The 72,089-nt window shown below is 45.7% G+C and overlaps 3 protein-coding genes and 1 pseudogene across 3 annotated transcripts; all 4 read right to left on the reverse strand.

Annotated features, from left to right (window-relative positions):
* Positions 1-4,163: 4,163 nt before the first annotated feature.
* Positions 4,164-5,443, reverse strand: LOC124669717 (peroxidase 2-like). Its single transcript, XM_047206282.1, has 2 exons — positions 5,012-5,443; positions 4,164-4,922 (listed from the first exon to the last, which is right to left on the reverse strand). Exons 1-2 carry the CDS (start codon positions 5,441-5,443, stop codon positions 4,164-4,166), a joined length of 1,191 nt encoding a protein of 396 aa, XP_047062238.1.
* A 5,549-nt stretch (positions 5,444-10,992) lies between these two features.
* LOC124669296 (peroxidase 2-like) lies at positions 10,993-12,373 on the reverse strand. Its single transcript, XM_047205935.1, has 2 exons — positions 11,864-12,373; positions 10,993-11,751 (listed from the first exon to the last, which is right to left on the reverse strand). The coding sequence occupies exons 1-2, from the start codon at positions 12,371-12,373 to the stop codon at positions 10,993-10,995; spliced, it is 1,269 nt and encodes a 422-aa protein (XP_047061891.1).
* A 5,628-nt stretch (positions 12,374-18,001) lies between these two features.
* Positions 18,002-19,289, reverse strand: LOC124669348 (peroxidase 2-like). The gene is made up of 2 exons (XM_047205978.1): positions 18,876-19,289; positions 18,002-18,760 (listed from the first exon to the last, which is right to left on the reverse strand). Exons 1-2 carry the CDS (start codon positions 19,287-19,289, stop codon positions 18,002-18,004), a joined length of 1,173 nt encoding a protein of 390 aa, XP_047061934.1.
* Positions 19,290-64,380: 45,091 nt separating this feature from the next.
* On the reverse strand, positions 64,381-65,568 carry LOC124673517 (annotated as a pseudogene).
* Between the last annotated feature and the right edge of the window lie 6,521 nt (positions 65,569-72,089).

A 72,089-nucleotide genomic window follows, 5' to 3' on the forward strand; every position in this document is an offset into this window, starting at 1 on the left:
CTTTCCCCAAATAAAACATCATGGCTGCCACTCTCTCAACCATCAACGCCAGGAATCAAGTGATTTGTGAAGCAGAAAAGTAGCTCTGATCTCCCAACCGCGAACCGCCAACCGCGCGTGTGTGTGGTGACGTCCGACGTGGTGGCAAGTTGCTTCAGCATAAGGTTAGGCTGCAACTCTAATGTTCCGTGGTGTGTCCGGTGGCCTCCCCTTACTCCCTTAGTTTGATTTCTTCAATCCTAGTCAATATTCACTATGCATTGACGTAAATCCCAAACAAGAGAATGTGGTGCCCATATGCGTCCAAGAAGAGAGGCCGCCGTTCGCGCCGCCACCCGCTTCACCCTGCAGCTCCGACCGCTCCCCGCCGGAGACCTATCTCCCCTGCCTTCCCTCCCCTCCCCAAGACTCCGCCCACGTGACCTGTTCGTCCCGAAGAGAACATCCCCACAGACGAACTCCCTCCCCGCCGATGAACTCTTCCGTGCTGACGACCCCTTCAATCTCCCTTCCCCTTGCTTGATGCGCAGTATTGCAACATGTTCCTATGTATTGGTACACGGTGCTGTGATGCAAGAGGCGCTTTGTTGATGCAAATTTTGATTAGAATTTACAAGATGTTGTGATTAGAATCCAACATGCGGTGCCCATATGCATCAAAACAGAATTGTTGTATATTTTTCATGCCACTGATTTGCTAGATACATTTATCATACACTAATGTTGCTGCCTATGTTGCAAATTAACTTCACCCTGTAATTCTGTAGTACTTTTTTTTTGTATAGTTTTTTAGTACTTTGCAGTGGAGAAGGCTGCTTGGGATGCATACCACACTAGAGTTTTGTGCGACATATGGATGGATGAAGTCAATGCAAAATATAGGGATGGGGGTTGTTTGAGTAGAAAGGGATACAAGAATCTCGGTGATAAATTTACCGAGAAAACAGAAAAAAAAATTACGAAGAAGCAATTCAAGAACAAATAGAATGCTTTAAAGAAGGATTATACAAATTGGATGGAGTTGCAAAATGCAACTGGGCTAGGTTAGGATCCAGCGAAAAAACTATGGATGCATATGATGAGTGGTGGAAGACTCACCTAGTTGTAAGTTATATGTTTATAACTTGTCTTGTATATTTCTGTAGTTTGTTATAATTTGTACTAATGTATCTACTATGTTATTTTTTGCAGTACCTTCTTGAACATGCAAAGTTCAGAAACGGGCCACCAGCCAACTTGAAACAACAAGATTTCATGTTTACGAAGGCTCATGTCACCGGGAAATCAACAACCATTCTAGGGCAAGAATTAGGAGAGGACAAGGATGGTCCAATATTGTTAGATGATGATGGCGAGGCAGCGAATAAAACAACACTAGGGAAACACAAGGTCAGTGTTGGAGAGAAGGAAAAAATAGAGCCCCCTTTTGAAGGCGTACACCACTGCCTTGATCGACATAGTTTCACATGTGGATGTTTGGGAGCCCTAGCGTCAAGGATGACTCTGTCCCAACTATAAAGGAATTTTTAGCGATGGTTCGAGAGCGTGGAGTCAATGAAGGTACTGATCTCATGTTCATAACGGCCAAGCTTGCCATGAAAATGGAGCATACAGAGTTGTTGGTAGCCTTTCAAACACCTTGAGGATGGCTTGATTATCTTCACAAGACTCATGATGAGTTGAACAAGTAGATGAGTGATGTAATATGTGCACTATTTATTTGCTATTTGGAATTCTAGAACCTATGGACCAAGTGTGTCTACAATTTATTTGGAATACTGTACGTGGTGTATACTATTTTAGTATGCTTGAGTTTTTGACTTGTCTAGCATTTTGTAGATGGATGTAGATGATAATGCACGTGATGAATACATTGAAAGGATAATGTATTTTCTTGGAGTGGCGCATGACTTGGCTGTGTTGGGCTACTATGTTAATCTTTGTTCTGAAAAATATTTGAACAAGGTAGCTAGGATGATTCCACAACAAACTTGGCTTGGATGGGTGCATGAATGACTTGATGATAGAAGATGCTACAAAATATTTAGAATGTATCTAGATGTATTTGAACAACTACACAACCTCTTAGTTGCTAGATATGGGTTAGAGTCAATAAGAGATATGTAATTAGTTGAATGTTTGGGTATGTTTCTATGGATGGTTGGAGAACCACAATCACCAAGTTGAGAACCATTTCAGTCGGCCTCTTGAAACAATTAATAGGAAGTTCAATATGGTCTTGAATTGTTTGTACAACTTGGGTAAAGATAACATAAAACCACTCCAAAATTCACGGATGCGCATCCAAGAATTCAACACCCTCGCTTTTGGACTGATTTTAAAGGTGCCATTGGTGCCACTAAAGGACGGTAGCGTTTTCTCAACGAGTAAAATCATTGCAATAAGACACATTTCGTTGCAATAGGTAGTTTTCGCGACAAAAAAATCATGGTAAAAGTCGACGAAAATTGTTGCCATAGGTTGCGTGGTAATAAATTGCTGCAATGATTCTAAAATCATGGTAACATACCGTACGATTTACGTTTCATTTGCAACAGGTTGGATAAATGCATTAAATCCATACCGCCATGGAAACTTCCGTTTCAATTTCCTATTGCAACTAAATCAAAAACTGTGGCATTATCCTATTGCTACAACCATTACTTCCATGGCTTTACCTTATTGCAAAAATCTTTCATATCGTGGTAACATCCTAACGCAACCACTGAATTTTTGCAACGATATCATAATTGTTTCACAAAATCTGTTGCATTACTTAGGAATCCCTATAGTGTGCCATAGACGGCTCGCACATTCCAGTTGAAGTTCCTAAACAAGAAGACCTTAACCACACCGGAAGACATGGTTACACATCACAAAATCTTCTTGCGATATGTGACTTTGATATCTGATTCACGTTTGTACTTTCCGGATGGGCTGGTTCAGCACATCATACACGCTTATTGAACCACACCATTGTGAAGTATCCACAATAGTTTCCAACCCCTCCTAATGGTAATATTGTATCTTATTATTCGCACGACTTACATATGCATTGTTGTATTCATGTCTCATATATTTATTTTATGTGCACATATACATACTATCTAGTTGATTCTGGTTATCCAAACGGAAAGGGGTTCCTAGCTCCTTACAAAAACAACCCGTATCATTTACCAGACTTTGGTCGAGAAGGTCTACCAACAAAAAAGGAAGAAATTTTCAACTATGCGCATGCTCGGATTTGAAATGCCATCGAGCGTAATTTTAGTATATTGAAAAATAAGTAGGCATATGTTGAAGGATATCCCTTCTTACGGTTTGGTTACACAGAAGAAAATTATCCTAGCTTGCATCACGCTTCACAATTTCATTAGAGACTCTCGCTTACGCTTACGTGACAAGCAGTTTAATCATTGGGACTCCGGTGAGAATTACATCCCTAAGGTGCAAAGGCAAGCAATAACAACGCCAGGTGATAGTGCTTCGGATATTCAACACGCGAGAAGCATGAACTCGATACGTGATGACATAGCGAATGCATTGCTCAATGCTAGAGCAACCTAGATCTATTTGTGCTAGCTAGGAAACTGGTATTTTTGCTACATACTTTGGATAAATATATATTTATAATAGATATGTCTTTTGGCTAAAACTACATTCACATATGTATTTCATGGATCTATGTGTTATCTATTACACGTAAATCAGTATTTATATAGGTTCTCATGGCTCTCAGGGTATTTCGGATAATTCCCTAGTTCATAGCTTAACAACCAGCCAAGTTTCAAATACTAGAACTCAAAACAACTTCTCCTACATAACACTTTTCCTGCACAGCCAGCCACAACAGCCACAACCAGCCCAAACAAAGAGTCCCAAAACCATTTAAGATGTGTTGTTTCTTATGCAAACTCAGATAGGAGCACAACGAGCAATGTACCTCCAATAATTAAAGATCTTTTATGATTCCCGATTTGTTTACAACTAGTATATGAAAAATGTTTTAAAACTGATTGTTACAATAAAAATCCAATGAAAAATGAATATTCATTAGGAACGGAAAATAAAATAAATAACAAAGGAAAATCAAAATTACAAGCACACGAGGAAGTGCAAAACCTCAAGTATATAAACATTTGCCATGAATCTTAGCAGCCTGTCTAGTTAGCATTGACGACCCGACAGCTTCTCCTAATCTCACCGTTGGCAATTGTCTTGACTTCAATAGCACCCATCCTCACCATGGCCACCTTGAACTTTTCCTCCCACTGGTTTGTATCCTTAGCGTTGGCACGCACCGCGTCGCTCGTGTCTGTCGCCATCATGAGCGCAGCATCTGACGTGAAGAGAACCTCATGGCTGAGAACGTTCTTGTAGTACATGTTGTCTAGATTGTCAGGGGTCTTGTTATCCTGTACGACCGTGTTGTCGTTTCCGGAGTTTGACCGGCACTCTGCCTGCAGAGTGCTTTTCAGAGTGGGGTCCATGTCGGAGGAGTTCGAGGTGAGGCGGTCAGAAAAGGATGAGCAGTGGGAAATCCCGATGGTGTGTGCGCCAGAGAGGGTAACCATTTCGTCGGTGTTGAGGCCCTTGGAGGCAAACCCTGCCTTGAGCTGCTCGACGGTGGCGAAAGGTGGGGGGAGGTTGAACAATGTCTCGTTTATGAAAGAGTCACGTCCATCATAGCGGCCAGCAGGCATGTCGAAGTAGACCTTCTTATTGCTAAGGAAGTAGGTGGCGTCACGCCCGGCGAAGGCCACAATGTCGGCACAAGACACGACATTGCCACACTCCTTCTCGATCCTGGCCTTGGCCGCGTCGATCACTTCAAAGCCGCGCAGACTCAGGTTCGGGATACCAAACTTCTCGGTCGCACTGTTAGGGTCAGCCGTATCCAGCAACACGGACGCGTCGCAACCCTGTATGCAAAACACCATGCGTCCATCAAGTACACACACATTGGCCCCATATTTTGCAACACATATCTTAAACAGAGTAGATGTCTTACCCTGACGAAGCAGTCGTGGAAGAATAGACGGATGAGCCCCGCCATGATGCCCTTGCTGGCGCCGCGCACAGCTTCCCTCACAATGTTCTCTGCGCGGTAGCATGTCTTCTGGTAATAACCAACTGCAAGTCCTGTGGGAGGTGTGCTCGGAGTGGGTGACGGAGGACTAGGTGTGCTGGGTGGTGGGCTTGACGCGGCAATTGGGGTGGGCGGAGGAGGGGTAGCTGTGCTTGGGCTATACGGTGGAGGAGCAGATGGAGTGACCGGGGTGGGCGGCGGAGGGCTAGGTGCGGTTGCGGTGTACGGTGGAGGAGTCGACGGCTGAGGACTAGGCGAGGGCATTGGGTTGGGATACCCGTAGCCTGCCTGGCATGGACGACCTACGCAGGCCACCAGCACGAGGACCGTCAGGGCGGCGGTGAGCTTTGCCATTGTCGCTGGGTAGAGCTCTCTCGCTCGTGTTGACCCGGTGGTGTGTCTTTGAGCTTGGGTGATTACAAGCCGCTGCTCCGCTGCCAATTTATAGCTAAAGCTATCTTGCTCCATGGCGAGGGAGCCAGAGATAACAAAGTATATGCAATCGTGCATGCAAGGAATTTTTCGAGAAACCAGCTGGGAACTGAACGTGCGGAGCACAATCGATCGAGGAAAGCTCGCGATTCCGTTGCAGCACACGCAGTTGACACTCCGTGCGTTAATTGCGTAGTACGCACGTTAATTCAGCTGATGACCACTAAAACCTGGCATGTATATCTAGTTGGTAGGCACGACATCTTTTCATAATTGGCACGCGTTATTAAATCGACAACTTCAGAATAGAGTTTCTACCGGGAGTGATGTTTTGGCACATAGGAGCATATGCTACCTTTTTTATTTAACAGCATATTAGACATATTTTGAAATGTCAAAAAATTTGGACGAACGTCTTCACGTGCTATGTGCTCATAAAGTTGTTTTATGAAAAATCAACTTGTTATGTTGTCGTAAAAAAGACAAAATTCGATGCTAAAAAAAGGCTTATCACAAGTTATTTTTTCCCTTTTTAAGTAGAGTACAAAAAATATTATTTTTTTGCGAAACTTAACACACATATATTATGGAGATGTACATGTAGATTTTTTGTCAAATTTTTTTGACACTTCAAAATATGTTCTTTTGGTAGAGGGTTCATATGCATCTAGGAGCCGAATTGAGTTTCCGGTACCATTTAACTCGTAATAATTGTCGAGATTTTAGTTTAAGTTAAACCAATTTAAACTAAAACCACGATACTTAAAAAAAGTTAAACTAAAACCACGGCGTTTGTTATCCAACTTATCTTGAAATGTCAACCGGTAAGTGTCCATCTTATGGTTGTACGATGATCCTCTTTCTCGCTCGGCCTCTCGCGTCGCTCGGCTCTGGGGCGACTCGGGAGACGACGAAACCCTAGCCACCACTAGCTTCTCCCCTCCCCTTCCTCTCCCTCGCCGCTGTTGGAGGCCGCCAGGAAACCCGCGCGGCGCCGCCGAGGATGGTGGCGGCGGGGATTTCGCTGCTTCGCCCTGGTCGCAGAGAGCTCAGACATCTGGGGTGGCGGCCTCACGAGGTGAGGGCGGCGCCGGTCCTTAGGAAGGAGGCATTCGCCGGTGCTGGCAGCCTTCTTCTCGACCGCAGGGGTGGCGAGGAGAGGGAGGTTGGGGTCGCGGTGTGGGTGGGTTGCCCCATCGCCCTCCGAGAAGATTTGAAGACGGTGACCCATGCAGGGGTTGTTCCAATCCCGCTGCCTTTGGATCTAGCTTTGCCGGATATAAAGTGCCGTTGTGGTGGTTGGCGCTGGGGCTTTGGGCTGGGGGAAACCTTTGGCCAACGGTGGTGGCCACGGTGTTGAGGGTGCTTCGAGCGCTTTCCCCTCCTTGGAGGCGATGACAAGGTCCAAACCCATCCCCTTCCTCCCCCCTCCCAGGTGAAAACCCTAAGTCCTTGTGATTGGGCGACGGCGGCGCTCTGGCGTCGTTCCCTCCCTGGAGGTGTGGCCTTGGGATGGAGGGGAGGTGAACGAGGTGCTTTGCGGGCACCTAGTGGCGGCAGTTCTTTGGTGGCAGCGTTCTACCTTGGTCGGCTCTTACCTTTCGCCATTGGTTCTGCTTCCACATCTCCTTGTCGTGTCTTCATTGGGCGGCTTCTTTCACTGCTTGCGTCTTGATGGTGGCCGGAACTGCGTTTGGTGTTGTTTGTGGGTGGTGCGTGTGAAGGATTGGTCCGGTTCGATGCTCATCTCCTTGAAATCCCGTCTTGTGTATTCATCCGTGCTCTAGGGTGAGCGGCTCCACCTCTGATGGTACGACGTCCTTCGAGCCAGGGCGTGAAGGCATGGGCTTCTTCGGAGGCAGATGCGGATGACACGGCAATGACGGCAAGTTGGGACATGGCAAAGATTGTGTCCCTCTCCGGTGACACGCCCCCCCCCCCTCCCCCCCCCCCACGGCTTCTGCTTCAAGGTTCTGCGCGCGCGGATGGATGAAGGCTTCGTTCTTTAGCGGTGTTTCTTGTTGTTTTTCTTGCTAGGTGTGCGTTGCATGTAAGCTGAAATATCAGCATCGTGTATCCGCCGTTCGAGGCTTTATTAATTTAAAGCTGGGCTAATGCCTTATGTTTAAAAAGTGTCCATCTTACCCTGAAATGTGACAAAATCTCGACAACGTCTTTTTGTTCTCATGATATAAAAGTGATTTTAAGCTGCCAAAAAAACAGTTGCTGGAAAATCAAAGCTAGTGAAAGGCGCAGATTTTCAACAGCCTCATTGTCATCAAAGGTCACAACAACTTAGATTACCAAAAAGTTTTTTATGACAGGGACCGGTGAATTGGATGAATTCCAGTAGCTTTGTCGGCGTCGCTATTTGTATGCCCCTAGATGGCCTTGAAGTCGGCTACATACCCTTTGGTCTGGCTAACTTGTCATCTATTTAGTTCATCTTTTTACATGTGGGTCCCACCTTCATTATTTGTTATGACCTTTATCCGTACAAGCGGTCTCCACCATGTCAACAGAAGATAGCTCGCGTGCCAGGTTTGAGTATTTGAGACCCCATTTTAATGCAAATTTCAATTTTTTGTCGCTCCCTAGCTACTCTGCTCCTCCTATCGCCACTGTTCCCTCTCCCACCCCCGTGCACCTCGACAAGCCTTAGAGCATCTCCAGTCGCGTCCCCCAAATCGTCCCCCAAACCGCGCCGGATTGAGCGTTTGGGGGACGTGTTTTGCTCGTGCCGCGTTTGGGGGACGTCGCTCCCCAGCCGCGTCCCCCAAACGCCGCCCCCAAATGAATATTTGTGCAGGAAAATAAAGGTTTTCATTCAATTTTGATTATATATTACAAAGTTTGAATGAAAACGGCTAGATTTCATCTAAACCTAGGCTACCGACCGCCCGGCGGCGCGTTCGACGGCCCCGCCCCGTCGTCGCCTCCCCTACGCCGCAGCTCCTCCTGCGCGCGCCTCCTCTCCTTGCGTTCGGCGGTGGCCGGACGGTGCCGCTCCCGCCGATAGTCCTCCTCCGCCCTCCCCGCTCGGGCCGGCGAGGAGGGAGAGCTCGACGGCCCGACGAATCTGCGCCTCTTCGCGGGCACGGGCGTCGTCCTGGAGCTTCTTCTCCGACTCGAAGGACTCGACGAGGGCGCGTTGCTGATCGGCCGTCTCGTCCGGGTGCGGGGCTTCGTCGTCGGACCAGTCGAAGTCATCGTCGTCGTCGTCGTCCTCCACCTCGGTCTCCTCCGCCTCGGCCTCCTCCTCCATTGGCGCCTCCTCCTCCACATCTGTTGGCGCCTCCATCATCGCCGCCGCATACGCGTCGGCCGCCGCCAACTGCTCCGCCCGCCTCCCCCATAGCGCCGTAGCGCCGACTCCCGCTGTCGACGCTCCTCCGCCGTCGCCTCGCTGCCGGAGCTCGATCGACTCACGCCGCCGGCGCTCGATCGAGTCACGCCGTTCACGGAACAGCGCCTGCCGCTCATCGCGCTGGGCGCCGGCGCTCGTCAGCCCATCGCTGCTCCATGTCCTCCCGGAACCGGCGCCGTCGCGCCTCTTGTCCCGTCGAGGCGTCGAACGCCGCAACGGTGTCGCACTGCTGCTCCTGCCACGCTGCTGCCGCCGCGGCCTCCTCGGCTGCGGAGGCGAGGGCGGAGAACGCCGCAAGATCCGCCGCTCGCTGCGCCTCACGCCGCCGGCGGGCCTCCTCCTCGAGTGCCTCCTCGAGTGCCGCACGCCGCAGCCGGCTCGTCCAATGGAGGAGACGGCGGTGGAGGAAGTGGCCATCGCCGGGGCGGTTCGCCATTGCCACCTGGTGATGGAGGAGACGGCTGTGGAGCGACGAGGGCTGTGTTTGTTGCTGGCGGGGTGTGGTGGCTACCATTGATGAGCCGGGAGACCTTTTATAGACGCCGGCGTCGGGAAGAAAGCGCGGGAACAGACGAGAAGAGGCGGGAAGATCGCGCGGGAACGGGCGGTGGCGTGCGAACGCCGGCGACGCGTGGAGGCCGCGCAGCACCGACGAGACGTCTCGCCTGCCCCTCCGTCGCCATTAAGGCAAAGATGCCGCCGTGTGTCACTGCGCGCGAATAACTTCCGTCGCGAGGTAGGCGACGGTTAGGTTAAAATTAACTGTGCCGCTGACGGGTCGGCCCCGCGCCTCCTCGCCTCGCTTTTCGTTGTGTCCGGCGTCCCCGGAACGTCCCCTGTGGGACGGGGACGGGCTCGGGGCGCCGGACACCGTATCGGGCCGCGCCGGACAAAAATGGGCTTTGGAGGACGCGGCTGGAACGCTTTTTTTGTCCGGCGCGCCCCAAATCGCTTTGGGGGACAGTTTGGGGGACGCGACTGGAGATGCTCTTAGCTTAGCCTGTTGTCCTCCGCTGCGGGAGCCTCGACGCTTTTGTGCTCTCTCTCCAGATTCCTGTCCATTTCTATGCCGTGCTCTAGCGGCTGGAAATAAAGAATGTGAGCCTTGTTCCTCGCTGGCATACCTTCGACAGTCGATGTGAATTGGAACTGAGCATAGAGATGGATCCTGCATATATAGTGATCGTGGGCAGGGGCGACACGGAGTCGGATGTTGCGTGGAGAAACGTTTTGCAGTTATGGAGCCCTTTGAATGTTCCATTCATCGTCCTTGAAAATACTTCTCTTACATTTTCATTACTTTCACTAGCGTTTCGAATCCTATACATTCGCAGTGATATCTTTTGTAACAATAGGGCGTCTCCTGCATCTGAATTTTACTGAAGATTTTTCATGGGTCTCCCCGATGGTGGAATTACAGTTAGCATCGGTTTTGATTAGTAGTTGACATTAGAAACAAAAGATCTAACTCTAGAAGAGTTGCACACCGAATTTTCAAAGTTCCCTGTAACCAAAATGAGAAATTCGTGCCAAGGTACTATGACATCAATTTGACAATTTTTGCGATGTTAGGCCAGGCTATGCAATATTTTCTCTTATATACATCGTTGTTTGTTTGCAACGACTTCTTTTCTAAGACACCCACGGGCCTTTTCCCCTATCTTATCTCTCACTCGCCATGGGCGAGAACTCCTCTGGTTTTTCTTGAACTAATGGGATGGCCCATCGATGATGATTAGATAAGACTTGTCAACTGCCCGCATAACGAAGCATTTTGACATCCAGACAATATGAGATAAACAAGAAAGAAAACCCCCAAACAAGGCCATTTAAGAGGTTCTTCCAATGCAAAGTAAGATCGAATAAGGATGAGCAATGGAGCTATAATAATTAAAGAATGATAGGATTCCATAATTGTTTCCAAGTAGTTTTATGAAAAATGTTTTAAAACTGATTGTTACAATAAAAATACAATGAAAACTGAATATAACATTAGGGAAGGAAAATAAAATAAATAACAAAGGGGAACCCAAATTACAAGCACACAAGAAAGTGCAAAACCTCAAACATAGAAACCTTTGGCATGAATCTCGTCAGCAATGGTCTAGTTTGTGTTCAAGACACGGCAGACCCTCCTAATTTCGCCATCGGCAACTGTCTTGATATCAATTGCACCCATCTTCACCATCGCCGCCTTGAACTTTTCCTCCCACTGGTTTGTGTCCTTGGCGTTTGCTCGCACCGCATCGCTTGTGTCGGTCGCCATCATGAGCGCAGCATCTGACGTGAAGAGCACTTCATGGTTGAGCACGTTCTTATAGTACTTGTTGTCCAGCTTGTCAGGGGTCTTGTTGTCCTGTACGACTGTGTTGTCACTGCCGGAGTTTGACTGACACTGTTGCTGCAGAGTGCTTTTCAGACTAGGGTCCATGTCGGAGGAGTTTGAGGTCAGGCGGTCAGAAAAGGACGAGCAGTGGGAGATCCCAATGGTGTGGGCACCGGAAAGGGTAACCATCTCATCGGTGTTGAGCCCCTTGAACGCAAACCCGGCCTTGAGCTGCTCCACGGTGGCGAAAGGTGGGGGGAGGTTGAAGAGTGTCTCATTTATGAAGGAGTCACGTCCATCGTAGCGGCCGGCAGGCATGTCGAAGTAAACCTTCTTGTTGCTGAGGAAGTAGGTAGCATCACGCCCGGCGAAGGCCACAATATCTGCACATGACACGACATTGCCGCACACCTTCTCGATCTTGGCCTTGGCCGCATCGATCACTTCAAAGCCGCGCAGACTCAGGTTCGGGATGCCAAACTTCTCCGTTGCGCTGTTAGGGTCAGCCGTATCCAGCAACACAGACGCGTCGCAACCCTGTAGGCAAACCATGATGTGTCCAATAAGTACATATGCACATGAACCCCACATAAAGAAACTTGTATTTTAAACATTGTCATACATATACGTTCTAGTGTACATGTCTTACCCTGACAAAGCAGTCATGGAAAAATAGACGGATGAGCCCCGCCATGATGCCCTTGCTGGCGTCGCGCACTGCATCTCTCACGATGCCTTCAGCTTGGTAGCATGTCTTCTGGTAGTACCCAACGGTGAGGCTCGGGGCAGGTGAGCTAGGAGTGGGCGGTGGAGGAGGAGGACTAGGTGTGCTAGGGGTGTACGGTGGTGGGCTAGACGGGGTAATTGGGGTGGGCGGAGGAGGGCTAGCTGTGCTTGGGCTGTATGGCGGAGGAGTGGATGGAGTGACCGGGGCGGGCGGCGGAGGGCTAGGTGTGGTTGGGGTGTACGGTGGAGGACTAGATGGTGTAATCGGGGCAGGTGGAGGTGGGCTAGGTGTGGTCGGAGTGTATGGTGCAGGAGTCGGCGGCGGAGGACTAGGCGAGGGCATGGGGTAGGGATACCCGTAGCCTGCCTGGCACGGACGACCCACACAGGCTACCAGTGCGAGGACCGTCAGGGCGGCGGTGAGCTTTGCCATTGTCGCTGGGTGCTCCCTCACTAGGTCGTGCTGATCCCGGTGGTGTGTCTCCTGCTTGGGTGATTACAAGCTGCTGCTCGGCTGCCTATTTATAGCTAAAGCTATCTTACATTCTTGCTCCAACGAGGGCTGTACTCTGAGGTGCAATCGTGCATGCACCGAATGTTTCAAGAACCAGCTGGGAACTGAACGTGCGGAGCACAATCGATCAATCACTCGCGATTGCATTGCAGCTTAAGCAGTTGACGCTCCGTGGGTTAATTAAACAGCTCACATTCCCTACCAGCGTTAGGCCGATGGCCACTTAAACCTATAATGTGTCTAGTTGGTATACTTGGTAGGCACGACATTCATAATTGGCATGCGTTCTTATTATTCTACTCAGTATTAAAACATCAACTCCAGAATGGAGTAACTAGTAATACATTGATCGATCGATCGATCGAATGATCGTGGCAAGTGTCCACGTTTAGTGGGAATCACGTTTATATTTTTCATCTTATCTTTATAGGTGACAAAGTCTCAACAACCTCTCTGTCCTCACGATTAGTATTGTAAGCTGTCTCGGTAAAAAAAAAGTAGCTGCAAATTCAAAGCCAATGAAAGGCTCGGATTTTCAGCCAGTTTGTACTCACAAGTCACAGCAATGGTTATTAATAGAGAGGTGTGTGTTCATAAAGGAACCACTAAATGGCATATCACAGACGACTTACTAACGTGTCACTACATGTGGTTAAACGATGGGCTGAAGCTTCACACACGGTCAATCGTGTGCCAAAGGACCCAAGATCGCGTACAGTACTCGTGTGGGAATGACTTGGCCTTCGCAGCCGATAATTTGTACCTAGCCATGTGCATTTTTGGAAAGATTTCAAACAATAAATACTATTTCATCGTTGGTGTTAAGCTAATTCGCACATGTTGCCTTTGTTTTAACCCAGACAACAAACATCGGACATGCTTTTTACTGTGTTAACTTTGTGCTATGTGTTATTTGTGAACAATAAGTTGTTGGTGATCCTGCTACCATTACCTGCGGATGCTAGCAGCTCTCAAATATCACTTGCATATTTAATACATCGTATGCATACATGCATTTCAACATAAATTTTATTGCTAGATATATGAATGAGAGAGACACACAAAGAAAATAATTTTATTTTTCTTAGTTGCGCCGTTATCTCCATGATAGGTTCGGAAGGATAGAGCTACCACAGTCTTTCCAGGACTATGACAGTCGGGATTCGGGAACATACCTAGGTTCAGCCAGCATGTATCACGGGACACCGGGTCCAAATCAATTTCTATTGATATATTACATGTAATCATAGTGAGTGACATCCCTACTCCAAATGAAAAATTATGTGTGATCTATTGGATGACACTGATTCATTTTGGCTCTAGGTCCACCCTGCTGATAGTAGCCACACATCGGTGAGAAGGATAGGGTCAGACCACACTCTGCTCTTGCTATCCTTGGGGGAGGAAAACATAGTTAAACCAAATCGGTTCTTTTTCCAAACCTGGTGGCTGGGGTGCAAGGCTTCAAAGGAACCATGCTAGCTAAGCTTTATGAGATTTCCGCTCAGAGGGAGCCGCGCCATTAAGTAGTGGCAGAACTGGTCTAGGGGAACCAAGCAATTCCTCAAAGGCCGGGGGCAAATTTGGGGAAGGAGCGGAAGGACGCTAAGGGAACCTGCTTCGTCTAATCGTCTGGCAAACTCTGTGGGTCTTGATGAGCAGGGATGTGCGCTTTTAGGTATTTCCTCGAATACCAGCTGATGCAATTTTCTAAGGAGGAGGAAGAATACTCGCGCGGAAGGGGGGATTTAACTGGATCCTCAAGGGTGACGCCAACATGACGAACTTTCATGCGATTGCAAACATAAGGCGTCAAAAATGTGCTATCCCTAATTTGGTTACGACCACGGGGATGGTCTCGGACCAACGAAAACAGCAGACACACATTTACCAGTTTTACCATTTTTTTTGGGTTCTGAGGGTGAAGCGAGGGTTTTGTCACTCAGATGTGACTTATGTCCTTTGGGAAGGCATGTGTCGAATGAAGATAATGATAACATGGCAAACAAATTTTCTCCAACGGAGCTGGAAGAGGTGCTTGCTAATATGAAAGAGGACTCGGTGTCAGGCCCAGATGGCGCTTCCGGCTGCTTTCTTTAAGAACTTCTAGGAAATTCTTAAAGGCACCATCATTGACCTCCGTAATAATGAGTTTACGATGGGGATGGCGCGCGTTTCGGGAGTAAACTTTGGTCTGACTCCATCAAGCAGTATAGGCCTATTGCACTCATCAATGTTATTTTTTGAGTTTATAGCGAAGGCTTACGCGATTAGGCTAGCACCTATTGCCCACCGTACCATTGATAGGCTCCAAACAACATTCATTAAAGGTAGGTGTTCGCATGAAGGGGTTCTGGCACTACACGAGATTATCCATTAAGTGCAGGTGAAGAAGCGAGGGGGCGTACGATAGGATGAACTTGGAGTTCCTCCGTACAGTCCTTGTCCGAAAAGGCTTTGAACCAGGGGTGGTTCACCTCCTTATGTAGCTGGTCACTGGGGGGCAGACTACAATAGATGTCAGTGGAGAGATTGGCCACTACTTTATGAACGCAGGTGGAGTGAGGCAGGATGACCCCATCTCCCCTCTGCTTCTCGATTTGATGGTGGACACGCTTGCCATGATTCTGGGATCGGCTAGGGAAGCTAGTTATATCTAGGAGTGAATAGCATAAAACCACCACTTTGATGGTGAAATTTACCGAACACCACCACTTTACGTTTGCGGGACAAAAAACCACCACATTTTGCTCAGTTTTTTGCGGAATGCGCTAAACCCGAATTGAACGTGAATTGACAGGGATTATGACCGGTGGGGTCTGCTGTAAATACCGGGTCCCACATGTCAGATCAATTAAAAAAATCTTAAATCCTAAAAAAACAAATGTGAGAGATGGAAGGCCCCTGCCGCCCAACTCCGGCGAGGCTCCGGCGACGCGCAAGCGGAGCAGGGCTGGCGGCACGCGGAACAGGCGGAGTGTCACACCTATAATACGTAAATGACACTATCGTTATGACCAAACCAACTGAGGATGGGATTACAAACCTAATTTTTTTGCTCATATGCTTCGAGAATATATCTGGGCTTAAGATAAACTTATTTAAAAGCGAGGTGGTTATAATTGGGGAAGATCAGAGGGAGCAGGGAAGGGTTGAAAACTTGATTAATTCCAAGCTTGGATCCTTCCCCATCACTTTCCTGGGTTACCGGTGAGCGATCGACTCCTATTGCTCCGGGATTGGGAGTCCCTGATCGGTGGGGTGGGGTCACATGATGGGCCCCTGGCAAGGTAAGTTCTTCTCTTTTGTGGCGAGGTTGGAGCTGAAAAACTCATGCCTCTCTAGCTTACCCACGTTTGCCATGTGTTTGTATCTACTTTATGATGGTACATATTCGGCAATGGACAAGTCAAGAAACAGGTTCTTCTAGGAAGGGGTGGGTGACCAGCGCAAGTATCACATGGTGAACTGGGCGATGGTGTGTAAACCCAAAGACCTGGGAGGCCTTGGGACAATCAACACAAAGATAATGAATGTGGCTTTGCTCATAAGTTGGTTTGGAAATTGACCCAAAACAAGCAGGGGATCTAGGTAAACCTCATCCGAGCTAAATACACCACGAATGGGGATGTGTTTTCAGCTTCAGTAACTAGATTAACTAGATGGTCTGAGGTCTGGAATAATATCCAAAAGATCAAGCATCTTTTTAAGATGGGAGCCAAACACAACGTCAACAATGGGAAGTGGACTCGCTACTAGATGGACTCCTGAATGGGCAGGGGCCCTCTATGCGATCGTTTTCCAGGTTTGTTTGTGATTTGTGCGAATCCAGATATCAAGATTAGTGATGCGAGGGTGGAGTCCCACTGGGTGCTTCGATTCCACAAGACCTTTGGAACAGCCGAGGTCATTTTCATGGATAACCTCTCACAAGAGATCGACTCGTTGAGCCTCAATGATGAGCTCCATTTTGTGACACGGAAGTTAGAGGCATCATGGTGCCCCTCAAGAAGCTCCATGTAACGTAGGTTGAGTGAGGCATGGTCCACGATTAACTTCAAGGGTGTGTGGCGCTCCAAAATCACAACTAAAACTAGAATTTTCCTATGGCAACTTATTAGAGGAAGGCTCACATCGAGTGACCAAATCTTGAAAAGGCACGGCCTCTCTAATGGGGAGTGCACGCTATGTGGTGAGTTTGAGGACTCGAACCACATTTTATTTCACTGCACCCTTGCAAAGTTTATGTGGGTGTTTGTGAGGGAGCTTCACGAGTGTGACTGGAATCCAGTAGTGGCCAGCGACCTCACGGCGATCTCATAGGGACTCTCAGGTCGAACCCGTAGGATTTTTTGGATTTGTCTAGCAGTGATGCTTTGGATGCTGTGGAACGTGAGGAAAAAACGACCATTGGAAATAAGTTCATCTTGCAGCTGGCTGACTACATTTTCAAAATGACCATCTGCTTGCAGGACTGGAGATTACTTAGTAGGGCGGGAGACAAATAAGCTCTTGATGATGTGATGGGATCACTTCAAAGCTTGTACACGAGACTACGAGAGAACCGGGCTTTTTCTCAATGCGTGTGTGTTTTGGCGGACTTTTGCTCATGTGTGAGCCTTTATGTGAACCAAGTATCTGCAGTTCTTGTGTGGGTTGTGAACTTATGTATTATGACGTTGTTTGACATGTGTGGCTTTATATAAGCAGCCGAGCTAAGACCTTATGTTTCAAGAAGGCTGGTTACAATACGACTGTAACATGCTTGATGTAAGTGACCCATACGTTGGTAATAAAATTGGTGTTGTCAAATGACTAAAAACAAGAAGATTTTTTTATATTCAGTAACTTGGCAACACAAAATATAACAAGATCGAACCCCGTAAATAAGGCCAGTTAAGTTAAACAAATATGCACTTTTCTTATGCAAAGTAAGGTACAGGCACAATGTCCAATAGGGTCCCAACATTTAAAGTACTTGTATGATTCTGAATTTTTTTGTGGCGTCTAGCGTTGTGGTGACGCTCAAAGTAGGGTTGACAAGGCCGGTGTGTTGATTCCTCCTGAAGATGGTTTTGCGGAAGATGGTGGCGGCAAGACAAGCGTGTGCCGTGGTGCACGTTGAGAGTTTGTTGGACCGGTAGTGCTACTAGCTAGTCATGTGGAAGCTAGTTGAAGCCTCCGGTCTTTAGATGAGGCGTGCCGCTGTGTTGTCAGGGCAAGTGGCCTTGTCATAGTAGTCAGATCCCATTCATCAATTTTCGTACTCGCTAGGATGGTGGCTTCGGTTTGATCATCATTTCTCTGGGGGTCAAACATCCATTTCGAGAAAAAAAAAGGTTCTTAATTTGTTTACAAATAGCTTGTATGAAGAATGTTTTAAAACAAATTGTTACACCACAAGTCCCACTAGAAATGAATACACCATTAGATAAGAAAAATCAAATACATAACAAATGGGAACCCAAAGTACAAGCACACGACGAAGTAATAGTTTATTGTTAACCACGAGCATAGAAAGCTTCAGCATGAATCTGATCAGCCGGTCTAGTTAGTGTTCAAGACACGGCAGCTCCTCCTAATCTCGCCATTTGCAACTGTCTTGATATCAATGGCACCCATCTTCACCATCGCCGCTTTGAATTTTTCCTCCCACTGGTTTGTGTCCTTGGCGTTTGCTCGCACCGCTTCGCTCGTGTCTGTCGCCATCATGAGCGCAGCGTCCGACGTGAAGAGCACCTCATGGCTGAGAACATTCTTGTAGTACTTGTTGTCTAGCTTGTCAGGGGTCTTGTTGTCCTGTACGACCGTGTTGTCGGTGCCGGAGTTTGACTGACATTGTTGCTGCAGAGTGCTTTTCAGACTAGGGTCCATGTCGGAGGAGTTCGACGTGAGGCGATCAGAAAAGGATGAGCAGTGGGAGATCCCGATGGTGTGCGCGCCGGAAAGGGTAACCATCTCATCGGTGTTGAGGCCTTTGAAGGCAAACCCGGCCTTGAGCTGCTCCACGGTGGCAAAGGGAGGGGGAAGGTTGGGGAGCGTCTCGTTTATAAGAGACACAAGTCCGTCGTAGCGGCCGGCCGGCATGTCGAAGTAAACCTTCTTGTTGCTGAGGAAATAGGTAGCGTCACGCCCGGCGAAGGCCACAATGTCGGCACATGACACGACATTCCCACATTCCTTCTCGATCCTGGCCTTGGCCGCGTCGATCACTTCAAAGCCACGCAGACTCAGGTTTGGGATACCGAACTTCTCCGTCGCACTGTTCGGATCAGCTGTATCTAGCAACACCGAAGCGTCGCAACCCTGTAGCCAAACCATCATGCATCCATTAAGTACACACACGGACATCAACACTATATTTTGCAACTCGTATCTTATAAAGTGGCATGTATTATATGTATCAGCATAGATATCTTACCCTAACGAAGCAGTCATGGAAGAATAGACGGATAAGCCCCGCCATGATGCCTTTGCTGGCGTCGCGCACTGCTTCTCTAACAATGTCTTCTGCGCGGTAGCATGTCTTTTGGTAGTAACCAACCGTGAGCCCTAAAGGAGGTGAGCTCGGAGTGGGTGGCGGAGGGCTAGGTGTGCTGGGGGTGTACGGTGGTGGGCTAGATGGGGTACTTGGGGAAGGCGGCGGCGGGCTAGGTGTGCTTGGGCTGTATGGTGGAGGACTAGATGGTGCAATCGGCGTAGGCGGAGGAGGGCTAGGTGTACTCGGAGTGTACGGTGACGGCATGGGGTTGGGATACCCGTAGCCTGCCTGGCACGGACGACCCACGCAGGCCACCAGCGCGAGGACCGTCAGGGCGGCGGTGAGCTTTGCCATTTTCGCTGGTTAGCTCCCTCGCTAGCTCGTGCTGATCCCGGTGGTGTGTATCGTGAGCTTGGGTGGTGAGCTTGGGTGGTTACAAGCCGCCTATTTATAGCTAAAGCTATCTTGCTCCAAGCCTCCAAGGAGAGGGAGCGAAGAGAAAGTGTGCGCCTCTGCACTCTGAAGTGCAAATGTGCCATCGTGCGTGCAAGGAATGTTTCAGGAAATGAACGTGCGGAGCACAATCTACCAATGGATTGCAGCTCAAGCAGTTGACATACCGTACGGGCGTTAATTAAACAGCTGTCGTCGTACCTGCGTTAAGCTGATACTGATAAGCGATTTTTTTAATAATACAAAATTTTACTTAATTTCCGGAAATAGCACGCGATCTCAAATTATTTCAATTTTGTGATTCGATCGGTCAGCTGCTGACAGACCGGCCTATAGAAGGCCGACAGTCGGCCGCTTCTGACATGTCAGAGGGCAGCCCTAATCGTCCTATAATTGGCCGACCGACATGCTACTGACCAACCGGCTCGCTAATAGCTGATGATTTGCATGATTGGGTTTATGGTTAGTATAGGGTTCCCTCTCAGCTCTGTGGCAAATATTTCGTGCACATGTATCTCCCGCCCACGATTCTTTCGGTAAACATTTTCCCGCCCGTATCTCCCGTTGTCCCGCCATTTTTTCCCACCATCGCACTCCCGCCACAGCTCTCCCGCCATATTTTCCCGCCATCCTTCTCCCACCATTTTTTTTGCCGTGACAGCTCTCTCGCCATATTTTACAGCCTATAAAAGCACGGATCGACACTCTTCGCTGCACAATTGCTTCTACCTCTTTTTTCTGCTGGATCACCGTTAGCTACCATGAGTGTACCGTGCTCTGACCAGGAGTCTAGGCCGATGAAGGCTAAGGCTGCAAGTTTGCCCCCGGGTGTGACAATGGAGTGGTGGTGGTGCGGCCATCTTGCGAAGGTTAAGCAGGTGGAGGATTTCTCTAATCAGTTCGGCATGAAAATTTTCATATGTGTGAACTATGATCATGATCCACCCCGATGTTCAGCTTCGTCGTCCACTGGGCCGCCGGTATGTTTTGACATAATTTTATTTAGGCATATTTGTATGTATTTATGTATCTGGTTTAATGTTAGTGTTTGTGTTGCAGTCTGTCCCGCCCCTGTTCAAATGGTTTCACTGGATAGACAAGGAACAACCGGATTGGGCACACCGGGAGGTTGAGGAGAAACACCGCCGCGCATGGGCAAGGTTCTTTGAGGAGGACTGTCAGGAAAAGGCTGCTGCTAATGATAAAGCAGAGCGAGAGAGGCAGATCCAGAAATTAAGGGTGGAGCAAGCTCGAAATCACGAGGTAATTAAGGGTGGAGCAAGCTCGAAATCACGAGGTGAATCAGAAGAGAATGGATGATGAGGTGCGTGATACGTCTCCGACGTATCGATAATTTCTTATGTTCCATGCCATATTATTGATGATACCTACATGTTTTATGCACACTTTATGTCATATTCGTGCATTTTCTGGAACTAACCTATTAACAAGATGCCGAAGTGCCAGTTCCTGTTTTCTGCTGTTTTTGGTTTCAGAAATCCTAGTAACGAAATATTCTCGGAATCGGACGAAATCAACGCCCAGGTTCCTATTTTTCCCGGAACCATCCAAAACACCCGAGAGCCGCCAGAGGGAAGCCCTGGGGGCCCCACACCACACCCTGGCGCGGCCGGAGGGGGCCGCGCCGCCCTATGGTGTGGTGGCCCCGAGCCCCTCCGAGGCTGCCCTTCCGCCTATTTAAAGCCTCCGTCGCGAAAACCCTATTACGTTGGACGAAACCCACGAAACCTTCCGGAGCCGCCGCCATCACGAAGCCAAGATCCGGGGGACAGAGTCTCGTTCCGGCACCTGCCGGAGCGGGGAAGTGCCCCGGAAGGCTTCTCCATCGACACCGCTGCCATCTCCACCGCCATCTTCATCACCGCTGCTGCTCCCATGAGGAGGGAGTAGTTCTCCATCGAGGCTCGGGGCTGTACCGGTAGCTATGTGGTTCATCTCTCTCCTATGTACTTCAATACAATAATCTCATGAGCTGCCTTACATGATTGAGATTCATATGATGATGCTTGTAATCTAGATGTCACTATGCTAGTCAAGTGAGTTTTACTTATGTGATCTCCGGAGACTCCTTGTCCGGGTCTCTTAGGCTATATTTCAAAGAATACTTACTCACTGTTATGAATGGCGTAGTGAGGTGCTTATTTATATCTCTTTATGATTGAAATGTGTTTTGTATCACAATTTATCTATGTGCTACTCTAGTGATGTTATTAAAGTAGTTTATTCCTCCTGCACGGTGTAATGGTGACAGTGTGTGCATCCGTGTTAGTACTTGGCATATGCTATGATCATGATCTCTTGTAGATTGTGGAGTTAATTATCATTATGATAGTATTGATGTGATCTATTCCTCCTACATAGTGTGAAGGTAACGAGTGTGCATGCTGTGTTAGTACTTGGTTTAGTCGTGTTGATCTTTCTTGCACTCTAAGGTTATTTAAATATGAACATTGAATTGTGGAGCTTGTTAACTCCGGCATTGAGGGTTCGTGTAATCCTACGCAATGTGTTCATCATCCAACAAGAGTGTAGAGTATGCATTTATCTATTCTGTTATGTGATCAAAGTTGAGAGTGTCCACTAGTGAAAGTCTAATCCCTAGGCCTTGTTCCTAAATATCGCTATCGCTGCTTGTTTACCGTTTCTTAGCGTTACTACTGCTACCATATTACCACCATCAACTACACGCCAGCAAGCTATTTTCTCGGTGCCTTTACTACTGCTCATATTGATTCATACCACCTGTATTTCACTATCTCTTCGCCGAACTAGTGCACCTATTAGGTGTGTTGGGGACACAAGAGACTTCTTGCTTTGTGGTTGCGGGGTTGCATGAGAGGGATATCTTTGACCTCTTCCTCCCCGAGTTCGATAAACCTTGGGTGATCCACTTAAGGGAAACTTGCTGCTGTTCTACAAACCTCTGCTCTTGGAGGCCCAACACTGTCTACAAGAATAGAAGCTCCCGTAGACATCAAGCACTTTTCTGGCGCCGTTGCCGGGGAGGAAAGGTAAAAAGACACTCATACTCCGGTTCCAGGTAACAGTACTTTTCTGGCGCCATTGTGTTTGTGCTCGAAGCTATTTCCTTTAGATCCTGCAATTGCATCTTTTTGTTTCTTGTTTACACTAGTTTGGCATAATGGACAACAATGAGCTTCTTATTCTATTTCCTGATTTAAAACATGGATTGTTTGATGCGAAAATTAAAAAACCTATGAAATCTTATTTGCATGCTGGTAGTAATATTAGTATGAACGCTTTGAACACCATTGTTGATAATGATATAGAAAGTTCTAAGCTTGGGGAAGCTGGCTTTGATGAGCATGATATTTTTAGTACCCCAAGCATTGAGGAGAAAATTTTCTTTGATGATACTTTGCCTCCTATTTATGATGATTATAATGATAGTGGTCTTTTGGTGCCACCTACTATGGAGAGTAAATTTTGTTGTGATTATACTATGCCTCCTACACTTGATGAGAATAATAATGATAGCTACTTTGTTGAATTTGCTCCCACTACAACTAATAAAATTGATTATGCTTATGTTGGGAGTAGTAATAATTTTATGCATGAGACTCATGATAAGAATGCTTTATGTGATAGTTATATTGTTGAGTTCGCTCATGTTGCTACTGAAAGTTATTATGAGAGAGGAAAATATGGTTGTAGAAATTTTCATGTTACTAAAATGCCTCTCTATGTGCTGAAATTTTTGAAGCTACACTTGTTTTATCTTCCTATGCTTGTCACTTTGCTCTTCATGAACTTGTTTATTTACAAGATTCCTATGCATAGGAAGCATGTTAGACTTAAATGTGTTTTGAATTTGCCTTTTGATGCTCTCTTTTGCTTCAAATACTATTTCTTGCGAGTGCATCATTAAAACTGCTGAGCCCATCTTAATGGCTATAAAGAAAGCACTTCTTAGAAGATAACCCATGTGTTATTTTGGTACAGTACTTTGTTTTATATTTGTGTCTTGGAAGTTGTTTACTACTGTAGCAACCTCTCCTTATCTTATTTTATTGCATTGTTGTGCCAAGTAAAGTCGTTGATAGAAAGGTTGATACTAGATTTGGATTACTGCGCAGAAACAGATTTCTTTGCTGTCACGAATCTGGGTCTAATTCTCTGTAGGTAACTCAGAAAATTAAGCCAATTTACGTGAGTGATCCTCAGATATGTACGCAATTTTCATTCAATTTGGGCATTTTCATTTGAGCAAGTCTGGTGCCCTAATAAAATCCATCTTTACGGACTGTTCTGTTTTGACAGATTCTGCCTTTTATTTCGCATTGCCTCTTTTGCTATGTTGGATGAATTTCTTTGATCCATTAATGTCCAGTAGCTTTATGCAATGTCCAGAAGTGTTAAGAATGATTGTGTCACCTCTGAACATGTTAATTTTTATTGTGCACTAACCCTCTAATGAGTTGTTTCGAGTTTGGTGTGGAGGAAGTTTTCAAGGATCAAGAGAGGAGTATGATACAATATGATCAAGGAGAGTGAAAGCTCTAAGCTTGGGGATGCCCCGGTGGTTCACCCCTGCATATTCTAAGAAGACTCAAGCGTCTAAGCTTGGGGATGCCCAAGGCATCCCCTTGTTCATCGACAACATTATCAGGTTCCTCCCTGAAACTATATTTTTATTCCGTCACATCTTATGCACTTTGCTTGGAGCGTCGGTTTGTTTTTGTTTTTGTTTTGTTTGAATAAAATGGATCCTAGCATTCACTTTATGGGAGAGAGACACGCTCCGCTGTAGCATATGGACAAGTATGTCCTTAGGCTCTACTCATAGTATTCATGGCGAAGTTTCTTCTTCGTTAATTTGTTATATGGTTGGAATTGGAAAATACTACATGTAGTAACTCTAAAAATGTCTTGGATAATTTGATACTTGGAAATTGTTGTGCTCATGTTTAAGATCTTGCATCATATACTTTGCACCCATTAATGAAGAAACACTTAGAGCTTGCTAATTTGGTTTGCATATTTGGTTTCTCTAGAGTCTAGATAACATCTAGTATTGAGTTTTTGAACAACAAGGAAGACGGTGTAGAGTCTTATAATGTTTACAATATGTCTTTTATGTGAGTTTTGCTGTACCGTTTATCCTTGTGTTTGTTTCAAATAACCTTGCTAGCCTAAACCTTGTATCGAGAGGGAATACTTCTCATGCATCCAAAATCCTTTAGCCAACCACTATGCCATTTGTGTCCACCATACCTACCTACTACATGGTATTTATCCGCCATTCCAAAGTAAATTGTTTGAGTGCTACCTTTAAAATTCCATCATTCACCTTTGCAATATATAGCTCATGGGACAAATAGCTTAAAAACTATTGTGGTATTGAATATGTACTTATGCACTTTATCTCTTATTAAGTTGCTTGTTGTGCGATAACCATGCTTCTGGGGACGCCATCAACTATTCTTTGTTGAATATCATGTGAGTTGCTATGCATGTCCGTATTGTCCGAAGTAAGAGAGATCTACCACCTTAATGGTTGGAGCATGCATATTGTTAGAGAAGAACATTGGGCCGCTAACTAAAGCCATGAATCATGGTGGAAGTTTCAGTTTTGGACATATATCCTCAATCTCATATGAGAATAATAATTGTTGCCACATGCTTATGCATTAAAGAGGAGTCCATTATCTGTTGTCCATGTTGTCCCGGTATGGATGTCTAAGTTGAGAATAATCAAAAGCGAGAAATCCAAAATGCGAGCTTTCTCCTTAGACCTTTGTACGAGGCGGCATGGAGGTACCCCATTGTGACACTTGGTTAAAACATGTGCATTGCAAAGATCCGGTAGTCCAAGCTAATTAGGACAAGGTGCGGGCACTATTAGTATACTATGCATGAGGCTTGCAACTTGTAAGATATAATTTTCATAACTCATATGCTTTATTACTACCGTTGACAAAATTGTTTCATGTTTTCAAAATAAAAGCTCTAGCACAAATATAGCAATCGATGCTTTCCTCTTTGAAGGACCATTCTTTTACTTTTATGTTGAGTCAGTTCACCTATTTCTCTCCACCTCAAGAAGCAAACACTTGTGTGAGCTGTGCATTGATTCCTACATACTTGCATATTGCACTTGTTATATTACTCTATGTTGATAATTATCTATGAGATATACATGTTGCAAGTTGAAAGCAACCGCTGAAACTTAATCTTCCTTTGTGTTGCTTCAATACCTTTACTTTGATTTATTGCTTTATGAGTTAACTCTTATGCAAGACTTATTGATGCTTGTCTTGAAGTACTATTCATGAAAAGTCTTTGCTTTATGATTCACTTGTTTACTCATGTCATTACCATTGTTTTGATCGCTGCATCCACTACATATGTTTACAAATAGTATGATCAAGGTTATGATGGCATGTCACTTCGGAAATTATCTTTGTTATCGTTTTACCCGCTCGGGACGAGCGAGAACTAAGCTTGGGGATGCTGATACGTCTCCGACGTATCGATAATTTCTTATGTTCCATGCCATATTATTGATGATACCTACATGTTTTATGCACACTTTATGTCATATTCGTGCATTTTCCGGAACTAACCTATTAACAAGATGCCGAAGTGCCGGTTCTGTTTTCTGCTGTTTTTGGTTTCAGAAATCCTAGTAACGAAATATTCTCGGAATCGGACGAAATCAACGCCCGGGTTCCTATTTTTCCCGGAACCATCCAGAACACCCGAGAGCCGCCGGAGGGAAGCCACGGGGGCCCCACACCACACCCGGCGCGGCCGGAGGGGGGCCGCGCCGCCCTATGGTGTGGTGGCCCCAGGCCCCATCCGAGGCTGCCCTTCCGCCTATTTAAAGCCTCCGTCGCGAAAACCCTATTACGTTGGACGAAACCCACAGAAACCTTCCAGAGCCGCCGCCATCACGAAGCCAAGATCTGGGGGACAGGAGTCTCTGTTCCGACACCCTGCCGGAGCGGGGAAGTGCCCCCGGAAGGCTTCTCCATCGACACCGCTGCCATCTCCACCGTCATCTTCATCACCGCTGCTGCTCCCATGAGGAGGGAGTAGTTCTCCATCGAGGCTCGGGGCTGTACCGGTAGCTATGTGGTTCATCTCTCTCCTATGTACTTCAATACAATAATCTCATGAGCTGCCATACATGATTGAGATTCATATGATGATGCTTGTAATCTAGATGTCACTATGCTAGTCAAGTGAGTTTTACTTATGTGATCTCCGGAGACTCCTTGTCCCACGTGTGTAAAGGTGACGAGTGTGTGCACCGTGTGGGTCTCTTAGGCTATATTTCACAGAATACTTACTCACTGTTATGAATGGCGTAGTGAAGTGCTTATTTATATCTCTTTATGATTGCAATGTGTTTTGTATCACAATTTATCTATGTGCTACTCTAGTGATGTTATTAAAGTAGTTTATTCCTCCTGCACGGTGTAATGGTGACGAGTGTGTGCATCCGTGTTAGTACTTGGCATATGCTATGATCATGATCTCTTATAGATTGTGGAGTTAATTATCATTATGATAGTATTGATGTGATCTATTCCTCCTACATAGTGTGAAGGTGACAGTGTGCATGCTGTGTTAGTACTTGGTTTAGTCGTGTTGATCTTTCTTGCACTCTAAGGTTATTTAAATATGAACATTGAATTGTGGAGCTTGTTAACTCCGGCATTGAGGGTTCGTGTAATCCTACGCAATGTGTTCATCATCCAACAAAAGTGTAGAGTATGCATTTATCTATTCTGTTATGTGATCAAAGTTGAGAGTGTCCACTAGTGAAAGTCTAATCCCTAGGCCTTGTTCCTAAATACGCTATCGCTGCTTGTTTACTTGTTTTACTTGCGTTACTCTCGCTACCATATTACCACCATCAACTACACGCCAGCAAGCTATTTTCCGGTGCCGTTACTACTGCTCATATTCATTCATACCACCTGTATTTCACTATCTCTTCGTCGAACTAGTGCACCTATTAGGTGTGTTGGGGACACAAGAGACTTCTTGCTTTGTGGTTGCAGGGTTGCATGAGAGGGATATCTTTGACCTCTTCCTCCCTGAGTTCGATAAACCTTGGGTGATCCACTTAAGGGAAACTTGCTGCTGTTCTACAAACCTCTGCTGTTGGAGGCCCAACACTGTCTACAAGAATAGAAGCTCCCGTAGACATCAGTGCGCAAGGAGGCCCATGAAGCGGAAAGGAAGAGATTGAGGGAAAGAGTTGCTGAGGAGCGAGCAGTGATACGTCCCAAACGTATCTATAATTTTTGATGCTCCATGCTTGTTTTGTTATAATTATTATATGTTTTATGTGCACTTTTCCACACTTTTTAGCAATTTCTGGGACTAACCTATTGCCGCAGTGCCAGTTCCTGTTTTTCTACTGTTTTTGTGTTTCAGAAAAGTTGTACATGAAAGTTTCTCGGAATTGGACAAAACAAAAGCCCAGAGTCTTATTTTTTTAGGACGAAGACGGAGCTAGAAGGACACGAGCAGGAGAGCTGCCACGTGGCAGTACATAGGGCAAGCGCGGCCCCACCCTTGGCCGCGCCTGGCCCATGTACTGGCGCCTCGTCGCCTCGCTTGCTCCGCCCTTCCGCTTATTTATTCCTCGTATCGGGAAAACCCCAGGGACCCGAGCCTCCATCCACGAAAAGTTCTGACGCCGCCGTCAACCGAAACCCTAGTTTGAGAGGGTTCTGCAGTCCATCCCGGCACCCTGCCGGAGAGGGAAATCACCACCGGAGGCCTCTACATCACCATGTCTTCATCCGAGGTGATGCATGAGTAGTCCTCCACGGGACCATGGGTCCATAGCAGTAGCTAGATGGCTGTCCTCTCCTTGTTGTGCTTCATGTATAGATCTTGTGAGCTGCCTAACATGATCAAGATCATCTATTTGTAATTGCTACATGTTGGTTTGATGTGGATCCGATTTATAGAGAGATTGCTTTGGTTGAGATTATGTATTATGATCTTGCATGCTCTCCGTATCTAGTAGATGCTCTGACCAAGTAGATGCTAGCGACTCCAAGAGGGAGTATTTATGCTCGAAAGTGGGTTCATGCCTCTATTTAACCATGGGAAGTGACCTTGTTCTCTACGGTTGTAGATGTGTTGTTGCTACTAGGGAGAAAATAGCGGTGTTCTATTCAAGGGTAGTTTCATCGTTTACTTTACACACATTGCTTAAAGCGATAGTCCGTTGCTTGCAACTTAATACTCAAGGGTGTCGCGGATGCAATCCTGAAGGTGGATTATTAGCCATAGATGCAGTTGGATTACAGTCTATGTATATTTTTTAATGCCCGCATACTTTCATAGCATATATTCTGCACCAACCATTAGCGTAGAATCTCTGTTTGTCAATTGACCATCTGTAATTTGTTTACCCGGCATATTTATTTTATTGGGGAGGCGCCTCTAGTGAACTGTGGATCCTGGCCCTTCGAGGAGTTGGCCCTTTTGCCCTTTGACAATGCATTTTTCTTGCCCTTGCTGCTAGGCTCGAAGACATCATCGTCGTCCTCGCTCTCATCCTCCCATGGTACGGGATAAGTTAAAAGCAGTTGTTTTTTCATCATCCTTCCATGTTAGTTTCTTCCACTTCTCATTCAACCTGATAAGCTCACACCTTATTTCCCGGGGCTACAAGCAGGCATCTTCTTCAGTGGATATCCATGAGAACAAGTCTCAAATTCCCTACCCACCTTACGGAGCAAGGCGTCGCTACAGATGAACTCATTTCTCTACCTTACTCTCCATCATCATATAGGGGGCACTATCTAGAAGAGGTTTTGGCCATGAATTTATTGAAAAGATGGGGGAATTCTTATGTGGGAGATTCATCTTGTAGGGAGAGGACACTGAAACAGAAGTAAACGCTGTGGGGTATTTATAGGTTGGGAAGGACAGAGTTTCGGCGGGAAGGTACGAGCGGGAGAAAAGTGGCGGGAAATTTCGGTGGGGAATTAGTGGCGGGAAAACTGGGCGGGAGATGCGGGAAATTTCGGCGGGAGGTAAGTGGCGGGAAAACTGGGCGAGAACATGTGACCGGAAAATAAGTGGCAAAGATATTGGGGGCACATTCATTTCAAATTAAGAATACAACTATAATTAAAATACATATGATACATAGGTCATGCATACATAAGTGTGTGATACATAGGTATGTATACATGAATATCTGATACATAGGTCATACATCAGCCGTGATGACGTCTAGGTTGTCGTGCGGGTGGCGTAGCACGAGGTGTCCAACCAAACCTGTCCGGGGGCTGATGTTGAGAGCATGGTTCTGGTGTAGGATCCTGCATACTGACATAGTTTTGCAGTGTGATGTAATACTCCATGTGCTCAGCATCCTGATCACTAGCTCCCCATGAAGGGTTGGACGTGCTGCGTGTATCCTCGGGCACGAAACATAAGTGATGTAAAACTAAGTAGAGTATAGTTTATATGGAACTCAATAGCTAGAACAATACATACACTGCGTGTATCCTCCTCCTCCTATGAAAAGAGCCTGCTGCTGCCACCGGTCAAAAGAAACTTGCTGCTGAAAGTCGTCGAACTAACCGTGCTGCTGCTGCGGATAGTTGTCGAACGAAGGAGTGTGCTGCTACTGCCACGACGAACCTCCTGACCAGTCAAGAGGTGGTGGTCTGGGTGTCGCCAACGATGTGAGACGTGGCCGTGAAGCGTGCTGCTGCTGAAAGTCGTCGAACGAAGTAGTGTGCTGTTGCTGCAACGACGAACATCCTGCCCGGTCAGGAGGTGATGGTCTTGAGTGTCACCGTCAGTGTGAGACGTGGCCGTGGATCGTGTCGTCGCTGCTACTATGTGGAGGGGTGCGGTGGAAGGTGGTGGCGCTGAACGACGTCGGAAGTACGGCGGCACGTGATAGCCGAGTAGATATCGCGTAGCTTCTCCTCGAGACACCTCAACCAGGACACATGCTACTCGCGTGGCAGAAGAGGCCCAGTGGACACGAAATGTGTGTACCGAGCGACTTCATCCTGTAAGTCCGAAGTGCTCTGACCCTGCAAAATCATGGTAGTATATAAAACGTAGAACTCAATATGTAAACGATAAGTATGTTGGTGGAATATAAAGATACGTACCTCGGTTTTAATATTTGATCTTAACCAAATCCAACCAGCTCGTCCATGACTCTCGGACACGCGTTTTTGTTGGCAAGCTCATTCTTGTTTTCCATTGTTGTGAACGCCTTTGTTGTAACTTCAAAACCAATTTATCAATAATTAGTGAACACTTAACCTGAGCTCTGCTCAACCGTAGGGCCAACGGAAACATGAGCAGCACCAGCCGTGCACTGCTTGTAGAGAGCAGGATGGCAGCAGGAGCAAGATGCTTGGGCGAGGCGACCAGATGAGTTTCAGATGGCATCACCTGGTCTTGTTGTGACGCACCTGAAGAGCATGCTGATACAAATTCCATGTTTTATGAACCACCCTCTGTGTAAAACTTGACAATTTGGAAGTTAATGATTTCTCGGCGAATAGAGAAGCGAGACACCACCACATCCACAACATAGCTCCTTCCAAGACTCGCTAAGAACTCTTTGATGAGTATATCAGGGGGGTTGCCGATTAAATCCGTGGCAACATCTCAAAAAAAAAACCATGCCAACCACCGCTTCACCATCTCCCGCGTTCACACAAAGCGCGTACCTCAAAACCACAACAATAATTATGAGAATTGCAAACCATAGACAACGAACAAGGAAAAACTCATCAAACAGATGATGACACCGATGACGACACCTGGGAATGACACTCCGGTTGTTACATGTCTTGCTTGAGCACCGAGACGTGTCGCCATCCTCAACAGCTCCGCAGCTGCACCGACCACATGATCGAAACAACCAATTCTGATTGCTTTCAATGGCCTGCACTTTCATCCTACACCTGAACATCCTATATATCCTGTAGTTTGAGGCACACATACAGTAAAAAAATGATCAACCCAAAATGAACATGCACAAAGGACAAAGGAAACAACATATACCATGGCCTCCTTCAAATGAGATCTGCAAGAAAGGCCATAGAAGAATTTTCAACATTAAGTGCACCAAGGCGACGGCCCTTTTGCGCGAGGCGTTCAACCGTGTAGTCAGGCCCAATAGCCTTCAAGATTTAAACAGAACATGTAACAATACCACAGACAGACATAGTAACACATGCTGAAAATATCTAAAGAAATCTAATACACACAACCATTGTTTCGAAAGGGCAGAAACTTGTGGATCCACATGATTAACACAAATCCCCGAGCCGTATCTTGGGGTCAGATTAAGCATGGCTGCACATAACGAAAACATACTCAGGAGCCATTTTTACAAACAATGAACCCACATGTCAATACCTTAAAATTAGTAGAGACTAAACTGATTAAAACAAAATAGAAAAGATATTAGTAAACCCGGTTGCACATAAGTCCTGCAGCTTGAAAGTGCAGCCCATGGCAAGCAGTATGAGAGGCTCCATGTTACTCCTACAAACCAGTTCATCCGCACCAACCTGCTTAGCAGGCTCTAGCAAGCTCTCCCCACAGAACCACAATAGCGGTGAGCCTACAAAAAGAGCCTTCAGCCATCATGACCAGAGAATCTGAATAAACTATCTGCGGGTATGTAAGCTTGCCAGCCAGAGAAGAGTAAAAATAAGTGCCTGGAAACAAGGTAGGAGCTAGCCGAAAAAGAGCAAGCGCGCAATTCCTCCTAAAATAAGCAAGAATCAAGCAGCACAATATGGCCATCCATATCCGAAAGGAAACGGATTCCAGAAAGAAGGCAATAGCTTTCAGTAGTAAGATGAAAAACAAGAATGAAGAAGCACTTCTCTAAGTGAGGGGTCGAAGCACTCGAAGAACCTCCTATGAGTCATCGGCGCCTCATCCCTTATATATGCCAAGAGTACAGACGACCTGAAACAAAACACTAACTAATTATATGTCACCTCAATGACAACATACAGAGCTGTATATTAACATATGACAGTCTAACTCGGTAAAATACCTATGGTTCTTTATGTCATATAGGGATCTCCTATAGCACAATTGACTTTGGAATAAAACCTAGATGAAATAAATCCAAGAATACAAGGAGTACAAATCTTTCTCGAAAGGGTAAATAAGCATTCCAAAGCATGCAAGATAAAGCAAGTTGCATTTTACCCTGCAAATATTATGAACCAATCAACACTTTTTTGGCAGCATACTTGAGTAACTTTGTAGCGTCTTAAAAGTCAATCTATCTTGTCTAAACTCTAATAGGTTTGCCAATTGAACTAAATGAAATGCATTACTGATGGCTGTGATTTGTTTGAGCAGTTGCGCTTTACACATGTCCATCCTAGAGAATCTATTCTATAGATCTGATTGCAAGTAAATTCCCAGTATTAGAGGAGTCAGTATGTTCCAAGGACCCTGCTATTTTCCAATAAATTATGTATAAGTAGTTCCTGCTACCCAGCACCAATTCTTCCTTCTCCTGCTAAAAAAGTGGATATATGTGTTTGTACATTGCAGAGTACATTTTTACCGACACTGGCACGAATGGCTGAAGCAGAAAGTGATGACCGGCACTCAAAGTGCTATTTTATATTCTAGATAATACACTTTTAGTGCCACAATAAGGAAGACATCATGTAAGGAACAACCCAACCGAAATACAACAGGGAAAGCAGCATACACGATTAAGAACTGAATCTTCATGCTAAGCCCGTGCTAGGTGAAATAGACCATAAATCTGTCATAGACCAAACTATCACTGCAATTCATGCTGAACAATTAAACCTGAATGCTAAACCTGCAGTAGGCAAAATCGATTCAGGACAAAGCAACCACGAGCCATCACCGTGATACGACATGAATCTGAAAAACCGCACAGCTAAATGCATTGCATATTTCGGGTCCAGGAACTCAAATCCCTAGCTAAAAACCTAAATCCGGAAAAGCATCTAGGTGTATACCAAGACGTAAACTGTCCAAACCAAAAATAGCCAGCATGTCCACACACGCCCAGAAAACAGCGAACACGACAAAGCGGCGGCACCGGCCGAAGGGACCCCAGCAAGATGTGCCCCCAAATTGACGAATCCGCAGCAACGCGCCCCGATCACGCGCAGATCGAGCCCAATCCCCAAGCAGCGACCGCACACACTCCCATCCAAGGAATAAAGCACACACCAGCCAACCATCCACACAAAAAACTGAGAGAAGAAAGGGGGGGAACACACCAACTTAGGCTGTTCATAGTGGAGAGTAACTTAGACTAGTAACATATGTCATGTTACTAGTCTAAGTTACTACCTCCATGGTGGGTAGTAACTTAGATGTGGTGTCATGTAATGTATCATTAATTATGTTGTAGACTCAAATTGCTTTGAGATGTGTGATATTATGGTAATATAGCTAGTTACCACCTCACTCTCTTTCTTCATTTATTGATATGCCATGTCATCAAAATGCCTTGGAATGTGTGATGTTACCACTTATGTTACCCCCACTATGAGCAGTCTTAGAGAGTCAACCGCGTCGGGGAAGACCGCCGCCGAAGCACCGCGCGCGCCGCTGCAAACCCATGCCTTCCAAGAACCGCGCTCGCCGCCACAAATCCACAAACGAAGAGGAGAAGCACACCAGAGCTATCCGAGAAGAACTTCCGCCGCAGGAAGAAACAAGGAAAGAAAGAGGCCACGCCGCGGTCAAAGGAACCCCGAACCGACACCCAGCCAGCCAGCCTCTTCTTTTTTTGAACAAGAAAAGGTTATATTATCATTAGAGCTCATAGTACAACATGTTTCGGTGACAAGGCGTCGAGTTTGGATCAAAGGTGCCCAAATGCACAATATGAAAGAAAGATGACCTAGCCAATTGTAGTTGATACCGAAAATTGCATATGAAGCCAAACAGCGATCGTTCATCGCCGACGACACAGACTCGATATTGCTGCATCTGCAGTCTTCGAGGGCCTCCATCATGCTCCATATCAGTTGATGCCCCGCGGGTGGATCTCCCAACGGTCTATCTGGCGTATGCACTCGAGGTTGAGAAGGATCAAGCTGAAGATTTTGAGGAACCATCACCGAGCTCAATCTCATAGGGTCCCCGCCGTTGAATCTAGGGATCAACAACAGAGATGTTGTCGTCCATCTCTGGTGACACAGCCCGAACAGCGGAAGGACAATATCTTCTAAAAGCTGATCATCTAGCAAATAGAACATTGTGCATGTAGAAATTATGACGCACCCATACTGCACCTTAAAAGCATTACCAAATTTGATAGTCTTGCATGCATAGAGGCAAGTCAGGCAGTTTTTGCTGACCATGAATCTGTTTATTTGAGTGTGAGCATAAGTGATGCTTCAAAAATGTGGCTGTTGTACTGACTTGGCTCCATAAGTTCACACTGGAAAAGATATTCCACTTCTGACATTCTAATCCTTGAGCAGCAAAAACCATACGCATACTCAAAATGAGCACATGTCAACTCCAGATTGATGGAAACTTCCGCCGTCTAATCCATATGGAATAACAGCATTCCATAATCGACCTGTTTGAGCTTGCCATTCAGCCAAAGATCATCATGTACATTTATTATCAAGAGGACACCACATCTTGGCATAGGAGCAGACTGTGTAAAATTCTTGCACATCATATTCTCCAGCCAGATTTTCACTAACAACAGAACCAGATGGTGATGTGCTTCTTAAATTCAGCCAGATTATACCAGGTTTGTAGCAACAAAACAAAGATGCTAACAATTGCTCGAAGGCAGATACCAAACTGATTGCTTGTAATAGGATAAGAAACAGCAAACCCGTGTGTGCTGCCTGACAAGTTCCAATCCTTGCACATGGGGAAGAAACTGCACGCCTTGGAGCCATATTCGAACATGCTTCTCATGAAAATCTGGAGCAGCAAACCTGGCAATTCCACAAAAGAACTGGAGGCATCGGCCTTGTGATCCTGGACCTGGCGCGGCATAGCAGCCAAGCCAGCCAGCCTCTTCGTGTCGTCGACACGTGAACACATGCGAGCGTGGAGGCCGTATCGCAATTTCGCTAGCCCAAATAGCGGCCTACGACCGAACGGCGACAACGCTGGTGGGACCCACGATAGCGACGGGAAAATCAACCAGGAGCGCTCCCAGTACTGCGAGCTTGAGCTCTTACAAGATATATGCTCTTTTGTCTCCAATATGAGTATATTTCAATGTATTTATTTGAACATGTGATATATGTCGTTCTTGGTAGATCAAAGTGATGTTTTCTTTCGCTTGTTGTGTGCCCAGGCTCTAAAAATTTGCTAGGTCTGCCACTGCCCCTTGGTCAGCCCAAGCGAAACCCTCACGCCAGGAGAGAAGAAAAGACGGATCAGAACGTGGGGAACAATCTGCCTGCGTCGCCAATCGGTGATCATCGTCAGCGGTTAGGTAGGTATACGTGATTCCTCTGTACCACAAGCATGTGATCCTAGAGGCCACACCCTCAAAAAATTTAAAAAGTAAGTTTTCATGTGTACCTAACAAACAATGGTATGAGCATTAATTAAACACTACGTGGAGAAGAGAAAAGCCCATCAACAACTAAGAATATGAAAAACAGCCTAGCCAGACCAGGCCATGTAGAAGAGAATCAACTCGACCCGACCAGCAAAGGTCAACCTCAGCCAGCTGAGCTCTAGTCACCTGAAAATCTACACGCAAGCGCCGCATCGATGACTATTCCGTGCGGTGCGTCAGGATTCGGAAAAGGAAAACGCTTTGTTTCCTCCGGAGGCTCGCGGGCTCTCGCTGCCTCCGGCTTCTCCGCGCGCCACGCGTCCATCCACTTGCCAGGCAGCCGCGCGTGGGGCCCACGAGGGTAACCTTATCTCTTTAGATCCTTTCTTCTCCATTTGATTCTACTGTTGCTCTTTTTTCCCCACGGCCACAGTTCGTCAATGCTCGTGAGATGGTGCCCTTGCCCCAAATCCGTGCAAGAGCTAAATCCGATGCGTTGCAGTTTGACCGTGCTCCCACGCTACCGCCGCCGTTCAAGGTCCCCATATCCCTGAATCTGCGAGGGGGTGGATGGTGGTGCTGCGATGAGCAGGCGGCGGTGTTGGAGGCGCTGCAGTGAGCAGGGGAGGTCACCGGCCAGCCCCGACTCCCTCCTTTTGCTGCAGGCATCGCCGCCGCTGCCCCTGCTGCAACCGCCTGCGGCAGAGCTTCAAAAGCTTCGCGCTGGAGCTGCAAAGGGCAGGACGTTGAAGCTACAACCGGCTATCGCCGGAGCTGCGAATGGGCGTCGTCGGAGCTGCGAAGAGCCACCGCAAGTGCTGCAAGGCCTACCGACGCTGGAGCTGCAACGGGCCACCACATGGAGCTGCAAAGGACCATGGTCGGCGCTGCAAAGGCCTACCGTCTGAGCTTCGAAGGGCCACCGCATATGCTGCAAGGCCTTCCAGCGGAACTACATGCAGCAAGCGGAGGCGCTCCCGGCGGCGGGCAGCGATGATGTGGCCGACGGATAGTGATGCTGAGGAGGGCGGCGATGCTGCAACCAGCGGCCGGCGATGCTACCATCGACGATTGGCGGTGTTGCCGGTGGTGGTCGGTGAGTTCTCGCCGGACCTTCACTCGACGGCGCGGGCACGACGGTGCTGCAAGGAGCTGAAGGTGGTGCTGCCAGCTCGTGCTGCAAGGAGGGGCGGCGGAGCTGCTTGCCGGAGTTCGCATGGCTTTGGTAACTATCGACGGTGCAAGGTGGAGCCGTCTACGAGGAGATCAGCGATGTCTGTGAGGGAGAGAACCCAGGAGCATGGAAAAGGGGAGGAGGACGAAGCTGCGTAGACCACAACCATCTTCTTCTTTTTTTAACCGTGGGAAAAGTACACGTGTCACGCTGGGATCCGGAGGTTCAGAAGTCCCGAACCTCCGGAGGATTATCAGCGCTGTCCTTCGGAAAAATACATCGCGCTCTCTATAGGAGCCGCTCACGCGCTGCCTTATCTACTCCATCCCGCACATGCTGCAGCTTATCGCCTCGCTGAACCACAAATTCTCTCTCTCTCTCCTTAGACCACCACTGGAGGCAGCGGCAAAATTATCGAGGAGCACAGCCCGGAGGGGTTGCCGCCGTCGCCAAGCACGCATCGAGATGCCGTCGGGCACGCGATCCGCAGGTGAGGCCGCCGCTGGGCAAGCTGTGGGAGGGGAGTCCGCCGCCGTCAAGGGAGACCGCCGCTGGGCACGCGAGCACGCAGCCGCAGGGGAGGCCGCCACCGGGCACGCGAGAACGCGGAAGCAGTTGAGGCTGCCGCTGGGCATGCTTTCCGAGTGCAGTCCGCTGCCGTCAAGCATGCAGCCGCAGGGGAGGCCTCCGCTGGGCACGCGAGCACGCGGCCGCAGGTGAGGCTTCCGCCGGGCATGCTCTGAGAGGGCTGTCCCCCGCCGTCAAGCATGCGGCCGAAGGGGAGGCCGCCGCCGCGCACGCTCTCGGAAGGGAGTTCGCCGCCGTCAAGCACGCACGAGAAGGAAGCTGTCGACTACGAACGAGTGAGGAGACGACGTTCGCCGGATAGCGCGCGGAGGCCGCCGCCGACTGGCGCGAGAGGACGCGTCCATGGACTAGCGTGGGGAGGCGTCCGCCCACGAGCACGCAAGAGGAAAGCACCGCCGAGCTTGCAGCCGGGAGTCCGCCATCGGCAAGCGTGAGGAGAAGTCTGCCGAGTCAAGCTCCAGCAGGCTGTCGCCGTATGCGCGGGGCGGCTACCCTTGTCGAGCGCGATGAGGAATCCGGCGAGGCGGCGACACGGGCGAGTTCACTCTTCCCTGCCCGAGTTTCGTCTTCCCTACATTTAGAACGGCTGTGCTCTAGATATTTCTCCCGGAGATACTCATCGTTGTTTTCATGTGAGCGATCCGTAGTTAGTACCAATCGAACCTGGAAATTAGTAGTACTGCCATTTGAATCAGGCAGTTATTACCGATTCAATCTGGCAATTATGTTTGACTAACCTGTCAATCAAACTATTTAACCTGGTAATTAGAGCCTAATTAATATGTCGGTAATTATCCTGGCAACTCGGCCTAATTAATCTGGGAAAAAGGTATATTACTCTGGCAACTCAAATAAGTAACAATTAACCTGACAATTAGTATTAATCTGGCAACTAGGCTAACTAATATTGAAGCTAAGCCAAATTATTTCTGCAATTAGTAATCTGGCAACTAGATTTAGTTAATATGGCAATTGCTAACACTTCAGTGTTTATGCGATCTAAACGGTGGCACATGCGTGTGTGGTAGTCTACATGTGTGTACTAGTACCGAATGTGTTATACTGTATTAAATATGTTCATATCCGTGTGAGATACGCACTAGTGAGCTGGAGCAAACAGTGCGACAAGACATGTCAGAATCCACTACAATCTAAAAGATGTGAACAAGAAAATTTCAGCTAGTTTAGGTCTGACAACTTATAGACCCGTGCAGGTCGTACTAGTATTAGATGCCGTCCATGCTAATACTGACGCATTGGGCTGTCCCGCGCACGGTATAGGCCGCCGCACGGAAGTGACTCCCGTGCAGCGCCGCTGTGTAGCATCGTCCATAAAAAAAAGATGCATCTAGCCAGCAAACGGAGGCTGATTAGTCCTAACCAGCCATCACTCCTAATATGGAAAGTACTCAAACCCACCAATCTGAGAAAGAAACCCACGGCCAGAGCACACGCACTAAAAAAAAAGTAAGTTTAGCATATAGTGACTATACGTGCATTTAATGTCAAGCGATTTTTTTAAAAATCATAACTTTCAAACCATTTGTCGAAATTGCGATCCGTTTTCACCGTTGGGCCTCTCGCGACGAGATCTTCGAAACTAGATCTCATTTGTATATATTTTGACAAACTTTTTTTCCGAAAACCAATTCAGTTGTTGCGGAAAAGCAACTCTAGTATTATGGCGAAGCAATTTCGTACAAAGAGTTGGTTACACTAGTTTTTTTTGTATATTTTGTACCAATTTAATTTCTAAGATACTCAGTTAGCAACAACCATCATCAACACTTGTATCGAGACATCAACTTTGCTCTACTAGCCGCTAGTCATACTACGGCATATTCTAAGGGATGCAACTTATTGTATAAGATCGGCTCAGCTTGATAGCATTAAGAAAGTGGGACACGACCAACCTCGGCAGCGTACTCGCGAGGGTTCACTATTAGGGATGCAACATATCGTATATAACTCTAATCAAGATCGGCTCAGCTTGATGGCATCAAGGAAGTGGGACACGATCGACCTTAACAGCAGCGTTCTCGCGAGGGCGGTATGTCATCGTGTGCTTGCTCTCCAAAACTGATCCGGATAACCAAACTCCATGTGTGAAGCAACAACTTACTTTGAAAAAAAATACAACTTAGTACATCTGCCAGCAAAACTCAACTTAGAACGCATGTGAAGCAACGACTTACTGTCTACTGTCCATAGTATGCAACTTAGCAAATTTATAGGGGAAATTTACTTCTGCAAAATCAACTTAGCTCATGTGCGACAACAATAAATATTTCATGAAAATACAACTTAGCATATGTTTGAACCAACAATTTATTGTCTTTGTCGAAGCGCCATTGCGAGCAACTCTAGTGTCACTGGAAAATCGGTAGGCAACTTCACGACAATGGTACACAACTTGATAACAATGATGCTAACTAATTTAGTACTACTGGTAGATAACTTAGACACGATGATAGATAAGTTTCAATGATGATGCACAAATTTACCATCCATTCCCGAATGTGGTTGCATTTGACGTCATCCCCTACTAGGTTGCAACTAGAGAAGACACAATTGCTACACTCCTTAAAACTAAGTAATTGCTCACGCTTAGGTATAGAGGTATGGAACTTCACAGGTAGGACATGCAACTTTGCAGTAGGGGTATACAAATTAGTAATAATGAGTATACAACTTAGCAAACGCGCGAGTCTATAATTTATTGTGCAAAATTACAACTTAGCTCACATGCGGAACCAATAATACCGCCGATAAAAATACAACTTAGAAGATGTCCGAAGAAAGAATTTGTTGTCTTTGTGGCAGCCAACCCCGCGAGGTGTAGCTCCGACGGGTTGAATTTGCGCCGCTCCACCTCTGTGCGGAAAACGAGGGGCTGCGGCGGCGATTCCCCACCACCCAAACCACCGCCTCCCCTAGCGGAGCTACCGCGGTTAGCCATGGGGAGGTGGAGCAACGGCGAAGCAGCGCTGACGAGGTGACGATTGCTTGTCGAAGGAGGTGGAGCGAGGCGGCGGAGCGAGTGATACGTCTCCGACGTATCGATAATTTCTTATGTTCTATGCCATATTATTGATGATACCTACATGTTTTACGCACACTTTATGTCATATTCGTGCATTTTCTGGAACTAACCTATTAACAAGATGTCGAAGTGCCGCTTCGTTGTTTTCGTTGTTTTTGGTTTCAGAAATCCTAGTAACGAAATATTCTCGGAATTGGACGAAATCAAGACCCAGGGGCCTATTTTGCCACGAACCTTCCAAAAGACCGAAGAGCATACGAAGTGGGGCCACGAGGTGGCCAGACCATAAGGCGGCGCAGCCAAGGAGGGCCCCGCGCCGCCCTGTGGTGTGGGCCCCTCGTCAGCCCTCCGACTCTGCCCTTCCGCCTACTTAAAGCCTCCGTCGCGAAACCCCTGAGGCGAAAAACCACGATACAAAAAACCTTCCAGAGACGCCGCCGCCGCCAATCCCATCTCGGGGGATTCTGGAGATCTCCTCCGGCACCCTGTCGGAGAGGGGATTCATCTCCCGGAGGACTCTACACCGCCATGGTCGCCTCCGGAGTGATGAGTGAGTAGTTCACCCCTGGACTATGGGTCCATAGCAGCAGCTAGATGGTTGTCTTCTCCTCCTTGTGCTTAATTGTTGGATCTTGTGAGCTGCCTAACATGATCAAGATCATCTATCTGTAATACTCTATGTTGTGTTTGTCGGGATCCGATGGATAGAGAATACCATGTTATGTTAATTATCAAGTTATTGCATATGTGTTGTTTATGATCTTGCATGCTCTCCGTTATTAGTAGAGGCTCCGGCCAAGTTGATGCTAGTAACTCCAAGAGGGAGTATTTATGCTCGATAGTGGGTTCATGCCTGCATTGACACACGGGACGAGTGACGTAAAGTTCTAAGGTTGTGTTGTGCTCGTTGCCACTAGGGATAAAACATTGATGCTATGTCCGAGGATGTAGTTATTGATTACATTACGCACCATACTTAATGCAATTGTCCGTTGTTAGCAACTTAATACTTGGAGGGGTTCGGACGATAACCCGAAGGTGGACTTTTTAGGCATAGATGCGAGTTGGATGGCGGTCTATGTACTTTGTCGTAATGCCCAATTAAATCTCACTATACTTATCATGACATGTATGTGCATTGTTATGCCCTCTCTATTTGTCAATTGCCCGACTGTAATTTGTTCACCCAACATGCTTTTATCTTATGGGAGAGACACCTCTAGTGAACTGTGGACCCCGGTCCATTCTTTAATACCGAAATACAAATCTGCTGCAATACTTGTTTTTACCGTTTTCTCTCGCAAACAATCATCTTCCACACAATTCGGTTAATCCTTTGTTACAGCAAGCCGGTGAGATTGACAACCTCACTGTTTCGTTGGGGCAAAGTACGTTGGCTGTGTTGTGCAGGTTCCACGTTGGCGCCGGAATCCCTGGTGTTGCGCCGCACTACATCCCGCCGCCATCAACCTTCAACGTGCTTCTTGGCTCCTCCTGGTTCGATAAACCTTGGTTTCTTTCTGAGGGAAAACTTGCTGCCGTGCGCATCATACCTTCCTCTTGGGGTTGCCCAACGAACGTGTGAAATACACGCCATCAAGCATATTTTCACGGCGCCGTTGTCGGGGAGATCAAGACACGCTGCAAGGGGAGTCTCCACTTCTCAACCTCTTTACTTTGTTTTTGTCTTGCTTTATTTTATTTACTACTTTGTTTGCTGCATTATATCAAAACACAAAAAAATTAGTTGCTAGTTTTACTTTATTTACTATCTTTTTGCTATATCAAAAACACAAAAAAAAAATAGTTACTTGCATTTGCTTTACTTATTTCAACATGTTTCCTCTTAATTTTACTGTAAAAGATATACCTGTGGGATAAGGGTCTATAATTGGAAGAGATAATATAGAAGAATTTTTCACCCATGTTAGTATGCATGAAGATCTTAAAGATATACCACTTGCAAAAGCTGTCCCTACTTATGAAGATGCCTCTGTTTGTTTGGTGCGCATGATGGAAGCTAGATTTATTAGTCTCAACCCCATAATACGACACATGTTCCTTACACTTTCTGATATGGAGCGGGGAGAGAAGAGAGATTTTGTTCTAAAAGTCTTAGTGCGAGAATTTGAAGATATAGCTATAGAAGCTAGAAAAGTTTTTATTAAGCATAAGAGGCTTGGCTTTTATACCGACTTTAAAAGAACACTTGAAAAAATGGATATGTATAGAATGAAATATACCGATAATGCTAATGATGGTGGGGAGATCAAAGCACCAATACCATGTAAACTCCTAGCTACGAATGATGCACTAGAAAATAACTATGCTTGGCTTGTTCCCGAAAATTTGTTCGATGAGAGTAGCAAGCCCAAGACTAATGAAAAGGGAGACGCTCGAAACTTATGTATCCAATATACTATGCATGGTTGAGAAAACTCCAAACCCCGCTGTAGATGCACCACCCTTTGATAACACTTGAGTTACACTTTCGCGCCTAGCCGAAAGGCGTTAAAGAAAAGCGCTTATGGGAGACAACCCATGTTTTTACTACAGTATTTTTGTTTTATATTTGAGCCTTGGAAGTTGTTTACTACTGTAGCAACCTCTCCTTATCTTAGTTTTGAGTTTTGTTGTGCCAAGTAAAGTCTTTCATAGTAAAGTAAGTACTAGATTTGGATTACTGCGCAGTTCCAGATTTCTTTTCTGTCACGAATCTGGGTCTACCTCCCTGTAGGTAGCTCAGAAAATTAAGCCAATTTACGTGCATGATCCTCAGATATGTACGCAACTTTCATTAAATTTAAGCATTTTCATTTGAGCAAGTCTGGTGGCCTAATAAAATCCATCTTTACGGACTGTTCTGTTTTCACAGATTCTGTCTTTTATTTCGCATTGCCTCTTTTGCTATGTTGGATGAATTTCTTTGATCCATTAATATCCAGTAGCTTTATGCAATGTCCAGAAGTGTTAAGAATGATTGTGTCACCTCTGAACATGTTAATTTTTATTATGCCTAACCCTCTAATGAGTTGTTTCGAGTTTGGTGTGGAGGAAGTTTTCAAGGATCAAGAGAGGAGTATGATGCAATATGATCAAGGAGAGTGAAAGCTCTAAGCTTGGGGATGCCCCGGTGGTTCACCCCTGCATATTCTAAGAAGACTCAAGCGTCTAAGCTTGGGGATGCCCAAGTCATCCCCTTCTTCATCGATAACATTATCAGGTTCCTCCCCTGAAACTATATTTTTATTCTGTCACATCTTATGCACTTTGCTTGGAGCGTCGGTTTGTTTTTGTTTTTTGTTTTGTTTGAATAAAATGGATCCTAGCATTCACTTTATGGGAGAGAGACACGCTCCGATGTAGCATATGGACAAGTATGTCCTTAGGCTCTACTCATAGTATTCATGGCGAAGTTTCTTCTTCGTTAAATTGTTATATGGTTGGAATTGGAAAATGCTACATGTAGTAATTCTAAAATGTCTTGGATAATTTGATACTTGACAATTGTTGTGCTCATGTTTAAGCTCTTGCATCATATACTTTGCACCCATTAATGAAGAAATACTTAGAGCTTGCTAATTTGGTTTGCATATTTGGTTTCTCTAGAGTCTAGATAACATCTAGTATTGAGTTTTGAACAATAAGGAAGACGGTGTGGAGTCTTATAATGTTTACAATATGTCTTTTATGTGAGTTTTGCTGCACCGTTCATCCTTGTGTTTGTTTCAAATAACCTTGCTAGCCTAAACCTTGTATCGAGAGGGAATACTTCTCATGCATCCAAAATACTTGAGCCAACCACTATGCCATTTGTGTCCACCATACCTACCTACTACATGGTATTTATCCGCCATTCCAAAGTAAATTGCTTGAGTGCTACCTTTAAAATTCCATCATTCACCTTTGCAATATATAGCTCATGGGACAAATAGCTTAAAAACTATTGTGGTATTGAATACGTACTTATGCACTTTATCTCTTATTAAGTTGCTTGTTGTGCGATAACCATGTTTCTGGGGACGCCATCAACTATTCTTTGTTGAATATTGATGTCTACGTTCCCCCTCCTTTCCTGTAGACAGTGTTGGGCCTCCAAGAGCAGAGGTTTGTAGAACAGCAGCAAGTTTTCCCTTAAGTGGATCACCCAAGGTTTATCGATCTCGGGGAGGAAGAGGTCAAAGATATCCCTCTCATGCAACCCTGCAACCACAAAGCAAGAAGTCTCTTGTGTCCCCAACACACCTAATAGGTGCACTAGTTCGGCGAAGAGATAGTGAAATACAGGTGGTATGAATAAGTAGTAGCAACGGCACCAGAAAAGTGCTTTGCCCAGGACCGTAAACAAGCAGTAATAACGCAGCAGTAGTAACGCAGTAAAACAGTAAACAAGCAGCGATAGCAGTATTTAGGAACAAGGCCTAGGGATTAGACTTTCACTAGTGGACACTCTCAACATTGATCACATAACAGAATAGATAAATGCATACTCTACACTCTTGTTGGATGATGAACACATTGCGTAGGATTACACGAACCCTCAATGCCGGAGTTAACAAGCTCCACAATAATGCTCATATTTTAGTAACCTTTAGTGTAAGATAGATCAAAAGACTAAACCAAGTACTAGCATAGCATGCACACTGTCACCTTCATGCATATGTAGGAGGAATAGATCACATCAATATTATCACAGCAATAGTTAACTTCGCAATCTACAAGAGATCATGATCATAGCATAAACCAAGTACTAACACGGTGCACACACTGTCACCTTTGCACACATGCAGGAGGAATAAAACTACTTTAATAACATTGCTAGAGTAGCACATAGATAAATTGTGATACAAACACATTGCAATCATAAAGAGATATAAATAAGCACCTCACTATGCCATTCAACAGTGAATAAGTATTCTGTGAAATATAGCCTAAGAGACCCACACGGTGCACACACTTTCACCTTTACACACGTGGGACAAGGAGTCTCCGGAGATCACATAGGTAAAACTCACTTGACTAGCATAATGACATCTAGATTACAAGCATCATCATATGAATCTCAATCATGTAAAGCAGCTCATGAGATTATTGTATTGAAGCACATAGGAGAGAGATGAACCACATAGCTACCGGTACAGCCCCGAGCCTCGATGGAGAACTACTCCCTCCTCATGGGAGCAGAGCGGCGGTGATGAAGATGGCGGTGGAGATGGCAGCGGTGTCGATGGAGAAGCCTTCCGGGGGCACTTCCCCGCTCCGGCAGGGTGCCGGAACAGAGACTCCTGTCCCCGGATCTTGGCTTCGCGATGGCGGCGGCTCCGGAAGGTTTTCCGTATCGTGGTTTTTCTCCTCAGGGGTTTCGCGACGCGAGCTTTAAGTAGGCGAAGAGGCGGCGCAGGAGGGTCGAAGGGGTGGCCACACCATATGGCGGCGCGGCCAGGGCCTGGGCCGCGCCGGCCTATGGTCTGGGGCCCCGGTGCCCCCCTCTCGGTCCTTCCCGGGTGTTCTGGATGCTTCCGGTGAAAATAGGAACCCGGGTCTTCGTTTCGTCCAATTCCGAGAATATTTCGTTACTAGGATTTACGAAACCAAAAACAACGAAAACAGGAACCGGCACTTCGACATCTTGTTAATAGGTTAGTTCCGGAAAATGCACGAATATGACATAAAGTGTGCATAAAACATGTAGGTATCATCAATAATATGGCATAGAACATAAGAAATTATCGATACGTCGGAGACGTATCAAGCATCCCCAAGCTTAGTTACGCTCGTCCCGAGCAGGTAAAACGATAACAAAGATAATTTCGAAGTGATATGCCATCATAACCTTGATCATACTATTTGTAAACATATGTAGTGGATGCAGCGATCAAAACAATGGTAATGACATGAGTAAACAAGTGAATCATAAAGCAAAGACTTTTCATGAATAGTACTTCAAGACAAGTATTAATAAGTCTTGCATAAGAGTTAACTCATAAAGCAATAAATCAAAGTAAAGGCATTGAAGCAACACAAAGGAAGATTAAGTTTCAGCGGTTGCTTTCAACTTGTAACATGTATATCTCATGGATAATTGTCAACATAGAGTAATATAACAAGTACAATATGCAAGTATGTAGGAATCAATGCACAGTTCACAGAAGTGTTTGCTTCTTGAGGTGGAGAGAAATAGGTGAACTGACTCAACATAAAAGTAAGAAGAATGGTCCTTCAAAGAGGAAAGCATCGATTGCAATATTTGTGCTAGAGCTTTTATTTTGAAAACATGAAATAATTTTGTCAACGGTAGTAATAAAGCATATGAGTTATGTACATTATATCTTACAAGTTGCAAGTCTCATGCATAGTATACTAATAGTGCCCGCACCTTGTCCTAATTAACTTGGACTACCGGATCTTTGCAATGCACATGTTTTGACCAAGTGTCACAATGGGGTACCTCCATGCCGCCCGTACAAAGGTCTAAGGAGAAAGCTCGCATTTTGGATTTCTCGCTTTTGATTATTCTCAACTTAGACATCCATACCGGGACAACATGGACAACAGATAATGGACTCCTCTTTAATGCATAAGCATGTGGCAACAATTATTATTCTCATATGAGATTGAGGATATATGTCCAAACTGAAACTTCCACCATTAATCATGGCTTTAGTTAGCGGCCCAAAGTTCTTCTCTAACAATATGCATGCTCCAACCATGAAGGTGGTAGATATCTCTTGCTTCAGACAAGACGGACATGCATAGCAACTCACATGATATCCAACAAAGAATAGTTGATGGCGTTCCCAGAAACATGGTTATTGCACAACAAACAACTTAATAAGAGATAAAGTGCATAAGTACATATTCAATACCACAATAGTTTTTAAGCTATTTGTCCCATGAGCTATATATTGCAAAGGTGAATGATGGAATTTTAAAGGTAGCACTCAAGCAATTTACTTTGGAATGGCGGATAAATACCATGTAGTAGGTAGGTATGGTGGACACAAATGGCATAGTGGTTGGCTCAAGGATTTTGGATGCATGAGAAGTATTCCCTCTCGATACAAGGTTTAGGCTAGCAAGGTTTATTTGAAACAAACACAAGGATGAACGGTGCAGCAAAACTCACATAAAAGACATATTGTAAACATTATAAGACTCTACACCGTCTTACTTGTTGTTCAAAACTCAATACTAGAAATTATCTAGACCTTAGAGAGACCAATTATGCAAACCAAATTTTAGCATGCTGTATGTATTTTTTCACTAATAGGTGCAAAGTATATGATGCAAGAGCTTAAACATGAGCACAACAATTGCCAAGTATCACATTACCCAAGACATTATAGCAATTACTACATGTAGCATTTTCCAATTCCAACCATATAACAATTTAACGAAGAGGAAACTTCGCCATGAACATTAAAAGCTAAGAACACATGTGTTCATACGAACCAGCGGAGCGTGTCTCTCTCCCACACAAGGATGAACTTATTCAAACAAAGGCAAAAACAAAAACAAACGGACGCTCCAAGTAAAGTACATAAGATGTGACCGAATAAAAATATAGTTTCAAGGGAGGAACCCGATAAATTTGTCGATGAAGAAGGGGATGCCTTGGGCATCCCCAAGCTTAGATGCTTGAGTCTTCTTGAAATATGCAGGGATGAACCACCGGGCATCCCCAAGCTTAGACTCTTCACTCTTCTTGATCATAGCATATCATCCTCCTCTCTTGACCCTTGAAAACTTCTTCCACACCAAACTTTAAGCAAACTCATTAGAGGGTTAGTGCATAATCAAAAACTCACATGTTTAGAGGTGACACAATCATTCTTAACACTTCTGGACATTGCTCAAAGCTACTGGAAGGTAATGGAACAAAGAAATCCACCCAACACAGCGAAAGAAGTAATGCGAAATAAAAGGCAGAATCTGTCAATAACAGAACAGTCCGTAAAGACGAATTTTAAAATGGCACCAGACTTGCTCAAATGGAAAAACTCAAAACTAATGAAAGTTGCGTACATATCTGAGGATCACTCACGTAAATTGGCATAATTTTCTGAGTTACCTACGAGAGAATTAGACCCAGATTTGTGACAGAACGGCAATGCTGTTTCTGCGCAGCAATCCAAATCTAGCATCAACTTTACCATAGAGACTTTACTTGGCACAACAAAACATAAAACTAAGATAAGGAGAGGTTGCTACAGTAGTAAACAACTTCCAAGACACAAATATAAAACAAAGTACTGTAGCAAAATAACACATGGGTTATCTCCCAAGAAGTTCTTTCTTTATAGCCATTAAGATGGGCTCAGCAGTTTTAATGATGCACTCGCAAGAAATAGTAGTTGAAGCAAAAGAGAGCATCAAGAGGCAAATTCAAAACACATTTAAGTCTAACATGCTTCCTATGCATAGGAATCTTGTAAATAAACAAGTTCATGAAGAGCAAAGTAACAAGCATAGGAAGATAAAACAAGTATAGCTTCAAAAATTTCAGCACATAGAGAGGTGTTTTAGTAACATGAAAATTTCTACAACCATATTTTCCTCTCTCATAATAACTTTCAGTAGCAACATGAGCAAACTCAACAATATAACTATCACATAAAGCATTCTTATCATGAGTCTCATGCATAAAATTATTACTCTCCACATAGGCATAATCAATTTTATTAGTAATAGTGGGAGCAAATTCAACAAAGTAGCTATCATTATTATTCTCATCAAGTGTAGGAGGCATAGTATAATCACAACAAAATTTGCTCTCCGCAGTAAGTGGCACCAAAAGACCACTATCATTATAATCATCAGAAATAGGAGGCAAAGTATCATCAAAGAAAATTTTCTCCTCAATGCTTGGGGGACTAAAAAGATCATGAAAACCAGCTTCCCCAAGCTTAGAACTTTCTATATCATTATCAACAATGGTGTTCAAAGCGTTCATACTAATATTACTACCGGCATGCAAATAAGATTTCATAGGTTTTTAATTTCCGCATCAAACAATCCATGTTTTAAATCGGGAAATAGAATAAGAAGCTCATTGTTGTCCATTATGCCAAACTAGTGTAAACAAGAAACAAAAAGATGCAATTGCAGGATCTAAAGGAAATAGCTTCGAGCACACACACGACGGCGCCAGAAAAATACTTTACCTGGGACCGTAGTATGAGAGCCTTTTTACCTTTCCTCCCCGGCAACGGCGCCAGAAAATAGCTTGATGTCTATGTTCCCCCTCCTTTCCTGTAGACAGTGTTGGGCCTCCAAGAGCAGAGGTTTGTAGAACAGCAGCAAGTTTTCCCTTAAGTGGATCACCCAAGGTTTATCGATCTCGGGGAGGAAGAGGTCAAAGATATCCCTCTCATGCAACCCTGCAACCACAAAGCAAGAAGTCTCTTGTGTCCCCAACACACCTAATAGGTGCACTAGTTCGGCGAAGAGATAGTGAAATACGGGTGGTATGAATAAGTAGTAGCAACGGCACCGGAAAAGTGCTTTGCCCGGGACGATAAACAAGCGGTAATAACGCAGCGGTAGTAACACGAGTAAAACAATAAACAAGCGGCGATAGCGATATTTAGGAACAAGGCCTAGGGATTAGAATTTCACTAGTGGACACTCTCAACATTGATCACATAACGGAATAGATAAATGCATACTCTACACTCTTGTTGGATGATGAACACATTGCGTAGGATTACACGAACCCTCAATGCCGGAGTTAACAAGCTCCACAATAATGCTCATATTTTAGTAACCTTTAGTGTAAGATAGATCAAAAGACTAAACCAAGTACTAGCATAGCATGCACACCTGTCACCTTCATGCATATGTAGGAGGAATAGATCACATCAATATTATCACAAGCAATAGTTAACTTCGCAATCTACAAGAGATCATGATCATAGCATAAACCAAGTACTAACACGGTGCACACACTTGTCACCTTTGCACACATGCGGGAGGAATAAAACTACTTTAATAACATTGCTAGAGTAGCACATAGATAAATTGTGATACAAACACATTGCAATCATAAAGAGATATAAATAAGCACCTCACTATGCCATTCAACGGTGAATAAGTATTCTCGTGAAATATAGCCTAAGAGACCCACACGGTGCACACACTTGTCACCTTTACACACGTGGGACAAGGAGTCTCCGGAGATCACATAGGTAAAACTCACTTGACTAGCATAATGACATCTAGATTACAAGCATCATCATATGAATCTCAATCATGTAAAGCGACTCATGAGATTATTGTATTGAAGCACATAGGAGAGAGATGAACCACATAGCTACCGGTACAGCCCCGAGCCTCGATGGAGAACTACTCCCTCCTCATGGGAGCGACGGCGGTGATGAAGATGGCGGTGGAGATGGCGGCGGTGTCGATGGAGAAGCCTTCCGGGGCACTTCCCCGCTCCGGCGGGGTGCCGGAACGAGACTCCTGTCCCCCGGATCTTGGCTTCGCGATGGCGGCGGCTCCGGAAGGTTTTCCGTATCGTGGTTTTTCTCCTCGGGGGTTTCGCGACGCGAGGCTTTAAGTAGGCGAAGAGGCGGCGCGGGAGGGTCGAAGGGGTGGCCACACCATATGGCGGCGCGGCCGGGGCCCGGGCCGCGCCGGCCTATGGTCCGGGGGCCCGATGCCCCCCTCCGGTCCTTCCCGGTGTTCCGGATGCTTCCGGTGAAAATAGGAACCCGGGTCTTCGTTTCGTCCAATTCCGAGAATATTTCGTTACTAGGATTTCTAAAACCAAAAACAGCAGAAAACAAGAACTGGCACTTCGGCATCTTGTTAATAGGTTAGTTCCAGAAAATGCACGAATATGACATAAAGTGTGCATAAAACATGTAGGTATCATCAATAATATGGCATAGAACATAAGAAATTATCGATACGTCGGAGACGTATCAAATATCATGTGAGTTGCTATGCATGTCCGTCTTGTCTGAAGTAAGAGAGATCTACCACCTTTATGGTTGGAGCATGCATATTGTTAGAGAAGAACAATGGGCCGCTAACCAAAGCCATGATTCATGGTGGAAGTTTCAGTTTTGGACATATATCCTCAATCTCATATGAGAATAATAATTGTTGCCACATGCTTATGCATTAAAGAGGAGTCCATTATCTGTTGTCCATGTTGTCCCGGTATGGATGTCTAAGTTGAGAATAATCAAAAGCGAGAAATCCAAAATGCGAGCTTTCTCCTTAGACCTTTGTACAGGCGGCATGGAGGTACCCCACTGTGACACTTGGTTAAAACATGTGCATTGCAAAGATCCGGTAGTCCAAGCTAATTAGGACAAGGTGCGGGCACTATTAGTATACTATGCATGAGGCTTGCAACTTGTAAGATATAATTTACATAACTCATATGCTTTATTACTACCGTTGACAAAATTGTTTCATGTTTTCAAAATAAAAGCTCTAGCACAAATATAGCAATCGATGCTTTCCTCTTTGAAGGACCATTCTCTTTACTTTTATGTTGAGTCAGTTCACCTATCTCTCTCCACCTCAAGAAGCAAACGCTTGTGTGAACCGTGCATTGATTTCTACATACTTGCATATTGTACTTGTTATATTACTCTATGTTGACAATTATCCATGAGATATACATGTTACAAGTTGAAAGCAACCGCTGAAACTTAATCTTCCTTTGTGTTGCTTCAATACCTTTACTTTGATTTATTGCTTTATGAGTTAACTCTTATGCAAGACTTATTGATGCTTGTCTTGAAGTACTATTCATGAAAAGTCTTTGTTTTATGATTCACTTGTTTACTCATGTCATTACCATTGTTTTGATCGCTGCATCCACTACATATGTTTACAAATAGTATGATCAAGGTTATGATGGCATGTCACTTCGAAATTATCTTTGTTATCGTTTTACCTCGCTCGGACGAGCGAACTAAGCTTGGGAATGCTTGATACGTCTCCGACGTATCGATAATTGCTTATGTTATATGCCATATTATTGATGATACCTACATGTTTTATGCACACTTTATGTCATATTCGTGCATTTTCTGGAACTAACCTATTAACAAGATGCCGAAGTGCCGCTTGTCGTTTTTCGCTATTTTTGGTTTTAGAAATCCTAGTAACGAAATATTCTCGGAATTGGACGAAATCAAGACCCGGGGCCTATTTTGCCACGAACCTTCCAGAAGACCGAAGAGCATACGAAGTGGGGCCACGAGGTGGCCAGACCACAAGGCGGCGCGACCAAGGAGGGGCCCGCGCCGCCCGTGGTGTGGGCCCCTCGTCGGCCCTCCGACTCGCCCTTCCGCCTACTTAAAGCCTCCGTCGCGAAACCCCCGGGGCGAAAAACCACGATACGAAAAACCTTCCGGAGACGCCGCCGCCGCCAATCCCATCTCGGGGATTCTAGAGATCTCCTCCGGCACCTCGCCGGAGAGGGGATTCATCTCCCGGAGGACTCTACACCGCCATGGTCGCCTCCGGAGTGATGAGTGAGTAGTTCACCCCTGGACTATGGGTCCATAGCGAGTAGCTAGATGGTTGTCTTCTCCTCCTTGTGCTTAATTGTTGGATCTTGTGAGCTGCCTAACATGATCAAGATCATCTATCTGTAATACTCTATGTTGTGTTTGTCGGGATCCGATGGATAGAGAATACCATGTTATGTTAATTATCAAGTTATTGCATATGTGTTGTTTATGATCTTGCATGCTCTCCGTTATTAGTAGAGGCTCGGCCATGTTGATGCTAGTAACTCCAAGAGGGAGTATTTATGCTCGATAGTGGGTTCATGCCTCGCATTGACACCTGGGACGAGTGACGGAAAGTTCTAAGGTTGTGTTGTGCTCGTTGCCACTAGGGATAAAACATTGATGCTATGTCCGAGGATGTAGTTATTGATTACATTACGCACCATACTTAATGCAATTGTCCGTTGTTAGCAACTTAATACCGGAGGGGTTCGGACGATAACCTCGAAGGTGGACTTTTTAGGCATAGATGCAGTTGGATGGCGATCTATGTACTTTGTCGTAACGCCCAATTAAATCTCACTATACTTATCATGACATGTATGTGCATTGTTATGCCCTCTCTATTTGTCAATTGCCTCGACCGTAATTTGTTCACCCAACATGCTTTTATCTTATGGGAGAGACACCTCTAGTGAACTGTGGACCCCGGTCCATTCTTTAATACTCGAAATACAAATCTGTCGCAATACTTGTTTTTACCGTTTTCTCTCGCAAACAATCATCTTCCACACAATTCGGTTAATCCTTTGTTACGGCAAGCTCGGTGAGATTGACAACCTCACTGTTTCGTTGGGGCAAAGTACTTTGGTTGTGTTGTGCAGGTTCCACGTTGGCGCCGGAATCCCCGGTGTTGCGCCGCACTACATCCCGCCGCCATCAACCTTCAACGTGCTTCTTGGCTCCTCCTGGTTCGATAAACCTTGGTTTCTTTCTGAGGGAAAACTTGCTGCTGTGCGCATCATACCTTCCTCTTGGGGTTGCCCAACGAACGTGTGAAATACACGCCATCAGCGAGCGGCAGCGACGGAGGGGAGTAGGGTTTGGAAACCGAACTCCCCTCCGCGGTCCGTTTTAATACGAGGCGAGCCTCGCACCCGAGAAACTTTTATGGGCCGGGCCACCATTTCGGGCTCTGGTCTACGCTTTCGGCCCAAACCCGTAAATCCGCTGGAAAAGTTCAGTTCCGACGGGGTTGACGGGTTCTGTTAGAGATGCTCTAATGGGTATAGTAAATACAACTAGATGAAAATCATGTATCCAAACTTGGTTGTGGGTATTTCATAAAAAAACAACTAATTATAAATCACCATACAATTCTACATCATCGCTATTGCAAATTAGGCTAGAGTAAAAAAACAACTAGATGGAAAATCATGTACCCAAAGTTAGATGCATGAATTTGAGGAAAAATAAAAACCTAGAAATCACCATACAACTTAACATTATTCCTACAACAACTAAGGGGTACAAGAAATACAACTAGATGAAAATCATGTACCCAAACTTGGATGCATGGATTTAAGGAAAAATAAAAACCCAAAAATCACCATACAACTTAATATCATTCCTGCAACAACTAAGGGGTACAGTAAATACAACTATATGAAAATCATGTAACCAAACTTGGTTGTGAGGATTTCATAAAAAATAACTAATTACAAATCACCATACAATTCTACATCATCGCTATTGCAACTTAGGCTAGAATAAAACACAACTAGATGGAAAATCATGTACCCAAACTTGGATGCATGGATTTGAGGAAAAATAAAAACCTAGAAATCACCATACAAACCTTACATCATCCCTGTTGGAACTAAGGGGTACAAGTAAATACAACTAGGTGGAAAATATGTACCCAAACTCGGTTGCATGGATTTTTTTTTAACAAACAACTAATCGAAATCGCCATTCAAATATACATTGTCCCTATCGCAACTATGGATCTCTATCTATCGAATGTGATCGAGAAACTTCAAGCATGGTTCAAGCAATATGTGAAAGCAACTTAGTGTATGTATGAAGCAACAAAGTAATATAAGCCGCAACATAGAGAAAGCACCAAGTACTCGTATGGTGCGGAGAAAGCAATTTTCTTTAAACTTGGAAGCAACTAATCAGTATTGAGATAAGTGGAAAGAAACTTACCATATACCAAGTAGCATGTACTACTATTCTTTGTCTCATCATTCTTTACCCACCCAAAACAAGACTCCCACCCCTCACACGTAAACTTTGCATATCAAGACTTCAATTGGGAAAATAGGATATCAAGTACAATTATATGTAGCATGAAATCATCTTAGTATACCTTTGAAGCAAAAAATTACTATATGAAAAAGCAATTTAGCAATAGAATACTATGAATCGACATTGTGTAAGCTACTTGGCCCATACGTGAAGCAACATAGTCCTACACTCGGTAGCAACTTAGGAGATTTGTCTTGGGGAGTGAGGACACCAACTCGATTACTTCACACACCTCAAAATGGTTGAACCGCTAATCTCTAATATCACACTGAAGTACAAAGGGAATGATGTTTTTGTGTGTGCGTTTAAGCCAAGAAAAAAGACAACTTAATAATGATCATTAAGTAACTAGACTAAACATGGCTGCTCAATTTAATGAGTAGGCTGAGACTACCCACAATGGGAGTATCATAGGTAGTATCATGCATTCCATGCATGCAAAATGCTGATGTGGCAGTGATATTAAGGAGGAGAGAGAGGATACTAGTATCATAGGTAGATACCGTATCATAGCACATACTACTAGAAAAATTAATGTCAAGTAAATTTTATACATATATTTGCATTGAGATTCTACAAAACAATTAATATATGGAGACTATGATACTAGTATATGATACCACGCATTGTGGAGATAGTAACATGCAGTAGTATCATATGCATGATACTTCTATATGATACTATGCATTGTGACTAGTCTAAACAAACTTATCATGTGGATGATTCCCCTGGCCAGACAAGAACGTCAACCCCCTAGCCCATGGATGGGTGAAAAACAACTTAATAGTGATCATTAGGTAAATTATCCGAGGTGGTTGACCAACTTAATTAAAGGGATAAAAAAATTAATAGTTTGATGATTGAGCAGTGAAACAAATCAAAAACCCCTACTCCACGACTGTGCAAAAACAATTTAAACTAAAGTGGCTAAACAATTTACTAAGTTCGATGAACAACCCTTGTTCATGGATATTTAGAAACCAAACTAAATTAGCGGGGATAGCAACTAAACCAAAACTGGGCAAAACACAAAGAAACAAACCATGAGTGGAGCTAGACAACTCTGTTATGTCATTGTTCTCCTAATCTGAAAAAATAGCCATTAGGATGTTGTATATGTCCCTATTTTCTTAGTCTGCATAACAAGAATGGTCCATTACCACTCAAGCAACCATTATTAACTATATCAAGGCTGACCCTCTTTGCCGCAACGGCAGCGTTTTGGCAACTGTTTCATCCTCTGATTCATCCAATCAGCCTTAAACACGTTGTATTTTCCCACTGTTCATGGGCAAGCGCTCCTATACATGCGGGAGGTCCGTTTCCCTTTCCTTCCTTATTTTACTTCGTACAATTCCGATTTACCGGGAGCCAGCCGGTCATCCTTTACTTACGGGAAGGTTGCTTTCAATTTCGTGCCTGCAGTTTACCTTCAATCTCCGGTTCTATCAGTATTGCCCCATTACTGCTCTTATCTCATTGACACGTACCTTTTTACGTGTCCACCTCTTCTCTTCACCGTAATCGGTCCATCCAGAACCATCAGTTAGTCAAAGCGGTTCTGAGTTCTCACGAAAATCAAGGAAGTACATCCCCTCCTCATCCCTTTCCTCCAAAGAGAAACCAATCGCTAGGAGGCCAAATCGCCCCGGCCGGAGACGAGGCTCCCGATGGTCCGCTTCTAATGGAGGCACGTTGCAACCGGCCGAGGATGTATGGTGCGGCAGGTGGCGGTGCTTGGGCAGCGAGATAGAGGCGGCGAGGAACGGTGTCCCACGTCTAGGTCGCCGGAGCTTGGCCGGGGCAAGCTGATGGCGAGATGCAGCCACCATGGTCGACGAGCTCCGCGTCGAGTTGGCACCCGCCGCGGGACGGCGCCTACGCCACTTTTCGGAGGTTCGCCCCGGCCGGCCTCCTCCGCGCTAAGGCTGGGCTTCTGGTGTAGCCCCTGCTCCTTCGATAGGGCAAGCTGCTCGCTGGGATGGGGGCCGGCATTTCCGTGCTGGAGGGCCAGATCGTGCTATCTGTGGTGATGGGCGCTCAACCCTCCCGGCGCCACCCCGGCTTCATTTGGAACGCGATCTGTTCGCGTTATGCGGATCGGCGGATCGGTGGCCAGGACGCAAGAGAGATCCTCCACGATAGCGTCACGCTCAATGGTGAGACCCTCCACAACCCGCCTCCTTGGAAATATCCCGGCTTACATGGTACGTATATTTTGCCTTTACTGAGCATGGCTTCTGATTCGAATCCATATTTTTTATAGCATGATGATGTTGCGTTGATGCTTGATGACATTGCCGGTAGACTGAAGGAGTAGACATGAGGCATGAGGGCCAAGTTTCACGAGGGAATAGTGTCAGGTTAACAGGCCAATAAGGATTTCACCTGAAATTCAGGTTCTCCACGCAGAAAACGGTTTGAAGGAAGCATACTGTTATTTTAGGAGCGAAGTGAACTTGCTGACTTGCTGCATTAAAAAAAAACTTTTTTTCCTACTGATATTAAATGAGCAGAATTTTTCAGTTAAGTACTGACATGCAGTTCAGTTAGTTAAGGTTATAAAAACGTACATGAGGTCAGGTATTTGTTCATTTCATAGATGTGCATTATTTTGCAATAATGTGTCCGACTTCTTGCACAAGAAGATAAATTGTAGACCTGCAGTCAAGTTGACTCTGTAGATCGTCATCTTGATTATTAAATAAATTTCCAAAAGGAAGTATGATCAGTAGATAAACTTTACTAGGATGGTGCCCTATATTCAGAATTTGATTGTAGATAGTCCATGGTTCTTTCAGCTCTGGGTCCCATCAAGGTAAAGGTGTGTACATAATAATTGTTTTAACTTTTAAATATTCATCGCTTACACAAAATCTGCTGCGGTTCTGTTAGATCGAATCGTTTGGGCTTAGTTGGCTTCATTTTAAGAAATGCATATAATGGTCATTCACATTACAGCACGGTACAATTCATCTTTGCTGGTCATGATAAAGCAAAGTCACGGACATACGGCTGATAAGGCTGGTGTTTACTTGCCGAAACCTGTATTTCTCCTTGGCAGTAAAATGTTGCCGCTTTCAGAGTAGCATCAAGGAAAGACTTAAAAATGCGCCTAACTGTTGTTTCGTGTGTCCTGTTTGCAGCTCATCATATTTTACATATCATGTTTGTGTATCAGTTGATATATCTTGCATGTAAAATTATGGACTACTCTTTTGGTTGTGATACCACTCTCCAAGCCTCTCTTAATACACTATTATATAGCAGTTGGTATCTTTTGTATGTTATTCTCTCAAATTTCATTTTCACTAGGCACTCTCATAGTTGCCTTCCTTTTTTGCTGTTAGAGTTAATAAGCCTTTTGATTTATTGGCTTACAGGTTATGGGAATCCTATTAATATTATTGATCATATATTGTTGCTCTCAACAGAAGCTATCAGCAGCGGAATTCATGGTTAGCTTTGACAGAAAGCCATCCAACGACTTCGTCATGTTGATTACTTCAGTGTTGAGGTAATCTCTATCTATATTGCTTATTTCAGTGTGGTTGTTAATCATCTCTGCTGTAAATTTACTAAACTGAATCTCACTCTTTCATTACATATATAACGAATACCTTTTCTGCCGTGTTACAGACTCAGCTTGCTCATTGAACATATAAGTGGAATTACTTCTGAATTGTAACCAATATTTTAGCATGTTATCCACTTGCGTTGTGGTTGCCTAGGAGAGTGCTCTCTTTCCTTTTAGCTCTTTCGCTATGCACAACAACCTTCGGTTTGAGATGTATAGTACTCAATTTTTAGTCATATGAGTAAATATAGGAAAATCCAAAACTATCCAGCTTAACGCTCAATGGAAGAGCAGCTTGCTAGCTATACTATTGTTCTGCTCTTTATTTATTTTAGTTGGTTCTCACATACTGCAGCAACTTCATGTATCGTTTCCCAGCCTAGCAGCCGCTGCAGCAGTGGACTTGCCATGATTTTTTTCAGTGTTTCTTTTCTCAGTCGCGCAGATCTAAAAAAAAACTGCAGTTGAGCACTGCATCCTAATGCAACAGCCAGCTGTGCCACTGGATTCAAGAGCCATGCTCTAAAAAGGAATGCCAGGTTTATAGACTTTATTTTAAAAAAATGGATGGAGGAAGCAGCATTTCTTTCATATAGCTCAGTGCACTCCTAAATACTGTACCTTCTACCTAGGCCCTTCTGTGGGAAGTTTTAAAAATTGTTCACTATTCTGTTTTTTATTAGTATGAACAAATAGGGATTAACTGTTTAAATTTCACTGCAGGAGCAGATTTACAACAGAGAATCCAACTCTGAAAGTTTGCACGAGACAGTGCTTAGGGAGCTGAACTTTAGGTACCTACGTATAACAGCAGCAAGTGTTGAGTACTCGGACTACTATCCACAGCTGCTGCAGATATCGACGCACCGTAGTAGAGTTGTGTGCATATAACAATACTAGGTGTTGGATGTTCAAACTACAGTCTACGGCTGCTGCAAATATGAAGGCAGATCATTTAGCACACATCATAGTACGTGTTTGCTACTACCATCTGCTTCTGTTTGATGGCACAGTCGGTAGATTTTTGTGTGTATTTGTACTGCTCTTCACAAATGTAATGAATGTGTTGAAGGCTGTCTTTTGTTTCCCCTCTCTCTGTACAACTTCTATCTGTAAGCAGTCCTTGTGATAAAGGTTATGGCGTCCATCTATTTTGTTCTTAGTTTTGCTTATTCAGTTACAACTTATTTGCAGATAGAAAAAACAAAATAGGACCTGCTAACCGGATAGTAATACTGAAGAAAGCATGAGGTTCATGAAAATAATGCATGCCTAATATGAAAATTCAGTTTAACTGGTTCAGAGAAGAGAACATACCAGCTGGTAGCACAACACCTTAATTTTTCTTCCATTGCTCTTTGTCTACCGTCTACCAGCTTAAATCAGCTTCCATGCCTTCTTATCCGCTGCCATCGCTTGCCACTGAGCACCTCCTTTCTACCTGTTCTTAGCTAGAGGCTTACTGACAAAATCAGTGGTCCCAAGGAGATAGATCTTGATCAGAAAAAAAAATCCTATGGCTGCCTGTACGAGCAAAATAAAGCTTCAGTTGATTTGAGCAAACAAAAGGAACAAATTTGAGCATGGAGCAAGATCTAAAGACAGTGCACTCAGAGCAGATTTCAGGTAATGCATATGAAGAAGATTGAACATTAGTACCTCTGTAAAGACGAACATACTGCATACCCCGGCACCACCGTGTCGTTTGCGTCTGTAGCATGTCTTAACAAAGCATGAATGTGTTCGGTTTGGTTTGTTTTATGTATTTTAAACATGTCTGTAGTGCTTCCACTATTCTAATATGTGAATATGTATATGTAAAGACTGGGCGGTTCAGTTGATGTTCTTCGGTTTAATTAGTGATTGAAGAAGGAACAGAGAGAAAAGGCTTTTGCAGCTTTTGCACTGTCTTTCAGTTAGTGAACAGAACCAAATTGAGTGACAGTTCTTGATCTTCAGTTTTCAGAGTGCAAGGTATCATTTAATTTCTTTACGACACTCTGCTCATCAGAGTTAGTACTCCTCTTAGTGCAGCAACCCTTTATTGTTCTATCATCCACACCTCTTAATTACTGCTGGACCTTCTATTCAGACTAATGGATTGTTTTCATAAGATTCAGACTGGCTGTGAGTAACTCACAGCAAGCTGAGAGGACAAAGAATTGGCTATTGTCTTCTCCACTGTGTAGGTAATTAAAAGTGCAACGTATTGGCTTAATTACCTATACATTTCTTTGGGTACTTTCGATGTAAGAATCAGAGTATATATGTATTTGTAGTGCAATGTTTTACTTCTCCATTTGAATGTCTTTCCTAAGGTGTCTTCTTTCCAGTAGTACAACCATATGCTATGCATTTCAGCTCCCAGGACACGCATACAGGCAATTCAGTCATGAAAACACTTTTGCAACCAAATCTAAAGCAACATTCCCCTAGATACACAGACTAGCAATTCAGCAGCAGAGACAGAAGAAGTGTACCAGGCCATCGATTCCTTCACGGCAGACAGTGCCGACGACGAGCAATTGATGCTCACACCGAAGTCGACGGGCGCCGCCCCGCCCAGGTGTAGCTTCTCCACTCCTCCATCTCCATCAGGCCGAACTCTGGCTGGAGGATTGGCCCAGCGGCGCCTCTTCATCTGCCCCTTCCTCCACTGATCCACTCCTCCCTTTTCCTCGAGCCAAGCTCCACCTCGAGGAGGCCGGGCGGCGCCCTTCTATTTCTCTCTCCCTCCACTCCTCTTCCTCGGGTCGACCTCCACCTAGAGCAGGCAGATGACCACGGGCGCGCTGCAGAGCCTCGCCTCCAGGCCGATTATCGTGACTAGGATGTGCATCACACTGGGCCGCCCAGGGCGACTGGGCGGAAGCGACGAACGGAGATAACCTCGGCATCGGGCGCAGGAGCACGGCGCGTCGGCCGGTCGCCTGAATTCGAGCTAGCTATCTACTGTTACGTTCTTCTGAACACTACCGAGCTAGACAGAGGTAGGTGACGGCAAGCCGATCTACTCTTTTTCTTTTCTTTTCCTGAAACAAACACGAAAGCCACTCACTGATTCACCGGCGACACTCCCACTGCTTCCTTATTTCACACAACAGCGGCCATCGGCAATGTCACGTTACACTCTAAATGAGTCTAAAAAACGGCCCGCCTGCAGCCTTCTAAAAAAATACGAAACCGGCTGTTCCAGCCATACGTTTTAGATGTTCCTTCATCAGTTTTTTTAAATTAAACTCCAAGCCATGTGATAAACTTTTTAAATACAACCCCTTATTCACTATCTCTATGACTCTATCTATATATTACCACCGTTTTCGGCAACATTTCAACCTCTACACTAGCCACGTACAGAGATTCATAAAACATGCATCATATATATAATACGGCATGAACATATTTAGAATACGCTCTTGAATATAAATAATGAACAGATAACCACAGCCGTCATAGCAACAACGTGGTTATTTTACTAAACACAAAGACAATTTCTTGATTTGCTGTTATGCTTGATCTGCAGCTCCTACGTGACAATAAACATATCCATGCTTTGTGTATCGTATCCACTCTAAAGACACCATAACTGAACAACAAAAAGAACTACACATGAACACATGCCAAAAAATATACCCGCCATGCCAGCCTCTTATTAATAAAGATAAACTCCTAAAAAATACAAAATTCGCTGAACATTAACCTTGGCATATTTTGCCAGTGTGTTAGCCACCCATGCAACAACACCATCAAACCGACGCACATCACTCTGCTAAAAAAACAGCAATGGTTGATGAACTATTAGCGTTCTTCATTATTAGACGATAACAACCATCATCAATAAAACATTTCTCCCACAACGTAGACAGCACGGCGCACATGTCCTAGTGTTCCATAAAGCCTTGATTGTGCAGTATACATGACAGGAGTCGGACACAGACCATTGAATCGAATCGCTTCAGGATGCAATTTTAATCCAAACTACCCCATATAAACTGAGCAGAGCAGCAGATGTACACCAATGGTTCAATCCCATACTGGTAAAACTTACCTCATGTTCACAAGTTGGCTGAGGCGGAGCGGATCCAACTCTCAGGCCGCGAACTGGTACACTGTCGGCGCCGCCCAACTAGACAAGCACGACCTCCCGCTCATCGGCACGCACTCCACCACCGAGCTCTCTCCCAGGGAGATCCCCGCCGTTGCGGACGGCCTGTCTCCGCCGCCGAGATCCACGGCCTCCTGCCTGGCCGGTCCGCGATCTAAAATCCACGCCCACGCAGCATGAGCGCTCTACTCTCTGCGCCCCCGGGCTCCCCGCAGTCCGAACCCACTTGCGCGTCCGCTCCCGCCGATGAGCTCCGCGCCCTGCCGCGCCCGTTGTTCTCCGCCGACGAGCTCTGCGGTCTCCGTGAGGGACTGTCCTACATGCCCTCGCACGCAGCCGCTCAGCGCCGACAAGCTCTGTGAGCCAGCTTCTCCCCAACGAGCCTAATCGAACCCTCCCAATTTGAGCGGAGAAGATGAACCCTAACAATTTGGGGAAATTGGTACACCGTATACGGCCAAAATGGCGATAGATAGGGGAGTGGCTTCCGACTCTCCCCTGCTCCCCTGCTACGTGCCATGTGGGGCCACCGACGTCGCTGTCCAGTGCTGTCGGAACTGGCCATGGTCACGCGTTTAATCACGCCATCGGACGGACGAAAATCGAAGGCTCGATGGAACGATCGAGCACCCGAGCACTTATTAGCACTTGGGTAAAAAAAATGAAGTGTAGATAATATAGAGAAAATAACAAATTGGTTCGTATTTTAGAATCTTGTAGGTAAAAAATACCATTCATCCACCCATACTCAATTATCTGAACCCTTAATCTGGGGACCTTAATTTTGATGGCAACAACCCAAAAGCTAAATGCAAAAAGACATAATAAGCTCATTTGATTCATAGGATTTTCTAATGATTTGTATAGAATTGGTGTAGAAGATAACAAAATTCGAAGATAACAATTGAAAAACACTTGTACCGTGCATAGTTCCACCATCAAATGCAGTAGAGACTACCAAATAAAATTAACTCGTGTGAAGGTCATTAATAAAGAATGGGGCGTACACGAATTACAACACGGTAGACGAAATGAATGAACGTACGAATTTGAAAGAAAGTAAACAGGAAAAGAGGACTTGAACAACACATCGACAAGCACTTGTTCCTACGGGGTCAACACATGGGCAGATCATCAACCGGTGTAGGTACGGCGCTAGGGATTGTTGACGCTCCAGCACTTTCTCCTGATCTCGCCCTGGGGAGGACCAGTCTTCACCCCGATGTTGCCCATCTTCACCATGGCTTCTCCAAAGTCATTGTGCCACACGAATGGGGCTAAGTACTTACCAAGGAAAGAGGGACGGTTGCCAGCATAGAAATCCACCCAGCCGTTGGTCAGCAAGGACGTGGTGAGCGACGCGTCGGAGTTGAAGAGCACATCACGGGACAACACATTCTTGTAGTACTGGATGTCCAAGGTGTCGGCGGTCTTAAAATCCTGCGGCACATTTACGCTGCCGGCGCTGCAGGTGTTGGTCAGATCCGCGGCGAGGATGGGTTCCATGGCTGTGCTGGAGTTGGCAGCCGGCGGGAGACGGTCGGAGAAGGAGTTGCAGCTGGAGCGTCCGATGGAGTGCGCACCGGAAAGCACGACCATGTCGTTCTCGTTGAGCCCCTTGGCAGCGAACATTGCCGTGGTTAGGTTGAGGTCGCCGAAGGGTGGGGGCAGGTTGAAGAAGGTATCGATGTCGCGTGATACATTGCCGTCATAGCGGCCGGCCGGCACGCCGTAGTTTATTTTGCCGTCGCTTAGGCTGTAGCTGGCGTCGCGGCTGGCGAAGGCGACGCGCAGGAAACGATGCCCGGGCAGGCCTTCTCGAGGGCAGCCTTGGCCGCGTCAATCACTTCGAAGCCACGCAGGCTCAAGTTCGGGAAAGCCGTCCTCTCCGTCTGTGGGCCGCTCAGCAAGACGGAGGCGTCGCACCCCTGAAGAAAAAAAAAACCACGTGAGAAGTATTGTTAGCTACCCAGTCGAGCAAAACGCGCGCACACAGAACTAGTACAAATATATGAATCTTATTGTATGTGCGTGTATCTTCATTTTATGTGTACATACCTGGACGAAGCAGTCGTGAAAGAAGAGGCGAACAAGCCCGGCCTTTTCGCCGGCGGTTGCATTCCGCACGGCGTCCCTCACGACGTCCTCCGCACAAGGGCACTTGTCAGCATAGTAGCCGACCTTGAGGCTAGGGGCAGGGCTCAGCGGAGGACAAGCTGGCGGTAGCGGATACGGCTGGCTGGGATTTGGGGGTGGATAGCCGTAGCCTGCGTAGATTGAAAATTCGCAGGACACGGAGCTGAGTAACGACGCGAGCACGGCGAGAACCGCAAGCTTGGCCATCATCCTACCAGCACGGCGAGCTTGGCAAGCTTGGTACGTAGTAGTTCTTGTGTTTGCTCGAGCTCGTGAGAATATGGGATGAAGCGAACTTGCTGTTTTGCATGTGTATTTATAGTGCTGGCACATCAGATATCACCGTAACACCGGGAGGAGAAGTTTTGCAGCGCATGTGTTTGTTGGTTGGTCACCTGGCCAGCCGGAAAAATGTAACGAGCACACAAGTTTATGTGCGTGCATCGCGGCGGCACTAGGTGGTCGACATGATCGGTTTGCATGTATGCGCTGGTTAGATACTCTTGATGTTTTACTTCTTAAATCATTGAGGGAGAAAGTCAACCGGCCAGCCGAAGGTCTCCTGTCGTGGGCTGCTAGTGTTCCTGGGTAATGCTAATCTCTTTACTTTCTTTTTTATTTGGAACATTAAGAGGTTGTAGTTTCTATGCTGGGGAAGAGAGCGGCTGTTTGAGGTGACTGATTCATGAGGAGAGCTCTGGTTGCAACTTAATTACTGTATTTTATTTATATTTTTTATAATGATAAATCTTAGTGGCAATAGTTGCAATTGGGGTTGTAACTGATTATTTACCGGTTGCAAATCGGGTTGTAACTTGTGTCAAAGTTCTAGGGTTGGAACCGTGCCCTCTCCCTGAGCCGGGTTACGTGTTAATATATGTGTGGAAAAGCCCCACACGTGGCATATACAAACTCTGATTACAAGGTTTAACACCCTCCCTTAATCTAAACCTCGAGAGAGGTTGAGATTACGCTTAAACTCATCTAGATCCTTAACACCTAAAGCTTTAGTGAATCCATCAGCTACTTGATCCTTGGTTGAAATGAATTTGATATCAAGAAGTCTATTACTGACTCTCTCACGAACAAAATGATAATCAATCTCTATGTGTTTGGTCCTGGCATGAAATATTGGATTTGCAGATAAGTAAGACATGACTCCTAGCTCACGAGCCAGGGCTTCTACCCAAATCAGTTCAGCTGTTGCATTTGCCACAGCTTTGTATTCTGCTTCAGTACTTGACCTTGACACCGTAGCTTGTTTCCTGACACTCCATGATATCAGATTTGGACCAAAGAATATGGCTAAGCCACCAGTAGACCGTCTATCATCAAGACATCCTGCCCAGTCTGCATCTGAGAAGGCGCTAAGAAGAGAGGATCTAGACCTCTGAAAAGTAAGTCCAACTTTTACTGTACCTCGAATATACCTTAATATGCGTTTCACTGCTGTCCAATGCACATTAGTATGAGCATGAAGGTACTGGCATACTTTGTTTACTGAAAAATCCAAATCAGGTCGTGTTAGTGTCAAATACTGCAATGCTCCAACTATGATTCTGTAATTTGTACTATCCTCTGCACCAAGTAGTTCTCCATCTGTTAAGGACAACTGTTCTGTGACCGACAAAGGTCTTGTACAAGTGGTACACTGTAGCATGCCAACCTTCTTAAGTAAGTCCATAGCATATTTCTCCTGTGTGAAGACAATACCATTTGAACTGTTTTTAACTTCAATGCCTAGGAAGAAGTGCAAATCACCATGATCCTTGAGTGCAAAATCATGATTTAACTTCCATAAGAGGGCAGTCGTTGCCGCGTCAGAAGAGTTTGCAACAATGATATCATCAACATAGACAAGGATAAACATAGTAATATCTGATTTACTGAATAGGAATAAAGATGTGTTTGCCTTTGATGCTATAAACCCAAGTTCTTGCAATTTAGAGCTCAAGCGAGAGTACCATGCTCGTGGAGCTTGTTTTAGACCATAAAGAGATTTATCTAATTTGCAAATATAATGCGGAAAGCGAGGATCTTCATACCTAGGTGGTTGCTTCATATATACTTCCTCCTCCAGAACACCATGAAGAAACGCGTTTTTAACATCTAGTTGCCTAAGGCTCCATCCCCTAGACACTGCAACAGAGAGAACAAGACGAACAGTAGCTGCTTTAACAACATGGCTGAAGGTGTCTTCATAATCAAGACCATATCTCTGTTTAAACCCTTTTGCGACCAAGCGAGCCTTGTACCGTTCAACTGTACCATCTGCATGTTTCTTGACTCTATAAACCCACTTGCAATCAATGTGATTCTTAGTGGAGTTTAGAGGTACTAAGTGCCATGTTTTATTTTCCATGAGTGCTGTGTGTTCTTCATTCATTGCATGTCGCCATTTTTCATCTCCAAGTGCCTCCGCTAGACTATCAGGTTCACCTGTTGAAGAAAACATGCCATACCGAATAGTTCCATCAGTATATCGACGAGGTTTGCGGATACCTCTTTGAAGCCTAGTACGAGGTCGCGGTGGTTCAGGTGAAGGATCTCCGTCAGAGTTTGTGTTAGCAACAGAACCAGCATGAGAAATGTCATCAGCATCTGAATCTGGATCAGCATTGAATTCTGCATTATCATTTTGTGCGTTGGCATTTTCTGCATTGGCATTTTCTGCTTCGTTTTCTTGTACAGGTGGCGTGCCAGGAGAGGCTGGCGGAGATTCCATGGGCCCTGCACTGCCGCTATCGATAGGGCTGGCAGGGCCATCATTGCTGCCATCATGGTGCACATGCGACGAGGTGGAGACACTGCGTTCTCCTGCGCGCCGCAGGTGCACGTGGATGGGCCCCCACGCTGTCGGCCGTGGATGGAGGCGTGGCAGGCGGAGAGCGGCCAGGACCAGGCGCGGCAGTCGGTGCGGATCTGGGCTGAAGATCCAAGAAGGATCTCCTTGCAGGGGAATAAGCTTGGCATTCGGTGCTGTTTTGTCCTGTCTCCAGATTTCTTGTTTGTGCACCGTTTTGATTCAAATTTTCACCAGAATCTTCAGAATTTGAACCTACATTTGCTGTACTATCACCAGAAACTTGCAGAGCATCAGTAACAGGGACAATATGCATATGATCATCAACAGTTACTCCTTCATGTGCATGCGATGATGAAAAAGTGTCAGATAGTAAAAGGTTTTGAGCTGTAAGTTGTGCACCGGCATTGGGATGAAGAGAATTGAAGGAAAAAATATTCTCATCAAATACTACATCACGAGATATGTAAATATGACCAGTGGAGACATCAAGACACTTGACACCCTTATGTAGAGGACTATAGCCAAGAAAAACACACTGTATTGATCGGAAGGAAAGCTTGTGTTTATTGTATGGGCGAAGTTAGGCCAGCAGGCACAACCAAAGACACGAAGGGCATCATAGTTCGGCTTGATATCAAGTAATTTTTCAGTTGGAGACATGAGATCAAGAACTTTAGTAGGCATGCAGTAAATTTATGAGGAATGTGGCAGTAAGAAAAGCTTCATCCCAGAACTTGAGGGGCATGGAAGCAGTTGCTAGAAGAGCAAGACCAACCTTAACAACATGTCTGTGCTTGCGTTCAGCAGAACCATTTTGTTGGTGAGCATGTGGACAAGAAACATGATGAGTAATGTCTACTTTTTGAAAGAACCCGTGGAGTTTTTCATATTCACCACCCCAGTCACTTTGCATAGTAACAATTTTTCTATTGAATTTTCGTTCAACAAGCTGCTGAAAATTGAGAAAAACTTAGTACACATCACATATCTTTTTGAGCAAATAAATCCATGTAAACTTACTATAATCATCAATGAAGCTTACATAATACTGATGTTTTCCAATAGAAAACACTTGTTCTAAAAGAATAGTAGACACACTAATGGAAACAAGATATGGTAATTGATGACTCTTTGCTTGCTGACAAGGATCACACACATATGGATTTATTTCCGGGGTGTATGCTAAATTATTCTTCCTAAGCACTTGTTGAATAATAAAGGATGATGGATGTCCTAGACGACGATGCCATGTGGATGAAGACGGCTTGATGGTGATGAATGCATGCTTGTGGGGTTCAGCAACATTGGAGATGGGCACAAGGGGGTAGAGGCCATCATGACAAGGACCCTTAAACAGAATTTTCTTGGTGGCCTGGTCCTTTATCAAAAAGAAGAAAGGGTGAATTTCAACAAAAGCATTAGTATCTAAGGTAATTCTATGAGCTGATAACAAATTTTTAGTGACACAAGGAACATGGAGAATATTATTCATATGCAATGAGCTATGAGGGGTATGTAATGTTGGAAAACCAATATGCTGTATTGGCATACATGTACCATTGGCATTGTGAACTTGATCACGGCCCTTATAGTTGTCATGAGTGTGCAACTTATTTAGTTGTCACGTGATGTGATCCGTAGCACCAGTGTTGTGGGTATACTTCATGGGTGTACCATCGACAGTGCCTAGATCCGGCAAGCCCGGGTGGCCCACAGATGGTGATGAGGCATGTGACCCATCGGGCGGCCCAGTTGCTGTTGATCATGAAGGAAGAAGTCCGGCCCAGGATCAGCAAGCCGGATCCGTACCGACATTAGGAGGAACCCGGATCCGTGGAGGCCCATGAGGAACCCGGATCCAGTACGACGTATATGGAAGGCGGATCCGTGGCGTACACGGCAAGACATTGTACCGTAGTTAGGCTATCTGTAATCCGGCTAGGACTCTCCATGTAAACCCTAGATCCGTGCGCCTTTATAAGCCGGATCCTGGGAGCCCTAGAGGCACAACCACAACTCATTGTAACAACGCGAAAGCGCCCGGATAATTCCGGACAAGCAGCAGTAGGCCCCGTCATCGTGCGGTGTTCCGAAGCTGGGTAACTCGCGTACCACCGTCCCGTGTGCACTCCGCCCTATGGCCCCTACTTCTTCTCCCCTCGTGAGGATCCCTCCTCCGAGGTACCGTCGATTAGGCAACGACGCTGGCGCCCACCGTGGGGCTCGCGGCGTCCGGAGGCCGGAACCGGGAGGGTTCCGCCATGGGAAGCTACGACGACACCATCGCCGTGAGGCGTGTCCTTTACGCCGGGAATCTGCCGATCGTCCCTCCGGATGAGTGTTGGATTCCGGCTAAAACCGACCCCGTCAAGCTCTCCATCGTCCCGGCTTGGCGGCATACACATCTTCATCGGGGAAACCGTCGATTCCGACGGAAACCCACCGGTAAGTAGCGCCGACGCGACCGCCGCTGATCGGGACGCAGTCGCGAAGATCCGATCTCGAGACGCAGGAACTTCCCGGCGAAGATTCCGCCTTAGATCCGAAAAAATCAAATCCCACCCAATCCGCCCCCGAGCAGGAAATAACGGTGGAAGACCAATGCGGATCCGCCCGGGTCTCCCAGGTGTTAGAAAAGCAAAGGTGTCACTTCGTGTACTTCTTGGCCCATACCGCCGGAACCGCCCCTCAAGAAGCCGTAGCCGGTCCCGAGCGGGTCGAGGCCCCGGAAAACAACGCCGCTCCGGATCGGCAAGAGGCTGTCGGAGAAAGCGGAACTCCGGCTGAAGAGTCAATTTTGGGAAACCTAAGCCCAATTTCCGGAGACACCCAATCCATGGACACTGAAGAGTTCGATCGCAAGATGAGGGAATATGGACACGGTGATCAGCCCGAAGTTGATTCCGCCCAACCAAAGCAGGTACTTGCAACTGTAGCGGCGCTGGGAGAACACGGATCAGAAGAGGCAGGCACCCAATCCGACCCCCAGCCATCCCACCAGGGATCTCCAATGTCGCGGGAGCGACCCCGTAGGGATTCTTCCTCGGAGAGCCTCCTGTCGCCTGAAGAGATGGTCGCACAAGCAGGCATGGATGCGGTTTATCGCTCGGATATTCTTAACAAACCCATCACTCCCGAAGACGTAGAAGCATTAGAAGCTAAGAGAGTGGAGCTGCCGGCCACAGCCAAGAAGTTCAAGGACACCGCAGCCGCCATGCCGGAGGAAAGGAAGCACGCCGCAGCTTTTGTGGAAGACTTCATCCAGCCGTGAGCAGGAGGTGGACGAAGGACTGGCGAAAGTCAAGGAACTCCGAAAGCATTGGGAGGACAAGATCGTTGAAGCTCATCAGGAGGTCGAAAAGGTCCGGCGTGAGTTGATAGCTCCTCGCAGGATCACCTTCGCAACTCCAACAGAGAAGCAGCCATTCGCAACCCCAAAGGACAATATGACGAAGGCTGCGGAGATCTTGAAGAAAAACAACGAAGAGATTGACATCGACTATGTTCGCACGCTCGTTGCTTCAGCAGTAAGGCAGCAGAGCAAGGCAGACACTTCGCGCAAGTTAGAGTCTAACCCAGAGCATTGCGTTTCCACTGCGCAGAAGGACGCCCACGACAATCGCCATCCTGATGACGAATCGCGAACCGGATCCTCGGAACGAAGAATGAAAGCCAGGGAACACCCAAATCCGATCCCCGTACCATCAAAGACGCCACCATCAGATCCAAGAAAGGGAAAGGATGCAATGTACTCTGGGCGAGACAAGTACCGCAACCCCTCTCCTCCGCCTAATGGTTACCCGCGTCCCCCTCGCCGCCGTAGTCCAGCCGGAAACACCAGGCCTCAGGGGCATGGTGGAATTGTTATCCGCGACAACGTGGTGCCCTCAAGAAACAGAAACAGGGAGCGCACGCCGGAGCC

Source organism: Lolium rigidum, chromosome 7, assembly GCF_022539505.1.
Source record: "Lolium rigidum isolate FL_2022 chromosome 7, APGP_CSIRO_Lrig_0.1, whole genome shotgun sequence".
In the NCBI taxonomy this organism is placed as follows: Eukaryota; Viridiplantae; Streptophyta; class Magnoliopsida; order Poales; family Poaceae; genus Lolium; species Lolium rigidum.

Bases quoted from the DNA above. Each gene is read 5' to 3' on its own strand.
- LOC124669717 (XM_047206282.1), bottom strand. From the start codon at position 5,443: ATGGCAAAGCTCACCGCCGCCCTGACGGTCCTCGTGCTGGTGGCCTGC. The intron at 4,923-5,011 runs GTAAGACATCTA...TTTTGCATACAG, and splicing joins TCCACGACTGCTTCGTCAGG to GGTTGCGACGCGTCCGTGTT.
- LOC124669296 (XM_047205935.1), bottom strand. From the start codon at position 12,373: ATGGCAAAGCTCACCGCCGCCCTGACGGTCCTCGCACTGGTAGCCTGT. The intron at 11,752-11,863 runs GTAAGACATGTA...GTTTGCCTACAG, and splicing joins TCCATGACTGCTTTGTCAGG to GGTTGCGACGCGTCTGTGTT.
- LOC124669348 (XM_047205978.1), bottom strand. From the start codon at position 19,289: ATGGCAAAGCTCACCGCCGCCCTGACGGTCCTCGCGCTGGTGGCCTGC. The intron at 18,761-18,875 runs GTAAGATATCTA...GTTTGGCTACAG, and splicing joins TCCATGACTGCTTCGTTAGG to GGTTGCGACGCTTCGGTGTT.